Source organism: Coptis chinensis, chromosome 1, assembly GCF_015680905.1.
Source record: "Coptis chinensis isolate HL-2020 chromosome 1, ASM1568090v1, whole genome shotgun sequence".
Classification (NCBI taxonomy): Eukaryota; Viridiplantae; Streptophyta; class Magnoliopsida; order Ranunculales; family Ranunculaceae; genus Coptis; species Coptis chinensis.
Window position 1 is genome coordinate 3,897,613 of NC_141456.1, and position 72,089 is coordinate 3,969,701.

General features: G+C 38.0%; 4 protein-coding genes, 1 long non-coding RNA gene and 1 pseudogene across 12 annotated transcripts; 1 reads left to right on the top strand and 5 right to left on the bottom strand.

Moving 5' to 3' along the window:
* Window positions 1-22,744: 22,744 nt before the first annotated feature.
* LOC147521425 (uncharacterized) lies at window positions 22,745-48,156 on the bottom strand. 6 transcript variants are annotated; one of them, XR_015193990.1, is made up of 10 exons: window positions 47,938-48,156; window positions 46,890-47,020; window positions 44,668-44,743; window positions 44,137-44,389; window positions 43,522-43,660; window positions 43,319-43,410; window positions 43,171-43,232; window positions 42,951-43,016; window positions 23,154-23,416; window positions 22,745-23,045 (listed from the first exon to the last, which is right to left on the bottom strand). It is a non-coding gene; the product is annotated as an uncharacterized LOC147521425 (long non-coding RNA). The 6 variants fall into 6 exon arrangements; XR_015193986.1 differs by having other exon boundaries at window positions 43,124-43,232; XR_015193993.1 differs by lacking the exons at window positions 22,745-23,045; window positions 23,154-23,416 and adding an exon at window positions 42,155-42,642.
* Window positions 48,157-54,187: 6,031 nt separating this feature from the next.
* On the bottom strand, window positions 54,188-55,428 carry LOC147521426 (putative ribose-5-phosphate isomerase 2). The gene is given in 2 exon segments (XM_086566218.1): window positions 54,188-54,539; window positions 54,541-55,428. Coding segments are annotated over 2 exon segments (795 nt in total). The 5' UTR covers window positions 55,119-55,428; the 3' UTR covers window positions 54,188-54,322.
* Window positions 55,429-56,524: 1,096 nt separating this feature from the next.
* Window positions 56,525-58,545, bottom strand: LOC147521427 (protein PIN-LIKES 2 pseudogene; annotated as a pseudogene). The gene is made up of 2 exons (XR_015198776.1): window positions 58,361-58,545; window positions 56,525-58,060 (listed from the first exon to the last, which is right to left on the bottom strand). The product of XR_015198776.1 is annotated as a protein PIN-LIKES 2 pseudogene (transcript).
* A 344-nt stretch (window positions 58,546-58,889) lies between these two features.
* LOC147521428 (peroxisome biogenesis protein 3-2-like) lies at window positions 58,890-64,608 on the bottom strand. 2 transcript variants are annotated; one of them, XM_086566286.1, is made up of 7 exons: window positions 64,239-64,608; window positions 64,006-64,167; window positions 63,730-63,920; window positions 63,490-63,620; window positions 61,350-61,486; window positions 60,040-60,279; window positions 58,890-59,386 (listed from the first exon to the last, which is right to left on the bottom strand). In XM_086566286.1, coding segments are annotated over exons 1-7 (1,131 nt in total). In that variant the 5' UTR covers window positions 64,241-64,608; the 3' UTR covers window positions 58,890-59,118. The 2 variants fall into 2 exon arrangements, with proteins under 2 accessions (XP_086422412.1, XP_086422466.1); XM_086566340.1 differs by having other exon boundaries at window positions 64,002-64,167; window positions 64,239-64,282.
* A 983-nt stretch (window positions 64,609-65,591) lies between these two features.
* LOC147521429 (F-box/kelch-repeat protein At3g06240-like) lies at window positions 65,592-68,924 on the top strand. The gene is made up of 2 exons (XM_086566432.1): window positions 65,592-67,272; window positions 68,660-68,924. The coding sequence occupies exon 1, from the start codon at window positions 66,012-66,014 to the stop codon at window positions 67,245-67,247; it is 1,236 nt and encodes a 411-aa protein (XP_086422558.1). The 5' UTR covers window positions 65,592-66,011; the 3' UTR covers window positions 67,248-67,272; window positions 68,660-68,924.
* Window positions 68,925-69,750: 826 nt separating this feature from the next.
* Window positions 69,751-70,482, bottom strand: LOC147521430 (organelle RRM domain-containing protein 1, chloroplastic-like). The gene has a single exon (XM_086565685.1). It carries the CDS (start codon window positions 70,480-70,482, stop codon window positions 69,751-69,753), a length of 732 nt encoding a protein of 243 aa, XP_086421811.1.
* Between the last annotated feature and the right edge of the window lie 1,607 nt (window positions 70,483-72,089).

Sequence of the window (72,089 nt, forward strand, 5' to 3'; positions counted from 1 at the left end):
TCGAAGGTATGTTCTCATCCTGATACTGTTTTCTTGCCATTTCCAGTTTTAGTTTTTTCTTTTTATAATTTACATTGTTCTAACATTCATTTGGGATTGTGAAATTCCAACCAGTTTACAGTGTTTATTTATTCTATTGCTTGCCTGCTTCAATCAAGACTTCGACCAACTGACAGTCAACCGACAGTTTCCGCTCAAAGTTTATTGTCCCTTCTACTATCCCAAAATGATAGAAAGAGATTGGAACACAAGGTATATTTCAGTGGAAGTCTCATTGATGCAAAGACAAAAATGAGAAGGCTTTACGGATCTCAAATGCTTTTCTTCGATCAATGTTGACAAGTAGTTAACACTTCAAAATTATAGATAATTCTTACTAATCCACAATGTTAGAAAGTACATCTCGATTTAATACTTTGCACTTTGCACTTTCGTCTACTCCATGAAAGTTGTGTTTTCACTTATTTCACTCCTTAACTTTGTCTAAATGTTAGTTAATATTCACATTCCTTTTCTCTATCTTATGATGGGTTGTTCGTATATCCACTAGGAATGTTCAATACTTTTGTGCTTAGGCTATATCACTTCCTATTATGAATTTCTAATAAGTTGGAAAATAATTTTGATTTAGGACATGTAAACCATAAGATTAAGTTAGGAATGTTATAAGTGTATCCCTCGGTCATTCGAGGCTTCGTTGTGTAAACACCCAAAAACTTAATCAATGAATTGAATTCTCTCTTTCAGAGAGGCCAATAAATTCTTATGTGTTCAACTTTTACATTACTGTTTTACCTTCCATGTTGCTAATTTCACTAATCTTCAATTTTTTAACATTAGTTTATATGCCAAAAAGGGTAGAAAGTGCACTAATTTTTGCCCTTAGTTTTTGTTACTTTTCTCTATCTAGACAGGAATGACCATGTTATATTTGTAATAGACTAAATCTGGAAAACTGTTGCTATATTCGACAAGGCTATCAAATTAACTAGGAAGGAAGGTAGTACATTTGAAGACTACATATGTCACCACCAAACATCCACCTATCCAACGCAAATGGATAGCTTACTTGAACTTATCATCCTAGAAATAGCTTGCAGTACCTGGTTTTTGCTGCACAGAGTAACAATTTTGAGTTTGTTTGTTGGGTCTTTTATGCATGATTCTATGTCGTTATGACAATTTTCAACTTCAGAAAGATAGTGGAGTATATATATGATGTTGTATATAAAAAAATAAGATGAAACTCTTAATTACCAACAATGTTGTCTGACGAAGTTAAATCTGCAACAAGCAATTTAGAAATCTTTTGTGTTTTAGAGCTAGGGAGTTACTGATGAGATTGTCATATGGGTTATGTTGGATATTTATTGTGATGTACTCATATGGTGGCAACAGCCATTATTTTAATCTTTACGTAAATTTTTTTTTTTTTTTTTTTTTTTTTTAAATAAGCTAGGTTTAATTAGGCAAACCCCCACCCGTATTAATCAAGAAAAACGAGCGTACATTGTTCCCTTAGCATCCTCTTCTACTAACATACATAATTCCCTTTCTATGGGAGGCCCAACAAAAGAAAAAGCTCTACAGGGCCTAATCCCAAACCTGCTAAATTACTGTTTTGGTTGTACAGTTGGCATTCTTAAGGTTATTACTATTTTTATAAGGTTATTATTTTGTCTTATATTTTGGTTATTTTCGATCTTATAAATCGTGTATACATATTGTTACTTTGTGAACTTCTAAGATTGAACACTTTTCAAACAGGTGCCTTTTTTTTTTTTTTTTTTTTTTTTCATTATATTTATTTTTTGGTGGGTGTAGACTTTTGATTGGGTTGCAAGGAGAACGAACATGTATTGTATAGAATGGTGGCTTGGAATTTGCAAATTGCTCCAAGACATGTCATTCCCAAAACTCAAAGGTATCTTTTTCTACTATTTTTGAATTTTCGTCACATTTATGTGGATACAATGCATCATTTTTTTCCTATAAAGTTTAGTTTGGTATATTACATGCAAAGTTCAGTTGTCTTCTTTGTGGGCATTTGTTTAATACTAGATTTTGGCCCTTCATTGGGTTTCATTGGTGTTTTTTCTCTTGATTGCAATTTACTTGGTAGTTGGGGTGTATTTTTTTTTTTTTTTTTTTTTTTTTTTTTTCACTGAGAAAGTACAATGTGAGGGTGTGATTCTCTAAGTATAGTGCAAAGCACCATTCTAGGTAACGGAAACAAATGTTGCTGAAGTCTACTTATTCATCGAGCATAGTTCGTATATTCTTCGTTAACGCTGTGTTAAGGTCAAGAGGATATTAACCTATCTAGAGTCTAGAGTATCTATTAATTTGGAAGAAAAACAAATAGTTTCTTTCTAAGTTCTTATTTTCCTTTAAGGAGGTTAGAGATGGATCGAAGGTCTCTTAGTGCTTTAGGTTTGTTGTGTAATGCAACAGTTTGTATTCCCCCCTCTACAAACTCTCTGGCCACTTTGTTCAGTTACTGAATTTTGTTATTTTGCATTTACTAAACAATGGATCATCTTCTGGCTATTTTTTTTTCAGTTAACCAGCAATCTCTCTCTCCAATCGTGAGTTCCTCAATAAGTTCCACACCCATCTCCTTTTGTTTATGATTTTTCTAAGGTTATTAAGTGTTGAACTTTGCTAAGGTTATGGCCTAAAATGTTTAAGGAAAGCATTGCTCAAGGTACGATACAGTTTGATACTTATTCAGTAGAGAAATATTTCACGGATAATACATTTGTTGTTGTTTCATTCTTTGTCATTAAATATTATCTTATTACAATTACTTACTTTTAATATACACAAAGCACGCAAATGTTAGAATCGACTTTGTTAACATAACACTATTTCATTTAGGGGTGAAGGAATGCACTGGGATGGAATAGTTGGAGCGTGTAACAAGAATGGTTTTACATCCAAAAACACTGTCCTACCTGCAAATTCATCCAAACGCCAATCAGCCAATATTGAAGACCACTTGAATTGAGAATAGAATGATCATCTTATATGTGCAAGAGTCTAAATCGAGGAGAAGTGCTCCTACATTGACAAAGCCAACAATGACCTAGGAGGGAAGGTGCTAGATCCGAAGAATAAAAAAAATAAATATTTCCAATTCTTATATATTTGATCAAATAAAAAAAATTGCTAAAAAATAGGTAATTTGTAGAAGGTAATTTCCTATTACAAATCAAACACTTTTAGTGTTCCAATTCTTATAGATTTGATCAAATAAAAAAATGGGATATTTAGGTTTTGGTCCTATTTGTAATAGATATTAGGCTTTGATACATTTATAGTTGGAAATTAGACTTTTGGTAGTCAAACTCGTTGACTGTCTTGTATTTTGTTTAATACCTAGAATACCCTTACACGTGCGTCTCACACGTTTGATTAATTTTAGGACCAAAGCCTAATATCGCTACTATAAATAGGACCAAAGTCTAAATACCCCTAATTTCAGACAGACAAAGGGATTAATACAAAAGGGATTAATTATGATTCTTCCCTTTCCATTGCCATTTTCTTGCATGAGAATTTCTCCTCCTCCCCATTTCTTAAATAAGCAGTTAAAACTACATTATAAGAGGCAATATCATGTTTTATACCTTTCTCACTCTCTATCTTATCAAGCAACGAACAAGCAGAGTCAATCTTTTTCTCATCATAGTAAGCTCTCATAAGAAGATTATACGCGACAACCACTAGTTTAATAGCGGTCTTTGCATGGACCGATTCAAAATACGGGTGAACGAGGTCAAAGCGACGGTTCTGCAGACAAGCAGAGAGAAGGGCACACATTGATTTGTCGGTTCAATTACAATCAAGCTCTGCAATGCGATCAAAGGTGCCTACAACTTGATCAAGCTTTTTAGCATCAAAATAAAGCATCATGATTCTAATCCAAAAACCTTCAGTTTTCAACATAGGGGTTTTGATTTGTAGTTAGAGAATTTTCTCAACAAGATCGAAACGTTGTAGTTTGGCTAGTTTACGAACTGAGATATGGAATGCAGATTGGTCTCGGTAGAAACATGGGTTGTCTGATGTTTTGAGGAAAACTTGAGCGATTTTGGTTTAAAAAGAAAAGGAAACAACTGACTAGTAGGGAAGAGATCGACTATGATTCTTTTCAAAAGATTTATATAAAAACTGAACCAATGTTACTCTTTGCATTTTAACCCTATACTATAACGTTCTTAATTATGTTCTATCTTGTAGTAATAGTTACCTAAAGAGCAACTTCGTTCATGAGCAAACTATGCAAGATATCCGTTATCAGTCACACTTGTTCAAGACATTGCCATGAAAGATATACGTTTAAACTCAATTCATAACACTAGTCCAAAGAACGACACTGAATATATTTCGAACTTTGTCTATATCAACAGTATCTCTCCCTTCATTAAGTTTAATCGGCATATATAGTAATACTTCTGGGATATCAACAAAAAATAACAACTATCATATACATTGGGAGAAATGAAGTTGCCCATGGAAGTGTTGTTGTTGCTCTGGTTCTGTGAGTGTTGAGAGATCTTGTTAATGAGTTGAAGGAATTTAGTTTCCAGAAACCCATTTTTTCCGAGGAAAGAGAAGTTTTTGCACGTAATAATTTTGACTTGACTAATGTTTACACATCATCTTTTGACTTTAATTTACTGAAAATATCGTTGATAATATCCCAACTATCGCAATACCAACCATGATAAGTTGAAAATATCATCGACATATTGACATATATAGCTTTAACTAGCCAGTGCTCCGCAACAAAGTGTTGTATGTATGAGAATTTGCCAGTAAAAAAATTCTTATGTAAGAAAATAGCAGTCGAAAGGGAAGAATCATAATTAATCCCTTTTGTATTAATCCATTTTGTCTGTCTGAAATTAGGGGTATTTAGGCTTTAGTCCTATTTATAGTAGCAGTATTAAGCTTTGGTCCTAAAATTAATCAAACGTGTGAGACACACGTGTAAGGGTATTCTAGGTATTAAGCAAAATACAAGACAGTCAACGAGTTTGACTACCAAAAGTTGGACTAAAGTCTAATTTCCAACTATAAATGTATTAAAGCCTAATATCTGCTATAAATAGGACCAAAACCTAAATACCCCTTAAAAAAAATTGCTAAAAAATAGGTGATTTGTAGAAGCTAATTCCCTATTACAAATCATACACTTTTAGTATTTATGATAAAACACGTACTGACTTATTTTGAATATATTTTTAACGCGGCCTCAAAAACACTACATATTCTTCAGTTAATAACTTATTAATTATAAGGTGTAAAATCAGCTTCCTACGGTTCCCCACATTCTGTAAGGATTATATGAGATATACCGAATTAGAACACTCAAAATGTTATTTGCATAACCCTTTCATATACCTATAATTTGCATTTGTTGTTGGTTATTAACTTCTTAAAAAGTATACCAATATACTTCCCGAGTAAGTGCCCGAATACCCATCACCCACTCTCACATTTTTAACATATACACTTTTTTTTTCTTTTCTTTTTTTTTTTTTTGGATCTCATTCTAATTTTCAAACACATGTAGGCTATAATATGATAATACATATTGAAAGTCTAGACGTATAAAAATAATACTGGCTTATTATGAAGGGGTGTTTTTATTTGCACATTTGATTTATGCTTCTTTGTAAGACATTGTTTTTTTAAACAATCTAATGATATATCAAATAATCATCTAAACACAACCTCTCACATACATACACTCGAACACTTGATTCAGAAAATGCCAAAATTAACACGAGATCAAATGGCAAGGTGCAAACTCTCCCAAGTTCTTTTTCATTAATGTAGAGAACTGTACTTCTATCGGTTTAAGAACACTATGAAATGATCGAACGATCAATGATAGCCATATTTGGAAAACAGGTAGATGTACTGCATGGTTATGCATGTAATGTTGTTTTTTATTCAATGTATATAGAGCAATAGAGTACATTTACATGTGAATCTATAGAGCTTTTTCCATCAAAATAAGAGCTGACTATAACAATCTAGATTTTATATTCGGATATCATCGGGAAATACAAATAAACTCAAAAGCAAAATTGTATTTGGCACTTGGGACAGTTTCCTTTAGGGCCCTAATGGTAATCAAAACCTTAAGTATATATGTACTTAACTAATTTCATTTATAAACAATACATTGGCTTTCTTTGAACTGAATATATATAACCTTCTTATATTTCATTTTAGCTCCTGGAACATAAATTGGAACTGACTCTTATAACAAATACAAGATACAGTGAGTGAAATCACTACATTCAGGAGTGTGGATTAAATTAACTGATCGAGGCGCCTGTCTTTGGTTTCTTAATTTTTGTTCTTTTTTTTCCCGAGTACAAGAAGATAGGATAGTGCTAAAAATAAATTTTCAAAATTTGTGCTCATTCTGAGTGCAGGAAGATGTGATAGTGCTAAAAGATATGGGTCAAGATGCTTAATTATAGAATGTCCATATCATGGAGTAGGATCCTGCAAAGTATGTTTCACCTCTCTAACTTCATAAATGGGTGTGGATGCTTAGAGAATGTCTTTGTCATCATGGAGTAGAATCTTGCCAAGTTGTATAATAATATGATGTCTTATATGAGTTACTCTTGGTATTGCATAAGAAAACTCTTATTGAATTTACATTATGATGAGCATTTCAAAGCGATGGAACTACAGTTGAACTTGCAATAACTCAACAATCTTTATTCGATATGCAACAAACTTTGGTTGCAAAGAGAGCTACCTAAACATTTTTTTGTTGTAGAAATTTTAATAATTTTGGAGTAAAATATATCGAAGCTTAAAAATTCTTACGAGTGTCCTACTGATAATTGATGGATGATAATTTTTTGGTCCAAAAGAGTGAATAGTGTTTGTGTGAATTATTGTTATACTTATTTTTGTAGCACTTTATTGATACCATCAAACTTAACCCTTTCAACATTTGTGCAATATTGGAAGAACTTTGTGGTACTATTTCTTTATCCGAACTTTGTTTTGTAATGTGCTTGTAGAAACATTGAGAATAGATAAATCTACTATAAAAAATAAGGAAAAAAGGTGGAATAAGATGAAATATTTGAGCATTTTATTGTAAGTTCAAGGTGTGTATTAGAAGCTTCAAGTTTGGAAATTGAATGTTATTTGAAAGACACACTCTTCTTCCATCCATTTGATTATTAGATTGTTCAAATCTGAAATTAATAGTCATTACTCATTTTACCCACCCAATCTTACGTTAATACTTTGACATGTTCACATTGACGAAAGACATAAAACGACATGATCTTCTCTGTTAGTCATGTTGGAATTGAATAAGTATATTTTGCATGTATACAAACAGTCACCTAGAAAAAAAAAAGAAAATACTTGGGGGAGTATTCTAAGTAGGTGAACGCATTTCCTTGAAAGAGAATTTTTTTTGTATTCATCAATTCATCGTAGAACACGTTCATGTGATAAATATTTTCAAGTAGGACTAGTGTATTCTTTGAGGATATGGAAACAATCAATCTGTTTAAGTGATTTGATAAATATTTTAGTGATTTGTACACATTAGTATACGTAAGCCGAGAGTGATGATTTACCGCTAAATCACCATAAATCTAAGAAAACTATTATACAAGCTAGATCGAGTTTAAGATAATTCCATTTGAAAATTACAGATTAATATCTTAAACCACAAAGTGAAGAGGCTATCTCAATTTGATCCCTTAGTTTCCAAGTACTTATGCCACTATAATTGTTGTTCATTAACGTATTTTAGTTTATTTTCAATAAAAATATATTCTGATTTGAAAATTTGTGTGAGACATTTTGTAAAGCCTTTTCAGCACACAAAATATTTATTAATAGATCCCGAGCGTATGCCCGGGTCCAAAATCTAGTCTACATACTAAAGCAGAGACTTTTAAAAGATATTTTTCTCTCTCCTATGTGGCACTCTAATATGAAAGATAGTTTTTTCTAATAGCCTACAATCCCACGTACATGGAACCTCTTTGGAGAGTTTGAGTGTATTTCTAATTCTTATATTTGGAGAGTTTGAGTGTATTTTCAATTCTTATATATTTGATCAAATAAAAAAAAAAATTGTTAAAAAATAGGTTTCCTATTACTTTTAGTGTTCCAATTCTTATATATTTGATCAAATAAAAAAAAATTAGTAAAAAATAGGTGATTTGTATAAGCTAATTCCTTATTACAAATCATATACTTTTAGTGTCTATGATAAAACATCGACTTATTTCGAATATATCCTTAAAGTGGCTTAAAAAACACTAAATATTCTTTAGTTAATAACTTATTATAGGATGTAAAATCAGCTTCCGACGGTTCCCCACATTCTCTAAGGATCATGTGAGATATACCAAATTAGAACACTCAAAATGTTATTCGCATAACCTTTTCATATACCTGGAATTTGTATTTGTTAATGGTTAATAACTTCTTAAGAAGTAGACCAATATACTTCCCGAGTAAGTGCCAAAATACCCATCACGCACTCTCACATTTTTAACATATGCACTTTTCTTCCTTTTCATTTTTCTTTCTTAGATCTCATTATGATTTTCAAACACATGTAGGCTATAATATGATAATACATATTGAAAGTCTAGACCTGTAAAAAGAACACCGCCATCGTATTATGAAGGGGTGCTTTTATTTGCACATTTGATTTATGCTTCTTTGTATGACATTGTTTCTTTAGACAATCTAATGATAGATCTAATAATCATCCAAACACAACTTCTCACATACATACATTCGAACACTCGATTCATAAAATGGCAAAGTTAACACGAGATCAAATGTCAAGGTGCAAATTCCTCCAAGTTCTTTCTCATTAATGTAGAGAACTGTGCTTCTATCGGTTTAAGAATACTATGAAAGGATTAGACGATCACTGATAGTCATATTTGGAAAACAGGTAGATGTAATATATGGTTATGCATGTGATGTTGTTTTTCTATTCAATGTATATAGAACAATATATTATGTTTACATGTGAATCCATAGAGCTTTTTCCATCACAATAAGAGATGATTATAACAATTTAGATTTTGTATTCGGATATCATCAGGAAACACAAATGAACTCAAAAGCAAAATTGTATTTGGCACTTGGGACGGTTTCTTTAGGACTCAAATGGTAAGCAAAACCTTAAGTATATGTACTTAACTAATTTCATTTATAAACAATACATTAGCTTTCTTTGAACTGAATATATACAACCTTTTTATATTTCATTTCAACTCCTGGAACAGAAATTGGAACTGACTCTTATAACAAATACAAGATACGGTGAGTGAAAACACTTCATTCAGGAGCGAGGATTAAATTAAATGATCGAGGCGGCTATCTTTGGTTTCCTAAGTTTTGTTGTTTTTTCCCCAAGAACTGGAAGATGGGATAGTGCTAAAAATAAATTTTCAAAATTTGTGCTCATTCTGAGTGTAGGAAGATGTGATAATGCTAAAAGATATGGGTCAAGATGCTTATAGAATGTCCATATCATGGAGTAGAATTCTGCCAAGTATGTTTCACCTCTCTAACTTCATAAATGGGTGTGGATGTTTATAGAATGTCCATATCATTATGGAGTAGGATCTTGCCAAGTTGTATAATAATATGATGTTCTATATGAGCTACTCTTGGTATTTCATAAGAAAAATATTATTGAATTTGCATTGTGATGAGCATTTCATAGCGATAGAACTACAGTTGAACTTAAAATAGCTCAACAGCCTTTACTCGATATGCAACAAACGTTGGTTGTAAAGAGAGTTACCTAAACATTTTTTGGTTGTAGAAATTTTAATAATTTTGGAGTAAAATATATCGAAGCTTAAAAATTCTTATGAGTATTATACTGATAATTGATGGATGATAATTTTTTGGTCAAAAAGAGTGAAAAGTGTTTGTGTGAATTATTGTTATACTTATTTTTGTGGCACTTTATTGATACAATCAAACTTAACCCTTTCAACATTAGTGCAATATTTGAAGAATTTTGTGGTACTATTTCTTCATCCGAACTTTGTTTTGCAATGGTGCTTGCAAAAACATTGAGAATAGATAAATCTACTATAAGAAATAAGAAAAATGGTGGAATAAGATGGAATATTTGAGCATTTTATTGTAAGTTGAAAGTGTGTGTTAGAAGCTTCAAGTTTGAAAAGGGAATGTTATTTGAAAGGCACACTCTTCTTCCATTTATTTGATTATTAGATTGTTCAAATTTGAAAATTAATGGTCATTACTCATTTTACCCACCCAATCTTACGTTAATATTTTGACATGTTCACATTTACGAAAGACATAGAATGACATGATCTTCTCTGTTAATCATGTTGGAATTGAATAAGTATATTTTGCATGTATACAAATAATCACCTAGAAAAAGAGAAAATACTTGAGGGAGTATTCTAAGTAGGTGAACGCATTTTCTTAAAAGAGAATTTTTTTTTGTATTCATCAATTCATCATAGAACACGTTCATGTAATAAATCTTTTCAAGTGGGAGTAGTGTATTCTTTGAGGATATGGAAACAATCAATCTGTTTTAGTGATTTTATAGATATTTTAGTGATTTGTACACATTAGTACGTAAGCCGAGCGGTGATAATTTATTGCTAAATCATCATAAATCTAATAAAATTATTATACAAGCTAGATCAAGTTTAAGATAATTCAATTTGAAAATTATGGATTAATACCCTAAACCACAAAGTGAAGAGGCTATCTCAATTTGATCCCATTGTTTCCAAGTACTTATGCACCATAATTGCTGCTCATTAACGTATTTCGGTTTATTTTCAATAAAAATATATTCTGATTCGAAAATTTGCTGCTAAATCACCATAAATCTAAGAAAACTATTATACAAGCTAGATCAAGTTTAAGATAATTCAATTTGAAAATTACGAATTAATACCCTAAACCACAAAGTGAAGAGGCTATCTCAATTTGATCCCTTAGTTTCCAAGTACTTATGCACCATAATCGCTGCTCATTAACGTATTTCAATTTATTTTCAATAAAAATATATTCTGATTCGAAAATGGGTGTGAGACATTTTGTAAAGCCTTTTCATCACACAAAATATTTAATAGATCCTGAGCGTATGCCTGGGTCCAAAATCTAATAAACCAAAGAAAGCCAAAGCTTTGGCTTTCATGTGGTATTGTCAGTAACTCGGGAGACTTTGGACTTTGGAGCATGGTTTGATGGACAACATTGTTGTTTTTTTTGGGCTTTTGGCCATGATCGGCCCAAAAGTAAAGGTTTCTAATTTGGGCCCAATACCAAATGAAGAAATAATAATAATAAAAAAATGGCGATGACGGAAGGAGGAGGAGAATCTCAATATGCAAACAACACAAATTCTTCGTCCTCAATACCCAAATAATCATCACCGATTAAAACAAAGCAGTGTTAGTTAATTAATTATTATTAAACATCAATTTGACATTTTATATTTAATTAGCTTCATTTATTGACGTGGCTTTACGGTTTGTTACCTCAGGTGCCAACTGGTTTCCCGACATCTCCTAATGGTGATATAAAGATGATGTTTCCAATCATGTGCCCTGCATTTGTGCCAGCTTAATTCCTATGCAAAATCAAGAACAACAAACTAACCTTGGTGCTGGTCTTTATGTTGTGCCCACTTTCCCATTTATGCCTCCGATGCCTGGAATTCCTTCCAACACACTAATTTCTCTTACCTACACTGTACCAAACATAAGCATTATTTTTTTATTCTAGAATAGTTTGTGGAGAGATTTAATTAAAATCAAGAGAAATGGTTTGTCGTGTTAATGAAAATACAACAGCTTTAATAAAATGCAGAGATGCTTAAGGTTTTTTCTTGTTACAGACGTCACAAAACCCTTTCAGTTTAAACATATATCCAAATAGATAGACAAATTGTAATATAGCATAGCAGTATTGTAGTGGTAGGATCTGGGAGGTGACAAATCAATGGTGAAATGAACTTGGGGTAACATATACTGCGAAGGTGCGGTGCACAGGATCAGTCCGTGAACCCTAAGTTACTGTACGGCAACCCTACACGTGAAGGTAGGCGTGCTAGGGAAAAAGGAGAGAGGGGTATAAAGAGAAAGAAAGGGAAAGAAAGAGGGGGGGATCATTGTAAAGAGAGGCTAGACCTAGAGAGAGAGAAAAAGAGAGAAAGAAAGGAAAAGTGGGAACCTTAGAGTGTGAGATACAACATTTGGCGCCGTCTGTGGGGACCGACAAGAACAAAAACAACATGAAAATGGCTACAGTAGGAAAGAGAGGAGTAGGTCGACCGCGAAAGGTGGTGGCGCAGGAGATGGAGGCGGAAGTTGTAAGCACCGAAAGGGGAGATCAACGAGAGAAAATTGACGCGGGGTCGGCCTCGGAGGAGACACAGCTAATACAGGAAGAGATTGTGAGATTGAGAGAGGAGAATGATGCACTAAGAAAAGAAAGAGACATAGCGGAGGAGGAAGGGAGAGCGGAAGCAAGTGAGGAGTCTGACAATGAAGAAGAGGGTCCGGATCTCGTAGAGAATCCAGTAGCGGGTCTTACAATGGAGCAAGTACATGAAATGATAAACAACGACCGGGAGGCGAATCTTCAACAGGCGAAGACCCAAATGGGCGCGACCAGTCAGGTGGTGGCTGGGCTGAACCGCAATCCACTGGCGGATGCGATATGGACTTCAGAGGTGCCGAAACGGTTCAATTAGCCAAGGTTTGAAAGATATGATGGTAAAGGAGACCCAGGAGATCACATTCATCATTTTAGGCAACAGATGCCTCTCTGGCAAGAGTCGCGGTATGATGGGCTGCGATGCATGATGTTCCCGGCTAGCTTGAAAGGGGGAGCATTGGACTGGTATTATCGGTTGCATTCGAAGAGTATAACCAATTTCTAAGAGTTGGAGCAGGCGTTTATAAATCATTTTATACATCAAAAGAGGCGGGTTGTGGACATCGCGGCCTTGTTTAATGTTAGACAAAGGTCCGCGAAATCTGTCAGGGATTATCTGTTTGCTTCAAGGCCGAGACATTGAAGGTGGAGAATTTGGATGAAAGGACGGCAGTGATAGCGTTCGAAAAAGGTCTACGGCCGGGAATGGGGGTCCATCAGTCTGTCGCAAAGAATGAGATTGCGACCTTGCATGAGTTATATCCGCGGGTAGAGAAGTATATTAGATACGAAGACACAATGCAGAAGGATTCTAAAAGGTCAGTGAAGGCAGTATTATCTATAGAGAAGGAAGGGGATCACAGAAAAATGGAGTCGGCGAACAGAAGCAATGGAAGGTATCGCGGATATCCATTGCGTCCTAAAAAGAGTAGAGAGGTAGCGCGAAGGGAACAGAGGGAAAGGAAGCCATACCGCGAGCTTGAACATACACCTTTAAACAGGTCGTTGAGTAAGATATTACCGTTGATCAAGAACGTGTAGGGATACGAGGGACCGCGAAGCGTTCCTGTCGAGATGTCGAACAAGCCGTATTGTGCGTACCACCAGGTGCGCAATCATGAAACTAATGATTGTTATGCGTTGAAATGGTTGGTTCAGAGGTTGATAGAGAAGGGAATGATGAGAGAGTTTATAGTGGGGGCCCCGAATGAGGAGCAGGTGCCAGCTCCAGGGAGAATATTGGGAACCATTAATGTCATTTTTAGTGGAGAAGTTCTGAGTCACAACACCCATAGAGATAAGGTAAGGAGGACAACAAGTATTCAGTAGATCAATGAGGCAACCAGAGGGCTGCGATCTAGTTCAAGGACAATGGATGGAGGAGATAGGATTGTATTTTCTAGTGTGGACCTCCGAGCTGTCGATACTCCCCATGAAGATGCGTTGGTCATACTGTGGCGATGGGCAATTACATGGTCAAAAGGGTACTGATTGATTGCGACAGTGCGATGGACTTGATGTTTAGGGGAGCTTTGGATGAAATGAGGATCGACCCGGGGCAACTTAGGCCGCCGCGGTCTAACTTGTATGGGTTTAATGGGAGTGTCACGGAGCCTATGGGAGAGCTTTTGTTACCCGTAACGGCAAGGCCTGTGACTATTTTCTCTCGATTTATGGTGGTCGATTCCAATTCCCAATATAATGCGATCCTAGAAAGGAGGTGGATCCACGAAATGAAAGTGGTGCCCTCGACCTATTACTAAGTTATTCGATTCCCCACGTCGACGGGAACGTATGAAGTCTGCAGAGTTCAGGTGGCATCTAAGAACAGTCATCAGGATACCATTAAAAGGATGGTCCGCAGCCCTGGAGGAGAATCATTGAACCCCAGGAAGAGGCAAGCATAGCAGTTACAGTGCGGGGCCGTGGAGGGGCGGGCGGAGGTAGTAATGGGACCGAAGACTTTAGATGAAATCGAGTTAGTGAATCTGGGGGTGGGCGAAGAAGAGAAATTTACATCAATAGGGTTCAACTTGTCGGAGGAATGGAAGAGTAAATTGATACAGTGTATGTCAAAGAATAGGGATGTGTTTGCATGGGGGATAGAGGATATCACAGGGCTGGACACCGATTTCGCATGTCACCGACTGCATATGAGGGAGGATGCAAAACCAGCAAGACAGAAGATGAGGAGTGTGAGGCCTAAGTACGCAGAAGGGATCCGGAAGGAGGTTGCTAGGTTGAAAGGAGCGGGAATCATCAGGGAGGTGGAATTCACGAACTGGCTGTCCAATATAGTCGCGGTTGCAAAGAAAAATGGCAAGGTTTGAATGTGTGTTGATTTTACTGATGTAAACTTGGAGTGCCCCAAAGACAGTTATCCTATGCCGCGAGTAGATGAGTTAGTGGACAGGACCGCGGGGTTTAAAATGTTTTCATTTATGGATGCCTCTATAGGGTACAATCAGGTTGTGATGTATGGACCAGACCAGGAAAAGACGTCTTTCATGGTGGAGGGTGGTACCTACTGCTATATGAGAATGCCATTTAGGTTAAAAAATGCAAGAGCCACATTCAAACGGTTGGGGAAGAAAATGTTCGAGAACAAAATTCAAATGGGAATCAAGATATACATAGACAATATGGTGGAGAAGAGCATGTCGGAAGAAGAGCACTTGGAAGGTCTGAGGGAGACATTCGGTATAATGCGAGTGCACAATTTGAAACTCAATCTGGAGAAATGCATGTTCAGAGTCACCACGGGGAAATCCCTGGGGTATATTGTGACTCAGCGGGGGATAGAGGCTAATCCCGAACAAATAAGGTCCTTAGTGGAAATGCCCTCACCTCAGATAGTGAAGGAGGTCCAGCGATTGGCAGGAAGGGTTGTGGCACTAAACAGATTCATTTCAAAATCATCAGATAAGTGTAGGCCGCTGTATAGGTTGTTGAGAAACACCACAGATTTTGCATGGACAGCAGAGTACGAGAAAGCATTTCAGGAGTTAAAAAGGTATCTCAACGAGGCTCCTCTGTTGTCATGGCCCAAACTAGGAGAGAAATTGTATTTGTATCTGGGGGTTACGGAGTACGCGATCAGCTCGGTGCTCGTTCGTGTTGTGGATAAAATGGAAAAGCCGGTGTATTTTCAGAGTAAAACTTTGTTAGATGCAGAGACTAGGTACAGCTGAGTGGAGAAGTATGCTTTGGCACTAATATTCTCAGCCTTGAAGTTGAAACCATATTTCGAAGCTCATGCAGTGATTGTGGTGACAAATTTGCCCCTCAAACATGCTCTAAAAGCTGAAAAGTCCGAAATAATGCTGAAATGGGTCGTGATGCTGAGTTCATATGAAATCCAATATCGATCAGGACGGCGGAGAAAGCTCAGGCAGTGGCGGAGTTCTTGGCAGAGTTCCCGGCAGAAGATCCCACTTGGGGGGAAGAGATGGTCCTGGAACTCGAACGAGAAGAGGAACAGGACCACTTAAACCCATGGGATGAGAGGAATGGTTGGAGAGTGTTCGCAGATGGATCGGCTACAGATGCAGGCAGCGGAATAGGTGTTGTGCTGGTTATGCCGGAAAACAATAGGTTGGAACAAACCATGAAATTGGGAATCGCGGCATTGAATAATGAGTCGAAATATGAGGCGGTGATTGCAGGCTTGAGGATGGCTGAGGATTTGGGCGTGAAGGAACTTACGGTATATTCAGACTCGAATCTGGTGGTGTGTCAAGCGAACGGCGGATTTGTAGCGAGATGTCCTCGAATGGCGAAATATTTGGAAGTCTTACATAAGTGAGCTGCGAAGTTCACATGGATCAGATTTGTACATTTGAATCGCGGGGAGAACCAGCATGCAGATGCTCTAGCCTATGTAGCCGCAGCCATGCCAGGATCAGAGGAGAAGATGATCAAAGTAAGGAGGTTGGCCAGACCGAGTATTGAGGAATCGACGGAGGTACTGTATACCGCGGAAGAGGATGGAGGATGGATGGAGCCTATCAAGCAATTCTTATCTAGGCATGAGGTGAGTGAGAAGAAAGAAAATAAAAGACTGGAACAGGCTTCACATAGGTATACACTGATGGGAGGGGAGTTGTACAGAAAGAATTTCAACGGGCCTTTACTGAAATGTCTGGGGCCGAGGCTGGCACAAGAGGTGCTAGCGGAGTTAAACGGGGAGATTGTGGGAGCCATTTAGCAGGCAGGACCATGGCCCATCGACTATTAATGCAAGGTTACTTTTGGCCTCACATGAAGAGAGATGCTGTTGAATTTGCCAAAAAATGTGAGAAATGTCAGAGGTTTTCTCAGTTGATATTTGCCCCAGCTGAGCCGCTGCACAAATCGTCTAGCCCATGGCCATTCGCGATGTGGGCCCTTGATATAGTAGGGCCGCTGCCCATAGCCAGTAGCAAAAGGAGATTCATGTTGGTGGCCACCGACTATTTTACAAAGTGGATTAATAGTCAAGAGAGAGAGTGCGAGGACTCTCGACCCCCCGATCTCTGGAGGATCGCGGCCTCGAGAGGGGGCGTCTGTAGTGGTAAGATCTGGGAGGTGACAGATCAACGGTGAAATGAACCTGGGGTAACATATACTGCGAAGGTGCGGTGCACAGGATCGGTTCGTGAACCCTAAGTTACTGTACGGCAACCCTACACGTGGAGGTAGGCGTGTCGCGAGATCAAGGGACAGATGGAGGGCTAGGGAAAAAAAGATAGAGTATAAAGAGAAAGAAAGGGAAAGAAATAGGGGGGTCATTGTAAAGAGAGGCTAGACCTAGAGAGAAAGAAAAAGAGAGAAAGAAAAAGAGAGAAAGAAAGGAAAAGTGAGAACCTTAGAGTGTGAGATACAACAAGTATAACATAATACTAAAACACAAATATTTAAGTGCTTAACTAGTCAAAGCGCACGCCTCAAAAGTCTAAGTGTGTAAATTTGTAAGGCTTAAGCCTCAAGGTGCAAAATCCCTAAAATGCTTGAGGTTCTCTGTGAGGCTTAAGCCTCAATGCGTTTGTTTTTTAAACCTTGCATCTTAGTGTCTCTATTCTCCAACATAATGTGTACTCTTGGAAACACAGTAGCCTCTGGCATACCTGTTCCTACAACATGTTTGTATACCTCCTTTGTATGTGCTTTCTGCTTTGTAATTCATATCTTTAGTTTTTTCTTTTAAAAAGCTTCCCTCATGAATTTCGTTTGAAAGATGTAGGCAAGTGCATTCTAGAAATACTTGATTCTGTCTCTGGATAATTTTATGGTTGTTTGATGAACTCATGCAATGTAGAATATAGTAATAGTAATGCCTTTTTAGTCTTATTATGGTACTTAAAATTCAGTTGTACTACTCAGTTTCAAGAATGTGTCTGTACCCAATATTTTTATGTACTAGTTTTTGAGCCCGTTCAACGAACGGGGATCATTTTCATGAAATATTTTGTACCAAAAAGTTTTAACTATAGAATTTTGTAGTAAGTTAAATTTTGATGAAAACACTAAAAGTACTGGTCTCTATCATTTAGGGAAGAAGTAATGTATTGAAGTAGCATATCTATAGTATTAATAAAAGAAAAAATAGCTCAACAAACATAATTAATTTGATATATGACCAAACCACTGATAAATGCAAATTATGGAAAAACATAGAGTGGTTAGAGAGTGATGATGTGCACTCGTGTATGTCAAAATGAGTGACCTTGCCTTATGAATTCTTGTGTCATTGACAATTAGCACAATACTTATCATAGAACATTCTCAATCCTGTATTTATGAGTCCCTCATATTTGTGCTTTATACAAAATTAGAAATCATGCGCGTCTACTAATAGGACTCCTCCAAGTTCATTTGGTTACATATAAAAATATCACATGAAAAGTCAATAAAGTTGGTTGAACAACCGGTTGTATTGCGGATGAGATATAAAGTTTTCATGTTTATATCCTAAATATCAACATCGACTGTTGTCATGCAATTGAATTAAATATAAATTTTTAACTATAGAATATTATAATAATTTTTTTGTTTTTTTTATAAAAACATAAATTCTACAACCCTACATGGGCTATAATATTAATTAAAGGAAAAATAGCTCAACAAACATAATTTATTTGATATATGACTGAACCACTAACAAATCCTATAATTTAGAAGTAGAATCCATTTTACTTGTTCAACATGTTTCTGGCTTAATAACTGAAGGTCACATTGGGAAGAAAGAAGGGGACATCAATATTTTAATGATTTTAGTTTTGATCAAAATATATATATATATATTTTTTTTTTAAATATTCAATGTGTCCTAGATTTTATTTCCTTATTGTTGACGCATAATAATATATAATTATAAAAGAAAAATATAGTTCAACAAACATAATTAATTTGATTTATGACCAAAGCATTGACAAATCCTAAAATTTAAAAGTATAATCTGTTTTAATTTTATGCATAAATTGAAATTGGAAAAGTCATTGAACTCCAAATTTAACTATTGATTCTTTTTAATTGATTATATTTTGACAAACAACCATTTTTGTTTTCCTATTTTACACTTTAATTCATAGGCAAAACATCCTACGATTTAGGTATGTTATATTTCTGGGCTTGTTGTTAAGCCAAAAGCCCATGTTTTGTTAGAATAAACACGTGGCAAGGTTTTTTACTATTTGTTTGATTCATTCGACAGAAACTTGACAGGTGTGAAGATATTTATCGTGGTAAGATTTTAATCAATTTTATCTTCTCCAACGTTGACTTAAGCTTGTGCTGTTTTATTTTGTTTTTACAGATTAATTTGAGGTAATTTTTTTTGTTTATTTATTTTTTTTTTAATTACTAATTCCCAACTCTCCAATTTTTATAATGGTACTTAGTTGATGCTAATTAATTAATTTAGTTAGCAACTATTTGATGTAATTTTAGTTTAGATAGACTTTCATTTGGCTCCTCTATTTGATTTTATTGTACCTTGATAAAATATTTGAATCTTTGTCTCTCTGGATTCATGTGTTTAACTTAATGTTTTTGTTGGAACTAAACAATTTCTTAACTCATTTTGATAGTCAGCAATCATACTAACAATTCATGTCTAACTTGGCATCTGTGTGATCAGTTAGCTAGCACTCTAGGATTCCACGAACAATGAGAACGCTAGGCATTCTTTTAGATCTCTTATCCATTTCAAAATTTTTGTTTTGATTCTTGGCTATTTTTTATTAGGTATGTATGTATGATTGTATGTCTGTATGTATAACTGTATTTGGGTGACAGGTTCTGTTAATACACATGAACTAACCATAGTTAGACAGTTGTCTGGGATTTCCATCCTCCACAAAATGGAAATATTATTTTTGTTTTTTTAATGGGGGAGAAGAACCACCCTTGTTGAGTTTTTGCGTGGTGGTGAGTTTATGTTGGGATAAAGAAGACATAAGGAGAAATCATGCGTGCGTCTTCTATTGCTTCCTATTTGAGTACTATGTTTTCATAAAGTACCTTTTGCAATTTCTTATTATACCAAAAGGCATATTGGGGTGATGTGTTCTCTGAATACACATGAACTATCCATAGTTAGACAGTTTGCTTAGATCTCTGGTAGTAATTTCTTTTTTGAGTGTATCCTCACCAACTCTCATTACTAATTATTATCATGGTAAGACCTTGCTAGGATGAGTTTTCAAATTTAAGTATATGATCCGTCAAATACGGAAGTCATTATTGAATGCATTATTTTATTTTCAGGTTATCTTGGAATTTTATCAAAATGGAAGTCCAAATTGAGTTATTTTTGTATTCGTATCCGTTTATTTTTATGTTTAAATGTTTATTTATTTTTTATGATTACTAATTTCTTTGTCTATTTTTTTTAATGTTTCGTAGAGATTGTTCATGTAAATTTCATAATTATTTTGGTTCTCCAAAAGACAAATGGTTAGCAGAAACATTTGTTCAATATAATTATGACTGCATTACTGTTTTTGGTGTTTTTGAATATCTAATTAAAAAAATCAAGCAGAAGAGGTGTTGTATACACCGTGGTGTATGTAATGTTTATGCAAATAGTGAAACTCAAAAGTCGGTTCTCAGGATGAAAAACCTATTAGATGAGTAAATTTTTTTTATTTATATATATATATTTTTTTTTTTGGAATTTAATTACTTATAATGTTTTTTTTAAGTGTTTGTGTTCGTTCGTATGCTATAAAGATGTTTTGGGTAAATAATGAAGTGGATAATTTACTCGAGTATTATAAGAAAAACTTTGAAGGATTAACTTTCTTGAATTGTATGGAATTTTTGGTTGAAGTTCTTACGAAGTATATTAAGTTGGATGAATCTGATGAAGAGGTTGTTTGTCATCGTCATAAAACGAAAAGCATTCAAGAACTTTATGATGAAGGAAATTCAAGTGGTCGGAATGTGAATACTAAAAAAAGACAAAGAAGAATTTAGCAGTAAAAATTGTTGATAGGTAATTGTTTTTTATCATATAAATTTTTTGCATTGTTTATAGTATAATTAATATCCCTTGTTTTATATTTTAGATACCTGTTTTGATTAACTTCTTGAAGATGGTTAGAATAGTTCTTCAAGTGATCCTTGGGTGGTGTTCTGATATGTGTGTATGATCTTGATTAGCCGAAGGTTATTTATTTTTGTTTGTTGTTTAACTGAGTTGTCATCCCTTGGGGTAGGTGTGATAGTTGGATTTGCTTACAAATGCATTAGAGAAGGGCATTGTATATCAATGACATGGTTTTAGGCAATTGGAAGGGATTATTGATCCATTCCCACTTCCAACAGGGAAATTGGTTAAGTGTTTTGGCAATTGAACAGAAGTAGTTAACATGTCTTTTGCTTATTTATTCTTTGTGCCCTTCCTATTTGTAGTGTGTGAGGATCTGTATGGAGTCTCTTCACATTCTTAGTGATGCATACACATGTACCATACACACCCGCTGGTGGTCATATCTAGGTCCATACAGTCTTAAAATGTTTGTGTTACATATTGGGTTGGTGATGAGCTTTCTTTCCACTTGCAATTTCTCTGTGCGTGTGTGTGTTGTTGTATAAACCCTCCAAACCACGTTCTTTGGTTATTCCCATTATATCACCTACTTGCCGTTTCTTCCTCTTTCTCTTAATTTCTATTTTGGTTTAATTGAATATTTTATGTTTGATTTGACAGGTTTAGTAGTAAACCTGCATCAGGAGTAATATGTCAAAGTATGGATTGGGAAGAAAATTGTGTGGCTGTTGCAAACACAGAAATGGATAACAAAGTTCAAGGCTGAAGCACATATGTTGGCTGCTGAGCTAGCTGTGGATATTGTTAAGAAATACCAACTGTTGTTTTGTTAGTTTTAGAAAGTTGGTGTTAATTTTTTTTGTTTTGGAGGGCACTTTTTTTTGTTTTGAATTGTAATGTCTTGATACTTTGCAAGTTTGTGTGTTTACTAACTACTATTGATCATTCTGTTGTGTCCTTGAAACATGACATAAAATAAAAATAAAACTAAAAATTATTCATGATTCACTATGTAGGATCATCAAAGATTTCTAACTTGAGGATTTTTCGTTCGGTCATTCCTTTCTTCATACCAAACAATGGCATCACAGTAAGGACACACCGATGTTGTTTCTATAAAATCCAAAGGTTGGAAACAACGTCCTGAATTAAAATTAATCTTAAAAACTATAACTAATAATATAAAAAATAAAATAATATTAAAAACTATAACTAATAATATAACTAATATAATACTAACTTTCATGTTTTTTTAAATAAGTGTAATTGAATGCTAAGAATATAATTAATGAAATTAGATATGTTTAGAGTATTAGTTGTGTGATGATATAACTATGCCAATACGATATTGCTACCTGAATTGTTGAGATATCACTCATCAATTTCCACCATAGAAGCATTCTCTGGCCACAAATTTTGAGTTGTAATGCACGGTGAGATTTAGTAATATTTCTTTTTCTTCGTCAAAATGGGTGGTTTTTCTATGATTTTGATTGTGATCACAACATCTTTAATCGGCATAATCGCCTCCATACAGCAGTATCCAGTTTTCTATAATAACTTTATGCACCTGCCTCCAGAAGGAGAGGTGGAGAAGACGATAGAAATAAAGGTTATGACCGGGTCTGTTAATTTAAGGCCAATATATTAATAAACTCTCTAATCCACACTTTCTCAATTGACTAATAGTTGAACAAACACGATTTTTATTTATTTTTAGATAAATAATAGGTCACATACTGTCGCAATGATACACTGTCAAAAAAAGAAACTTATACATGGACTAAAGTACTACTACATGCATGTTCAATCACTGACAACCTGACTGTAAAACCGACTTGCTTGAAATGTTAGGTAGGTAACATGTAAGCCAAATGCATAGCAATGCCAGTCCTTGTACGTATCACTTGAGATATACCTTTGATTGAGAAATCTCTTATGATCTACGAAGTAAAGTAGTGTTCAAAGCTACTCATGTATAAATTACATTGACCAACATTTGAGCCATGAGGACTTTAAAACATTTGATGTAATCAACCTATAGAAGATTTCGAAGGTAAACAACTATGTGATAGAAAGAAACTAAATACATAATTAAAAAATGGAACTAAACAATAGAGTGATCATTGAAAACTTTTATACTTACCATAATTTACAAACTCGGGAGGGCTGTTTGTGCTACCAAGCCCATAATGGGCTTCAAGGGTTTGATTAGATGTGCTCATAGAAGAAACACTTCTCTGAGACTGAATTGCACTGGTATTCATCCCACAGGTGCTTGTGCTCCAAATATCTCCTGATATGCTAGGTTTTTTCATTGTCCAAGCTTGAATTTTTCAACCCTTTCGATAGCTTGTCAACGACGATAACTGGTGCTGCCTTAGTACAACATCCAAGACAACCTCTGTTCTGTTACAAATTAGTTTACCACATCAATGATTAATATCAACAAATGAATACCAATAACTTGCAGTGGCAACAATCGACACTGATTATTCAAGAAAAAGTAACACTAAAAAATATCCCATAATCTAAAATAAAGGTATATTCACCTCCAAAATGAGCAAAAATCTATTGTTAAATTTTCATTTATTTACTAATTGTTTACTTCCCACCACCATCTACTTAAATTCATCCCTAATGGAAAACAACAGAGTCCGCCTCAGTTTACTCCATTACTGAACCACGACAGACAAATTAACTCATCTCTTATGTTTCTTCACTTACCAAAAAGAATGAACACAATTTCATGTATGTCATTCCAAATAGAACTGCAACACGCCTTTAACTTTTAAATAGTAACTCGTGTTACGAATATTGCTATTAGATAACAGTTCCAATAATAGAAATTGAAAAATCACCAAAGAGATAAGATAAATCAAAACTATACTTGTCAAGACATCATTTTAATTATTCTTTGAGGTTAATTCATTGCATTTTCATTCAGTTGCCGATTTCCCGTTAATTATTTTGTAAGGTTAGTCTGAGTTTCTGATTCCTGTTTATTATTTTTTGAGGTTAATTAGTTCAAGTCAGTTGCACCCAGTTTACGATTTCTCATTAATCTTTGAAGTTAGTTCAATGTAGTTACATCCAGTTTTTAATTTTCTGTTAATTATTCTTTGAGGTTAGTTAGTTCATTCGATGCATTTGCATTTATTTTTTGATTTTTTGTTAATTATTCTTTGAGGTTTGTTATATGCATTTGTATCAAGAATTTTCCCTTAATTATTATTTGATGTTAATTCAATGATTTGAATTAAGTTTCTAATTTCTTGTTAATTATTCTTTGAAGTTAGTTCAATGTAGTTACATCCAGTTTTCGATTTCTCATTAATTATTTTTTAGGTTAGTTTGTTCGTTTGATGCATTTGCATTTATTTTCTGATTTCTCGCTAATTAATTTTTGAGGTTTGTTCTATGCAGTTGCATCCAGAATTTCCCGTTAATTATTATTTGAGGTTATTTCAATGTAAATGTAGTTATATATATAGTTTTCAATTTTCAGCTAATTATTCTTTGAGGTTAGTTTGATGCATTTACATCGAGTTTCCGATTTCCCGTTGATTATTCTTTGAGGTTAGTTCAATGTAGTTACATCCAGTTTCTAATTTTATGTTAATTATTCTTTGAGGTTAGTTCGTTCATTGCATTTGCATTTATTTCCCTATTTTCCGTTAATTATTTTTTGAGGTTTGTTCTGTGCAGTTGCATCAAGAATTTCTCGTTAATTATTATTTGAGGTTTATTCAATGCATTTGCATTAAGTTTCTAATTTCTGATTAATTATTCTTAGAAGTTAGTTCAATGTAGTTACATCCAGTTTCTTTTCTTTCTTTTTTTTTTTGTTATGCATTTGCATTTATTTTCTGATTTCCTGTTAATTATTATTTGCGGTTTGTTCTATGCAGTTGCACCCAGAATTTCTCATTAATTATTATTTGAGCTTAGTTCAATGTAGTTACATCCAGTTTTCAATTTCCCGTTAATTATTCTTTGAGGTTAGTTTGATGCATTTTCATCGAGTTTCCGATTTCCCGTTAATTCTTCTTTGAGATTAGTTCAATGCATTTGCATCGAGTTTATTTCTGATTTTTCATTAATTATTCTTTAAGATTAATTCAATGCGTTTGCATCCAATTGCTGATTTCATGTTAATTATTTTTGAAGTTCTTTTTAAAAAAAGATTAGAGGTTATGGCAGACCTCAACCTGTATATCATGAACCTCTAAAATACATTGTTCCACTCCTGTTCTCTTTTTTTTTGCAGGCAAAATGTGAATATATTAATATAAATATAAGGTTACATGGTGGAGAATCATTAACATGTTACATGAGGGGTTCCCACCACCTAACAAAAGGACAGAGCGTACTCTAGCTAAATCGAAAATACACCGATCGGGGCTCTCAATTTTGGGTACAAAAGATGGCGTGATTCACTCCATTCGATGCATCCATATCCAATGTCGCCCCCATGCTTTGTTTGCGGAATCAAGATCGAAAGTTGGCTTCTCTCCAACTGTGTGTTATCCTGTAGGAGAGCAAGTTCTGAGTGGCTCTTTCCCATCTAGTTTTTAGTTTCCATGCAATGTGACCATTTGCAAAAGACTGAGCAACCGATTGGGAGTCTGTTTCAATCCATATTACCCTCCAGCCATGAGCGATTGCTCTCTCTGCTGCTAGTACAATCGCGATGCTTTCTGCCTCATAATTGGTGACCACCCCGAGTCCTTGTGCCATAATTCCAAGTAAGTTGGATTGGTAATCTCTGAATGTTAAACCTGCTCCTCCTCGTCCCGGATTCCCAAGTGAACATCCATCACAGTTGATTTTAATCTCTCCTTGTTCCGGTGGGTACCAGCTTACTTGTTGGATTTCTTTGAACGGCTTTGGCTTGCATTCGATGTCCCAATAGTGTAGAATATCCAGATCGGCAGCAGTGTTGTACATGTGACTCTTGGTCAGACGCCCAGTAACTTGAATGCCCTTCCTTACCTGGTTCCTTATATGTCCGGCACTGAAGCTGGAGTCGCTGTATCTCTGAGAATTTCGCATCTTCCAAATGGCTACTAGCATACTTAGAACTGCCGAAGTCCATAGCTCTCTGATCAAAGGACTTGCGAGCCTTTTAGCTTTGATAAGCCCCTTTATGTCTATCTCCCCTGTTGCTAATTGCGGATTCAAATGAAATTTTTGAAGAATCCATTCCCAAAGTGCTTGTGATATGGGACAACTCCATAGCAAATGCTCATAACTCTCCTCCTCTTCTTTGCATCCGTCACATCTGGAAACAATCGGTATGCCTTTGCTCTTCACCTTATCATCCGTCGGAATGATTCTTTGGAATATTTTCCATGCAATTCCAGCTGTTCTGGGGTGCACATAGATGTTCCAGATGGTATTGCCCCACCAGACCACAGCCCCCTTCTCTCGGATTGTGTCGAAAGCAGAGGACACCGAGAATTTCCCTTCCTTATCTGGTTTCCAGATTCTTCTATCCTCAGTCTCAGTACTTGGAGGAAGTAGAGAGTTAAGATCCATATCAAGACGAGCGAATACATTGATCAGACTATCAGTAAAGCTCCATTGATTGTTCACCATCAGGTCCCGGACTTTTGAAGAATGATTACTCCAGTCAAATTGCGGTTGCAGGTCCATTGCCGAGTTTGTACCAGCCCACGCATCTCTCCAGACATCTAGGGTGCTACCTGAGCCAATAGACCAGCCCATATGCCCTTTCATTTCTTCCAAAGCCCATTTCAGCCCTTTCCAAATGGATGAGCATTTGTGGCTAGCCAACCACCTTCCGTGCTTCAATTTATATTTCTGCACCATATATTGTGACCACTGGTTGTCCGCCGTGGTCATTTGCCATGCCAATTTCATGAGCAGAGCAAGGTTTAACTCCTTCAGGGGTTTAAGACCTAGACCCCCTTCCTCCTTTGGCTTGCACACTTTTGCCCATTTTAGCGTGATAGTCCTACTTACTGCTGGGTTTTCGGACCAAATGAAGTTTCTGATGGCTTTTTCCCCTTCCTTTATGCTTTGTCTCGACCATTTGTAGATTCCCATGTTGTATACTGGCATACTGTTCAGAATGGACTGTGCAAGGACCACTCTCCCCTGAAATGAAAGTAGCTTTCCTGCCCATCCACTTGCTCTCTTTTTAATCTTGTCAACTAGAATTTGCATGCTGGATTGTGTGACACGTCCCTTGAAAAGTGGTACCCCCAAGTATACTTCAGGCAATGAACCTTCCTTTATGTCAAATAGCCCTTCCACCTTTCTTCTTTTGGTGTCTGTCATGCTTCCGAGGAACAACTTGCTTTTTTCCTTGTTGATGAGTTGTCCAGCCGCTAGTTGGTAAGCATTCAGGCATTCTCGCAAGTATCTGAGGCCTTTTAAACTTCCATTGGCGAAAAGGATGATGTCGTCCGCAAACAGGAGGTGTGATGGAGAGTATGTATTCCCAACGAAAGCCATGGGGATGGTTCTGCCGGAAGTTTGCAGTCTCACTACGCTTCTGCTAAGCGCATCCTCAGCAATAGCAAATAGGAGCGGTGATAGGGGATCCCCTTGTCGAAGTCCTCTGCCAGTACCAAAAAACCCACACGGTCCACCATTAATCATGATAGAGATCTTTGCACTACTAAGAATGTTCTTGATCATTTCCCGGAACTTTGTACTGAATCCAAATCTCTCCAGCACCATAAAGAGGAAATCCCAGCTTAGAGAATCAAATGCTTGAGAGATATCCAATTTGATGACGGCATTTCCACCCCGTCTTTTTATGTGCATATCATTCATGAGTTCTGAGGCCATTGCAATTGCCGTACTTCCTGTTCTTCCCTTCAGAAAACCATGTTGCTCACAGGAAATGATGTTCATGACAATAGAGGTTAGCCGATTATCCAAAAGTTTAGTAACAATCTTAAAGAGGAAGTTACTTAGACAAAGTGGCCTGTACTGACCTATCTCCATTGCATTCTTGCATTTCAGAATCAGCACTAGAAAATTTGCGTTCATACCTTGCGGGATGTTGTGATCAGTGAAGAAAGAGCGGATGGCTCGACAAACATCCATGCTCACAATGCTCCAACATTTCTGGAAGAACATGCCTTGAAAGCCATCCGGACCTGGTGAGCTTTGTGGATCCATACCCATGACTGTGTCTGTTATTTCTCTCCCGGAAGGTACAGCTGTGAGTGTGTCATTTTGCTGATCTGAAACCTCCTGTGGGATAAGGTTTAAGAGCTCCTGGTTCCACAGTACCGGGATGGCCGCAAAGTTGGTTTTGTAGGCTTGCACCATGTACTCCTTGATAAGATCTTGGTCATGCAATATAGTACCTTCAGCTGTCTTGATCTCCGCAATAAAATATTTGGACTGCCGAATTCGTGCTTTAGCCTGGAAATAAGCCGAATTTCTATCCCCTTCAAGCTCCTCTTTGATGCATGCTCTTTGTTTCCACATAGTGGCTTCCTGGTGCATGAGATTTGAAATGATTTTCTCCGTTTCCATTTCATCTAGATGTCGCTGACTCTCAAAGGGCTCCTGCTCTTGCTGTTTTTGGATGTCTTTGAGGGTTTTGTTTGCCTGGGCAATTTGATCTCTAGTGCCCCAGTAAGTATTTTTGTGCCAGGCCTTTAGAGTACTTTTGAGGCGTCGAGCTTGCTTGCGATGACGAGGACGGATGGGGCCATCACACATTGGCTCACTCCAGCTTTGCTTTACCATATGCATGAACTGATTGTGCTCGAGCCAGATCTTTCTAAACCGGAACGGAACATTTTCAGGCCTAGTGTCTTTAATGCACCATCCCATTACTGGAGAGTGGTCAGAAAACTTGCGTTGCAATATCTTGCATCTCCAGTTGGAATTCTCTAGCATCCAGCTGTTGCTAACGAGAGCTCTGTCGAGCTTTGCCAAAATCTGCTTCTTCCCTATTTGCCGATTACACCAGGAGAAGCTATGCCCCAGAGTGGCCGTGTCCAATAGAGCATTGTTATTTATGAAATCCACAAACTCATTCATTGCTCTTTGATTCGGATACCTTCCGCCTTTCTTCTCCGTTCTTGTGGTAATGGCGTTGAAGTCGCCAATTACAATCCAGGAAGTGTTTAGTGCACCAAAAACCCCAAGTTCTTCCCATAGTGCTCTTCGTTGTATGTAGAAGCATTTGGCATGTACAAAAGAAATTATATGCTGCTTCATACTTATAGTTATGTGCTGGTCATTATTTACAATCACATTCACCTCCATGTCATGCTTCGGAAAAAACCCGGATATTCCCCTCGCTTTGCTATCCGAAAGTGGTTATCGCCAAAGTTATTGTTGTAGCCCCCCTAAGCGACCATGGAGGAGTCACGGTGGGGGCTATGAGAGGCTCTGCCAAACCGATCAAGTCTGGCTTGTACTTCTGGATAATCTCTTCTAAGTATAACTTTGGAGATGTTCTTCGCATTCCTCGAACATTCCAGAATAGTACGTTCGTCATTGATTATGCGGAGTTATTTTTCCTCGCCCTTGTGGATGGAGGAGAGTACTCCTGCAACATCCATTTCGGCTTATTCTTATACTTTACTATCATCTGGCCTGGTTCCTCACCTACTTCGTCATTCTCATCATCCGCTAAATCAGCCCAGTTAATTGATCTCAGCAAGGAATTAGCCTCATAGTTTAATTTGGCCCTGTTTCTGTCTCCCAAGGATGTAGTCTCATCTTGTCCTGAAAGAGAGACTGATCCTTGGCTATTCGCCCCCTTGTCTGAAGAGCTCTTGTCCTGCAAAGATGGATAATGGACAGCTCTTTGTGTCGGTTGATCACCCCATTTAACCACCTGATCCTCGGTGAGTGAATTTGCCTCAACAGTCTCTTCATGGGTGAAGTTAGACACTATGTTTGAGGTAGGTCCATGAGCCAGAGGAGACGCAAAACTTTCACCCTCTGGCTGTGTGTTCACTACTTGTAATCCGACAGCCTCTTCAAGGTTTGCTCGAAAGTTGGACACAAAGATAGATGGTGATTCTTTTTGAAGGAGTGAGACCGCATCCCCGCTTCTAATAAAGATCTTCTTTGCCCGCTGATTTAAGTAGCCCCCTTTTCTGTCAGAGTTTCCATCCCTCTTGCCACTCCTAGCTCTTTCAGAGATACCTCTGTTTCAGACCTTGGTGCATCAGCCATCTTGCCTGGTGCGATTGGGCAAATCACAACATCCACCACTAATTTCTCAGCTCTGTTGCCCACCTGAGCATACCCAGTCGTTGTTTTCGCAACTGCGGTAAGCACTTCCACACCCTCAGTATAGTCAAGCTCTTCCACACCATTTAGAGTGGACTTCTCAGAAACCCCCTCTAAGGCAAGATTTTCAGCTGTGAACTGCTCTTTAGCTCCCTTTGCAGCACCCCTCGATGCTGTGTTATCCACTGCAGTTTCTATCACACCTACTGTAACAGTCTCCTCTGCAGTAGATAACTCCACTACATTCCCCAAGTTACTCTCCGGATTTTTCTCTGTTGAGGCAATAGCAGTGTCCTCCACATGGTGTATCTCGTCAACTTCCAGCCCCGCAAACCGGTTTTGCATCTGAACTTCGATGGACTTGTCTGAACTTTTCACTTTCCACAAAGACTCCCCTTGCTTGCTGGACTCTCCAGTGATCTTTTTCTTTCCGTGACGTCTGCGTCTTTTACCTCCCATCTGTTCCAGAGGATGAGGTGGGGGTGTGGCATCTACGACCACCTCCTTGTCCTTGTTTCCATTGGATTTGTTGTGCCTCATATCATTTCTAAGTCTCCGGCATTCCGTTACCAAATGCCCCACATTTTTGCAATGTGTGCACATTTTTGGTAGTTTGCCCACCTCGACAGTTTGCCAGAAGTTAGAAGACTTAGTCCTGACATATATTTGATCCGGCAGTGGTTCCGATAAGTCTACGTCAACAAGAATGTTGGCATAGTAACCATACTCTCTATTGAGGGTTTTCTCATCAATTTGCATCGGATACCCCACTCCCCGAGCAATCGACATCAAAGCCTCCGGCTCCCAGTATTCCTGACCAAGTCCAGGCAATCTAATCCAAACCAGCCCATGCGAGTGCTTTTGGTTGTCAGGATTGAAGTTCGTGGTCCATTGACTGATTCTCATAGGCATTTTGTCAAAGTCCCACGAGCCTTTCACCCAAACTCTGTTTAAATCCTCGGCTTTCGAAAACCGGAGGAACAGAAAACCTTTCCCAATGGGTGTGATCAGCCATTCCCCTGATGGCTTCCAAATTTGTGATGCAATGACTCGTACTCTCTCCAGTGACACTTTTTTCAAGTCAATCCTTCCCACCAAACAATGTTTACAAAAGGCCAAACCTTTTTCATAGGCTTTCTCTGGGATAGTGATTGCTGGGTATTCCCCCATCCTCTCAGGAATTGGCAGTTCCTGAAATTCCACCGGTTGCCGAAGTTGGTGCTTTGCGGCATCCGCATAAGAGACTCTTGTTGTCTCTGCTTGAACTGCGTCATCACTCTTCTCAGAGTGGGTTGACAGGTTATGTTGGGACAGTATGGCTATCGACATCTTATTGGGTTGCTCAAATTCATACAGGTCCATGGTTTTAAGTCTTGTCAGAACACGCACTGTAGATCAGTGTGGGATTTCACCTGATATACTATGGACCCTGCGAAAAGATGAAGTATAGAAGCAGCTCCAATTCAAATTCTAAGCTTTTGGAACTCACACTGTATTCAGTTGAGGATTTTACCCATAAGCATATATCTAACCCTTCTTCCAGAACTCTCACTATTGAGCAGTGGAGGATTTTACCTGAATAGGAAGGTTTTGTGTAGATGAAGAGATAAGTTGGTGAGTCTAAACTTTGTTTTTGCTAAAAGCGACAAACTAGAGGAGCACTGAAGCTTTGAATTAGCTTAAGTTATCTCACACCCTATCGCACCACAAATGGTCCCCATTGTTAAGTTATTCCCCCATTGTTAAGTTATTCCACCCTGTTCTCTTCAACGATAGAATTTAACTTGAGATCCAGAGGAGGGAGAAAAGAGAGAAAATGATGACCTAGTGATCTGTACAACTTTGAAAGGTAATCAACTGCCTGATTTATTTTTTGAAGTTAATTCAATGCATTGCATCTAATTTCCTATTTTCCATTAATTTTGGTTGGTATAAGAACCCAACAATTTTGGTTAATAACCACACTGATTTCTCCTAATATTCCGTATTTACCTCCTGATTTCTAGTGAGTAAAAAAAAATGACGTGGACACCTTGAGAGAGCTCAAAAGGGGACTGCAACATTGGCAGCTAATGATTCAAAAGCCCAAATTCCACTTAAATAAATAATATATGTATTGATAGCTAGTGATTCAAAAGCCCCAAGTCCACTGTTTCACCCCTCACACTATTACAACTACTGTTTGCTATCTCTCATACACTATTCTTCTACAGCACTATTCACTCCTCTCTCTTTTTGGGTCGCCTCCTCTTTTTCTTAGGTCTCCTCTCCTTAGAACAGTGAATCCCCCATTTTCTCTCTCCCCCTCTCTATTTATATCCTTCCCTCCTTCAATCCTAGCCTTCCACCTGTCCATCCATCTCGCGGCCTTATTCTTTCCACGTATAGGGTTTCCGTACTGCGATAGACGCCCCCTCTCGATCATGTGAACCACGGTTGTGTACCTTATGCTAATCTGGGTGCATCTATCCGCTGATTTCCAGGATCCCTTATCCTACCACCACAGATGCCCCCTCTCGAGTTCGCGATCATCCCACGATCGAGGGGTCGAGAGGCCGGCTTGTTCTATCATCTGGTCGTCGCCTTCCACCTCCCTTGCACCGCTGGATTCACGCGTCCCCCACGTGCCTGTGGCCTGCGTCCCTTCGATTCTCGTGTACCCACGCGTCATCCCCTGGATGGTTCTTTTTGATGTCTCCTCGATTTCAGTTCCTCTCAGATTACGTTTTTACCCTTCCTTCTTATAAAAGCCCGCTCGATTCTCTTTCTTTCTCATTTAGTCTCTTACTTTCCTCTAAGATTATTCTCACCACCACTCACCCCTCTCCTCTTTTTGGCTACTCCCATCAAGCGTGCGGTTGTACTCTATGATTTTCTTCTGCCCAAGCTCTTGTATCAGCTGCTCTCTCCCCTTCCTCAGGTTGGTCTTCTTCTCACATTATTTCCCTTTACTTGCTGTTTTGCGTATTTCTCCTTTGAACTAAAGATTTCCCCATCTCCACCCTGTCATGACGGTGTGTCTTCTTCTTTAAACTCTTCCCTAAATGTCAGATTCTAGATCCGATGCCTCTTCCTCCTCCCCTTCCCGCAGCGTTGCCCCTCCCCCTCCTATTGACCCGACCGAGGCTCCATCCACTTCTGGGCAACCCTTTGCCCTTCCGCCGCCTCCCCCCGCAGTCGTAGACCTAACTTAGAGGCTGTTAAGGCGGCTTACGGTATACCTACTGATATCATATTAGAGCACGTGACTGACCTAACTTACTTTCCTTACTTGGTCCCTTACAAACCGGGGTGTCTCGTGGCCACGATAGGGCATATTGTTGCCAGCCTTTGCTTACCCCTCACCCGTCTTGACATCGAGGTGTGTAACCATTTTAACATCCCCCTTACCAAGGCATTGACAACTTCTGGAGGGTTATGTATGCCGCGAACCATTACAACAGATCTGGAATCCCCAAGATAACGGTTCGCGACATGACCGCCTACTTTTACATAAAAAAGAGCACAAAGGATGTCAGCATGGGATACCATTCTTTCTGTGTCCGCCCTAGAAAACAACATTTTGTCCTCCATGTCACCTCATCAGACAAGGTGTGGCACCATTATCCGTTGTACATCTCCGGAAACTTCCTATCCGCAGATCTTCCTTCCGAACTGAACCTTACTCATCTGGTTTTCCTTCCCAGTGGTGAGTACCCCTTTTATTTATCCTTCAATGTGTATGTTCCTTGGTTCCTCATCTGATCTTGTAATTCTTTTCTACAGGTTGGCGACCGGACTGGAAGTCTCGACCCTACGACCACATCTCCTCCACCATTTTCCAAAAGCTCCGCGATCTTGGACCCTCTCAATCCGCGGTTCTTGGAATTGATCCTACCACAGCCACTCCGCTACTGTCAGACCCCCAGTTGAAGGTTATCGAAGGGTATAGTGCCCCCTTTTTCGTCCCCCTCCACCCAAGGAGCGAAAGCCACGGAACTCCCCGCCTCCCAGAAAAAGACACCATCCTAAGAAATCTCCACACCGCCCAGTACCTACCCACCGTCCCCCACCTCACTCCTCCAACTCCCCTTCTCACTCCGCAGCCCATCCCTCTTACTAATCCCTGCCATTTGGGAAGATCAATACCTATCCCCTCATTCTCCCTCTGCAACATCCCCCCACTCCGACATGGGTGCTAACAAGCGAAAGCTATTTGACAGTGACTCGGATGAAGATGTTGTCACCAAAGTTGCCCCCACCACTGTCGCCCACTCGTCTCCTGTCTCGGCTTCTAAGCGTCCGCAGACGTCTGATTCTGATGAGAATCCCAACAATCTGTCTACTTCCCTGCCTGCCGCCCCCCTCTCGTACAAAACAGCGGCCTGGGAAGGAGGCGGCACTCAGATCTGGCAAAGGGGTTGCTGACCCCATCCCTGCTTTCTTACCCACCTTCAAGGTCCGAAACCACACCATCAACATCAATGATTCGGCCTTGGAGAACCCCGCAATGGCCTCCTCCCTGTTCTATGGGTCTCATCTTCCCAAAGATCTCGCGTATGCTGAAGGGAGCTCCTTTGATAATCACAGAACTTCGTTCTATACTGGCTGGGAGAAGGTATCATTTTCCTCGCACTAGGTATCTTTTCCTCTTCTTTTCTAAGTAACCTAACTCTTGTTCTCTCTTTCAGATGAGCTTGGATAACTCATACATGATCCGCGGCCTCTTTGGTGCTAGGTCCAGAGTTGAACAGCTGGATAAAGAAGTCGGCCTACTTGAAAAGCTGAATGAGGCCGCGGAACTGGATAAGCTCAGAGCCCAGGACGAGCTCAAGTCTGCTAAGGCCTCCCACTCGGCTTATATGGATAAGGTTAATGACCGCTTGAGTCATCAGCGTGAAACCCTATTATCACAGCACAATGCAGCCATCTCATCTCTCTCCCAAAAGCATCAAGTAGATACAGCGGCCCTACTCAAACAGCACGAATCCGACATGGATGAGCTCCAAGATCACTTCCGGGCACAGGCTGATAAGAGGGTGGCCAAGAAGGTCAAGGAGGAGTATGATAGGCTTATCAAAGAAGGTCGCCTCCTTCCAGAAGCACCTGTCTCTGCCCCTGGGTCTGAGGTCGCGGTGGCGCCCATGGAACCCGCTTCCAAGGTAGCTGAGGTAGCTGACTTAGTGGTTAGGGCCATTGACATGGCTGCGGATGTTGTGATTGAGGAGGCCGCTAATGCAGTGATTCGTGAAGATGTTTAGATGTCCCTTGTTTTGAGAGTAGTTTTGTTATTCCCTTGCTTGGTTCTATTTGCCGCTATTTTTGCCACATTTGTTATGCTACATTTTGTTTTATTTCCCCTCCTGATGGTTGAGGAGGACAGACTGACTCCTTTTGCTTGTGATGGTTGTGTTATTTTCTTTGCACAATATGTTTTGTCGATGCTTTATCTATTTATGGGCTCAATAGCAGTGAAACTCATGCTTGCACCTTTACCTCTCCTACCGGAAGCAACTCGATTTGCCTTCCCTCCAAGACTTAGCAATTTTATTGCCTCTGTCTATGTCGGGGGACCTCACCTTCTCCTTACTTAGGTCGGACCCCTTGTCCGTGGTAGGTGGAAACCCCTTCACCTCCACTTGCCTAGGACCTCATATCCACCATGGGGCAACTCATTTTGCCCCGGCTCATATGGGACCTCATACCCACCCTGGGACAACTCATTTTGCCCCAGTTGAGCTCAGACCTCCCGTCCGTGAAGGGCTCGTCCCCTCCATTTCCTTCACTCTGAAGGACAAGCAGATTTCATGCAACAATGTCCATCCCCAAAAGTGTTAGGGTTTTATATATATACAAATAGCTCATGCAGCTGACAGCTTCTCCCATTACATTCACTCGTGAAAATTTTTTCAACAATCTTACATTCCATGGTCTCTCCACCATTTTCCCTTCCATGGTCTGTAACCTGTAGGTGCCTGTCCCTCCAATATCAACCACCGTGATAGGGTCCCTCCCAAGTTGGGCCCAATTTTCCCTCGCTCACTTTCTTTGTGCTGGGGGTCACTCGGCGAAGTACCCGGTCTCCTACCTTGAATCTCCTCAATCTCGCCCTCTTGTTGTACTGCCTTTGGAGGCGGCGATGATAGTCTTCCAGTCTTATGCGCGCGGTGTCTCTTCTCTCTTCAGCCAAATTCATGTCCCTGGATAGGATGTCCTAATTTGACCTATCCTCGACAGCCCGAGTTCGAGTGGTCGCCACCACCATTTCTGACGGTATCACGGCCTCTATGCCATATGCTAATGAAAAGGGAGTCTCCTTGGTAGTGGTACGCGGTGTAGTTCGATAAGCCCACAACACATGGTTTGATTCGTCAGCCCAGGCCCCTTTCTTATCTTCTAATTTCCTCTTGAGATTGTTAAGTATTGTTTTGTTGAAGAACTCATCTTGTCCATTGCCCTCGGGGTTGTACGAGGCCGAGAACCCCTGCTTAACATGGTAGGCTTGCAAAAACTTCTTCACCTTCGATCCTGTGAACTGGGTTCCATTGTCTGCGATAATAGCATAGGGCAACCCGAACCGACATATAATGTTTTCCCACAAGAATTTGGCCACTTGCACCTCCTTCACCTGCTACAGCGGCACGCCTCAATCCACTTTGTAAAGTAGTCGGTTGCGGCCAACATGAATCTCCTCTTATCACTGGTCATGGGTAGCAGTCCCACTATATCGAGGGCCCACATCGTGAACGGCCATGGACTAGACACGTTATGCAGCGGTTCTGCTGGGGCAAATATCAGTGGAGAAAACCTCTGACCCATTTCTCATATTTTTTGGCAAACTCCACAACATCTCTTTTCATGTGAGGCCAAAAGTATCCTTGCATTAACAGTCGATGTACCGTTGTCCTACCCACTGAATGGCTACCACAATCTCCCCCGTGTAGCTCCATGAGCAACTCTTGCGCCAGCCTCGATCCCAAACATTTCAGTAAAGGCCCATTGAAATTCCTTCTATACAATTCCCTCCTATCAGCGTGTACCTCCGGGATGCTTGTTCTAGTCTTCGTCTCTCTCTCGGGTCAATCACCTCACACCCTGACAAGAACTGCTTAAAAGGCTCCATCCAACCTTCGTCCTCCTCCGCGGTATTCAGTATCTTCGGAGGCTCCTCGGTACTCAGTCTGTCCAATTTCCTCACCTCGATGGTCCTCTCCTCGGATAGTGGCATGGCTGCAGCTACATAGTCCAGAGCATCTGCGTGGTGATTCTCCCCACGGTTTAAGTGAACAAATCGGATCTGTGTGAACCCTCCATTCTAGGGCATCTTGCCGTGAACCCTCCATTTGCTTGGCATACTACTAAATTTGAGTGGAGTAAACGGTAAGTTCCTTTACGCCCAAGCTCTCCGCCATCCTCATGCCCGCAATCACCGCCTCATATTCTGCCTCGTTATTTGAAGCTGCGAATCCCAACTTCATTGTTTGTTCTAGTCTATTGTTATCCGGTGTAACCAGCACCACGCCTATTCCGCTACCTGCGTCCGTTGCTGAACCATCCGCGAATTGAATACTCTCCAGCCATTCCTCTCATCCCATGGGTTCAAGCGATCCATTTCCTCTTCTCGCTCCGGCTCCAAAACCATCTCCTCCCCCCAAGTGGGATCCTCTGCAGGGAACTCCGCCAAAAACTCTGCCACTGCCTGAGCTTTCTCCACCGTTCTAATCTGATATTGGATCTCATATGAACTCAACATCACGGCCCATTTCAGCATTCTTCCTGACTTCTCCGCTTTCAGAGCTTGTTTAAGGGGCAAATTTGTCACCACGATCACTGTGTGAGCTTCGAAATATGGCTTCAGCTTCAGGGCCTAAAATATCATGGCAAGAGCATACTTCTCCACTCGGCTGTATCTAGTCTCCGCGTCTAACAAAGTCTTACTCTGGAAGTACACTAGTTTTTCCATTTTATCCACAATGCGAACGAGGACCGAGCTGATAGCATACTCCGTGACCCCTAGATACAAATATAACTTCTCTCCTAACTCGGGCCGCGACAACAGAGGTGCTTCCCCAAGATACCTTTTTAGCTCTTGAAATGCTCTTTCACACTCCGCTGTCCATGCAAAATCTGTGGTGTTCCTCAGCAATCTGTACAACGGCCTACACTTGTCGGATGATTTTGAAATAAATCTGTTAAGGGCCGCGACTCTTCCAACCAATCACTGCACCTCTTTCACCGTCTGAGGCGATGGCATCTCCACCAATGACCTTATCTGTTCGCGGTTTGCCTCTATTCCCCGTTGTGTCACAATATACCCCAGGAATTTTCCTGTGGTGACTCCGAAGGTGCACTTCTCTGGGTTGAGTTTCAAATTGTGGGCTCACAGTATCCTGAAGGTTTCCCTCAACCCCTCCAAATGCTCTGCCTCTGACATGCTTTTCTCTACCATATCATCTGTGTATATCTCAATTCCCTTTCGAATCTTACTTTCGAACATTTTTTCCCCAACCGCTAGAAAGTGGCTCCTGCGTTTTTTAACCCAAACGGCATTCTCTTATAGCAGTAAGTACCCCCTTCCACCACGAATGACGTCTTCTCCTGATCAGGTCCATATATCGCAACCTGGTTGTATCCCATGGATGCATCCATAAATGAGAACATTCTGAACCCCGCCGTTCTGTCCACCAACTCGTCTACTCGCGGCATAGGATAACTGTCCTTGGGACACTCCAAGTTTACGTCCGTGAAGTCAACACACATTCGCACCTTGCCATTTTTCTTTGGGACCGCGACTATATTGGACAGCCAGTCAGTGAACTCCACCTCCCTTATGATTCCCGCTCCCTTCAACCTGGCAACCTCCTCCCGGATCTCTTCCGCGTACTTAGTTATCACTCCCCTCATCTTCTGTCTTACTGGTTTCACATCCTCCCTCATATGTAGTCGGTGACATGCAAAATCAAGGTCCAACCCGGTGATATCCTCTATCCCCCATGCGAACACATCTCTATTCTCTGACAAGCACTGTACCAACTTATTTTTCCAGTCCTCCGTCAGATTAGACCCTACCGATGTAAACTTCTCCTCTTCGCCCTCTCCCAAATTCACTACCTCTATTTCATCTAAAGTTTTTGGACCTACCGCGGCTTCCTCCGCCCCTTCCACTGCCCCGCACTGTAATTGCTATGCTTGCCTTTTCCTGGGGTTCGCTGGTTTGCCTTTAGGTCCGCGGACCATCCTTTTAACTGTGTCCTGATGGCTATTCTTCGATGCCACCTGATCTCCGTGGACCTCGTACATTCCTGTCGGGGTGGGGAATCGAATAACTTGATAATAGGTCGAAGGCACCACTTTCATCTCGTGTATCCATCTCCTTCCTAGGATCGCATTGTATTGGGAGTTAGAATCGACCACCATAAATCTTGAGAACACCGTCACAGGCCATGTCGTCACTGGCAATAGAAGCCCTCCCATAGGCTCCATGATGCTCCCATTAAATCCATACAAGCTGGACCGCGGCGGCTTTAGTTGCCCCGGATCAATCCTCATCTCCTCCAACGCTCCCCTAAACAGCAAGTCCACCGCACTGCCACAATCAATCAGTACCCTTTTGACCATGTAATTACCCATCGCCACTGTAATGACCAACGCATCTTCATGTGGAGTATCAACGGCTCGGAGATCTGCCCTGGAGAATGTAATCTTGTCTTCCCCACTCATTGCCTCTACATTGTATCGCTGTCCTTTGGGCGACTCGTTGACCTGCTGAATACTTGCTATCCTCCTTACCTTATCTCTATGGGCATTGTGACTCAGAACTTCTCCACTGAAAATAACATTTATGGTTCCCAATATCCTCCCCGGAGCTAGCACCGCTCCCCATTCGGGGGTTCTGCTATAAACTCCCTCATCATTACCTTCTCTGTCAACTTCTAGACCAACCATTTCAATGCATAACAATCATTAGTTTCATGATTGCGCACCTGGTGATACTCACAGTATGGCTTATTCGGCATTTCGGCAGGGACTGTTCACGGTCCCTCGTACCCTTGCACATTTTTTTTATCAACGGCAGTATCTCACTCAACGGCCTCTTTAAAGGTGCAAGTTCCAGCTCACGGTATGGCTTCCTCTCCCTTTGTTCTCTTCGCGCTACTTCTCTACTCTTTTCCGGATGCGATGACTATCCGCGGTACCACTCGACACTCGCTACCTTTGTCCCCCGCCTCTGTCTTTCTGCGGTCACCGCCTTTCTCTACCGATGACACTGCCTTGGCTCCCCTCTTAGAATCCTTCTACATGGTGTCCTCATAACTAATATATTTCTCTACCCGCGGATATAACTTGTGCAAGGTCGCAATCTCATTCTTTGCAACGGACTGATGGACCCCTGTTCCAGGTCGCAGACCTCTTTCGAACGCTATCACTGCCGTCCTTTCATCCAAATTTTCCACCTTTAATGTCTCGGCCTTGAAGCGGCACAGATACTCCCTGACAGACTCCGCGAACCTTTGTCTAACATTGAACAAGGCCGCGATGTCCACAACTCGCCTCTTCTTACGTATAAAGTGATCCACAAATGCCTGTTCCAACTCTTGGAAATTAGTTATGCTCTTTGAAGGCAACCGATAATACCAGTCCGAAGCTCCCCCCTTCAGGCTGGCCGGGAACATCATACACTGCAGACCATCGTACCTCGCCTCTTGCCAAAGAGGCATTTGTTGCCTGAAGTGATGAATGTGATCTGCTGGGTCTCCTGTTCCATCGTATCTCTCAAATCTTGGCTGGTTGAAACGTTTTGGCACCTCCGAAGACCATATCACATCCGCCAACGGGTTGCGATTCAGCCCCGCCACCACCTGACTGGCCGCACCCATTTAAGTCTTTGTCTGTTGAAGATTTGCCTCCCAATCGTTGTTTATCATTTCTTGAACTTGCTCCATTGTTAACCCAATCACTGGGTTCTCCACCAGAGTTGGTCCAGGTCCCTCCTCATCCTCCGCTTTCTCGCTCTCCGACTCCTCATTTATCTCTTTCCCGATCTCTTCCTCCACCCTTTCTCTTTCTCTTCTTAACTCCTCGTTTTCCTCCCTCATCCTCTCAATCTCTTCTCGCATCAGCCGTGTTTCTTCCGCTGCTCGGCCCTCCTCTCGATCTTCCCCTTCCTCTATCGCTGCCTCCGGCGTCTGTTCTTGAACCCTTACCTTCCTTGGTCTACCCACTGCCTTCTTTAGTGCCATTTCTATCTTCTTCCCCAGAGACGGTGCTAAATGTTTCACCCCTCACACTATTACAACTACTGTTCGCTATCTCTCAAACACTATTCTTCTTCAGCACTATTCACTCCTCTCTCCTTTTGGGTCGCCTCCTCTTTTTCTTAGCTCTCCTCTCCTTAGAACAGTGAATCCCTCCTTTTCTCTCTCCCCCTCTTTCTCTTTATATCCTTCCCTCCTTCAATCCTAGCCTTCCACATGTCCATCCATCTCGCGGCCTTCTTCTTTCCACGTATAGGGTTTCCGTACCGCAACAGACGCCCCCTCTCGATCCTGTGAACTGCGGCTGTGTACCTTATGCTAATCTGGGTGCATCCATCCGCTGATTTCCAAGATCCCTTATCCTACCACCACATCCACTCAAATAAATAATATATTTATTAGATTTTAATTTAAAAGCCCAAACTCCACTATAAATTATGGGTTTACCATTTTGATTTTTTTTTTAATTTCTAAAAGTAGGTAACTTAGAGCAGTAAATAAAATGCCAAAGCTAATTAGTTTGAGTTATTAAATTTGATTTGGGCCTTTGTTTTGTCAGCTTGATAGTCCAAAATGTTGAAATTATCACTAAAATTCCAGAGTAATAACCAATAAAGTATGGACACCAAATGTTTTTATTTACAAATCAAAATAAACTACATTTTCATCATGTCTATGCTACATTATCATCTGGAAGACTATTTTTAGAATTGATAAATCTTGAAACTTTTTCGATTGTCAATACTGGTAACACTTTCTATATGACAAAGTATCATGACTTGAAATGGTTACTTTATACAACAAATTACGATGTTCACATACATTTGTTGCCCAAAAGCACATTACATATGCATGCATTGGGAAAAATAATACAAATTTCTTATCAGGAATGCGCATCCTCAGTGCTAAACAAACTGCCTCTAGTGCTCTTATCCAATCACATTCATTTATTTTTCGGTTAGGCCAACTCCATCTTCGTGATTCTTATTTTCACAGCTTCCTTTCTAGCAGATATAGATAATAATACACATCTTGAAAAAATCATTTTGGACCTAATACTTGTTTCAAAAAATTGCTGAACAATTTATTCAATGCACAGTTACCACTCCCTATTCTGATACAGATCTGCAACTTCGTTCATCCAAAGGCATTGGTGACTTTCTAGTAAACACACAGATAAGTATATAAGTTATTCATAACATATGGTTCCATTAGCGATTGGATATTTTGTTATAAAAAAAATAAATAAATAAATAAATAAATAAAAAAAAAAAAATAGTAGCTGTTAGAGTGCCATGTTTGAAGTCATATTTGGTTGCTAGACACATTGGTATTTTAGTGTTCAACAAAAACAAATAAGGGGGCTTCTTTGGTCAAACAATTGTAGAAGTAAATTAAGATCCATAGCCTTTAAGGGGAATGAAACCATGTGACCTCTGCATAAAGATAGTTGATCTTAAACATCTTACCTTCAACAGCTAACCTGAAATAGATGGATATTGTTCACACTGTGTGATGTCATAGTCTCTGACCACCTAGATCAATAACATCAAACTGAGCAATGAGAACTCATATATACCACCCATAAATATCTGCCAAATATAAAAATGTTCACACCTTTGGGTCATGAACATCGACTTACTTAAAATATCTATGGTAGAAGCATGTACTGTAAGAAGGGCAATAAACCTTAGAGAAAAATTTATGAGCATGACTTTAAATCTGAACAGCAGTTTTGGTACCCACGTGCTCTGCAAAGTCAAGAAAAACAATTTAGAGAGATGGTATGGACGCGAAAGTAAGCTTCCAGAGATTATCAGCTAATATCAAATGCTACCTTCTATTCGATGCCAAAGCTTCAAGAAACTTCTTATGCTTTTCCTCTGTCCATCTTTCTTGTTGTTTAGATATTGTGTAAGGCTTCCTTGCCTACTCAAACAAAAAACATAGAATGAAACATTACTTAACAAAGATCTAGAATGTTTATTGAATGACTGCTTACGTCGTACTGGAATAACTAGGACATGGAAAATGTAATACCTTAGGTGCATTTTCATCTTCTATCATATTCATCTCCTTTAACTGAGTTGCAGTTACAGATTGGCCGGGCTTCAATATCCGAACCCATCCGTGAACTACTTGTGACAATGGTTCTTAAGTTTGTCCCTTCACCTAGATCCTATATCCAAAGCAGAAACAGCTAGGTTTAATAATCAACTGAAACATAAATGAATTTTGTGGAATCAAGCTCATCGCCTGTGTCGTTGTATTGCAGAACCTTTCTTCTATCTGATTTTCCATGGCTAACACACCTATGAAATAATTATAGCATCTATATATACTGATATGGCTCTTGAGAAACAATCCACTAAGATATTTTACAACCCACTGGCCACTTATAATTTTTGCAGAATGAAGGAGATAAATTTGGCATCAATGATACTTAGAACACATGAAAAGAGAACTAGTAATTTTTTTAAAAAAAGAAGCGGTTGTTGTTACATGATAAGAAGACACTAACCAATGACGAAGTACTTGCTAAAAGTTAAAAAATCTAGCTCTCCTGTAAGAGGAATAACATTAATTAATGGATCCTATAAGCAAAACTTCACAATATTACATACAATAGAGTCATAATTTCTAATGGCTCTTTACCTTTAATACGGGAAGCAATGCTACCATTGGACATGTAGGGCTGAACCAAAAGCCTTTTGATATTTAGCATATATGCTACACCAAATGAGCTTGAGAAGATTAATCGGAAGCTATGCTGAGCATTTGAACTTCAATCCAATATTGGAGCTCATCATAGTAGTTTCCATTCTTGAGCCTTTTTTTAGCCACAACAACCCAACACCATGATACCCAAACATGATCAAACCGACCATGTCCAACTAAGTTTATGTTGCTGAAAATAAAAAAATAAGAAAAAAAAACACTTTATACGTACATACTAATTATTATCACCATAAATGATCCAGTGATGCGAGAAAAGTTAACTTTTATACAGTAATATACAAAATTTCTAATTTTCTGGTCATGTGTCGATATGTATCCAAACTTACATTTGTTGCAAGACATGCATAACTTTTACTGAATACACGCAGTAAGTATATGAATGTTGTTACAACGCAGAAATGAAATTCCTTTGTTTGTCCAGTATAACATTATGCAACTCAAATGTACCTGGGCTTTCCCAATCATCATGTTATCCCAATCTCTGCGTGAGGTGGTGGACTATATAATTGTACATCACTTGTACCTGCATACCGGATTCATATACTTTGGAGGTTACAAATCCCAATAATTGCTAAAAGCTTTAACGCTACTGATGAAACCTATTACCAAGCTTAGCAAAATTAAAATATCTTCTTTAAAATGATGAGGAATTACAAATATGATAAGAGAGATTAATACTGATAGGATGTACTCACCCATTCAAGCAACAAAATCCCCATAATTCAATTCTTCAGAACACTCAAGCATTAGCTAAATTGGTAACACACTTAATACTTCAGATCACTTTAAGATTGGTAGCACTATCTAGAGTACGTGTCTTTTTCTGCAGAATTGTAGCTTATATTTACTAAGCTATGAATCCTAAATCCAATTCCTTCAACTGTGTATGTAAAAGCTGCATCTTAGCAACATCATTCTATTTATTAACTCGCAAGTTAAGAACACAACCAGTCAATAACCGGACCAGTCAGTACAAAAAGTACATATATTTTCCATCCATGGACGTTTGTGTTTTGAGAATCAATATTTAAATAAGTAGGTAACAGAAAGCCAACACACAGATACAATATTCTTCAATATCATATGCCTGTCCATTGTCCAAGAAGGCAAGAATGCCATGTCAGAGCTAAATACAATTTTCCTTACTTTAGGGGAGGAACAACTATAGTAGTTAAGAAGATAAATTGGAGAAATTAACCTCATAGCAATAGTGCCGTCATGAGTTGCCCATAGGTATACAACTTGTTCAAAACCTCTTCAGCATGCATGGTCAGCTCAAGACGGGACTCAAATGCTAACACCTTCTGAAGCTTTCTAGTATGGTAACATAAGCTACTGAGTACTGAGTGATCAGTGTGTTTTGCTTTATCCAACTTTTTTTAGGAGAAGACATTTTATATAACCACATCAAGAAATTGGAATTGGAAAGTGATGTATCCATAATTTCATACAATGCCCCCAGAATCTAGTACCATATACTTAAATGAAATGTTTTACTATCATATATGAATGCAAACGTACGCAAATTCCAAAATTTAAAGGAGAAGTATCTTCAATCATTTTTTCAGAACACTTGAGCCATTAAATGTAAATAAATAAGTAGGTAAAATATAAACAAAGATAAATTATGGCCGTCCATGCCAGCACTACTTGGGGAGAAACTACAAAAGGTTCCACACATCCATCTTGATGCCATGACAGATTATTTAACTCCTTTCTATTATCATCAACAATAATATACTACTCAATAATTAGTTTTTACAACTGCAAGACATAGGCAATAACGACTTCATGCCAAGACAAAAAATTTCAATAGAATATTTTGCCAAATTTTGAATACTCATTGACACGCCCCATCATAGGGAAGAAAAAAAATGGTCAAACTACCATGAAATGACAGATATATGAAATGAATGCCAAAGATTTAAATTATTCGGGAGTCAATATCTTTGTTCGGATATGGCCTTTGTACGTCTACAATTCTTTTTTCTTTACGTGGATCCATGAATGTCTTAGTTAGCATTGAAAAGCTATTTAGGAAAGAAATTGTTTCTTATAATACATATATAGATATGCATGGGGATAACCAATAATACTTTCCAAGAACAATCACATAATTTACCGGCCTTCAATTGTCTCTTTTCATTAAGGTTTTATTATGTGCTCAATTTGTACTGATAGTTGATTTATGGAAAACACTTCCTATAAAATATGTGGAACTCACACATACATAGATTCCAATTTACTTACTTGAATTCGTGTGAGGCTAAACCCTATGTACTTTGGTTCCTTTAAATCTAACTATCCAAATCTCGATAATGCCTCCATAGCTTCAGAAACTATGTTTGTACATTCCGATATAAAGCTAAACTCCGCATTCTCCAAATAACAAAAAAAATTACTTAAAAGATTATTCAGGGAAAGGTCTAGGTCTACATTGCTTAATGAGGTTAATCATGCAAGCCAATCAACTGCTGAATTATGCTCGCATCTTGTCCAAAAGTGTAGTCTTGTACAAACGATAGTCTTGTACAAAAGTGTTTGAGATGTCGAACGCATAAATGTGTCACAGACAAATTCTAATTATGTACACTGAGAAACTGATATTAATGCATGTAACTGAATAAATTGTAAGACAAACTTATGGACACAATTGAGAGCTATCAAACCTGGAAAGAAATAAGACCGCTCTAAGTCCTCCTTACTGCTTTCCATGACTTGGGCACAATCAACTACATAAAACCTATCTCTTCCCAACTCAAGCACTCTATCTTGGGCTTCAACATTTGGTGTGGGTGACCTGAAAAAATGCCGCAAATTCCAAGATCGGTTCATAACTATACCATGCTAACGTAATCAACACATTCTTGACCGACTCAAAGTCTTCATTAGTTGGTGAACTACCTGTTTGCTTCTTCCCACTATATTGGATTGTTTAAAATTTGAGGTGATGTGATCGGAAAGTAATAACATGGTGTGCTGAGAAATGGTACGTGAGAAGTATTAACAAAAGCTTCCGCACATAGATGATGCATCTATACTACTAAATAATTAGTTTCTACACTTGCAAAAGAAAGGCAACAATATTTGCATACCAAGACATCAAAGCCAACTTTGTACACAACTAAAGCATATCATCCAAAATCAAGTTTGCATACTAACGTTTCCCAAACATGCATTATATTATCTGCATGTAATGTATATGGAAATAAGGTCATCATGATCAACTGTATGAGAGTACCGCTCGTGATGCACTAACACCATTTATCTTGTCTAAATGTGTAGTCGTATAAAAAATTGTAGGTATGTTATTATCTTGGAGCGATACATTATTCATACTACATAGTAATTGAGTGTCATAAAGTTTATCACTAAAGTTATATAGCGATAGGTAAGAAGCAAAATAGTGATTCTATCTAAAGAAGTCTAGGTAGGTAAATCTCCCATCTTTTGTGTTTGAGGAGACGTTGTATTATGGTGCATTGGTTCTATTATTTTGATATATGGATCCTGGCTATTCGGAGAATAGTGAATGTGGTATATATATGTGCAAAATAACCATCCAAGATTTCTTCACAGAAGAACAATTGGAGAGTCTAATAATTAAGAGACAACGCAATTCAGCAATTCAGAGTCATAAATAATATGAAGTTTGAAAAGAAGCATCTTAAGGTTTTCCAAACATAAATAAATCAGCGTAGTTGGAACAGTTCTTACCTTATGTCAAGTAGTATTAAAGTAGCCATCCATTTGTCTAAGAAGATTTGAGTGTGTTAAGCCACATCAATGACAAATCAAGATCTAACATCGCCTTTGGCAAGTCGCTCCATAGCAAAGGTTCACATAGTCTATTGGAATGACCTCTATATCTGTTGTTATATTGTGCTTTGCAGCAAAATTTATCATCTCTTGTGTCTCTTTTAATTTTGGTAGCCATTTTTTGGTGCACCCTCTAGTTAGAACTTAGAATCATAAGTATTTGTTTACCCGCAATTAACCAAAAAGTCATCACCAAGATGTTCAATTGCTTCTTGTTTCTTGCTCAGATGAAGTCTTTGATCATCAGTAACCTTCATCCTAAAAGCCTTGACAAATTTAACAGCAACATGACCCAACCCACCAAGCCCCACCACACCCAAATGCATGTCAGTTTGCTGAGTCCAAAGTACTTCATTGGACTATAAACAAGAATCCCAACACACAACAAAGAATGGAGCTACTCCATCCAAGGGAATGTTGTCTGAAAGTTAATCGAAAAGTGTTCATCAACTACTACCATATCGAATATCCACCATAAGTTCTAGTTCCATCGTTGGTCGAGAATTGTAGGAAAGTATTATCTTCGGTGTAGGAATTCTCTAAGTCCCTACAAGCAGCCTATCACAGAGTAGTCAATTAAGATAATACTTTCCTACAATTAAAACCCAACAGAGTAGTCGAATTTGATATATATATCAAATATTTATTTTAGTTTTAGGAATTAGCTACCTCCACAATAGCTAGAGGACTCCAAGACAATTGGGGCCCTAAACAAAATTCAAATATATATATCAAAATATATCAAAATATTTGATATATATATATCACAGTAGTCACGAAGACAAATATTTGAAAGTATATATATATACAATTGTAGGAAAATATATCAAAATATTTGATATATATATTTGAATTTTGTTTAGGGCCCCAATTGTCTTGAGCCGCCCCTAGCTATTGTGGAGGTAGCCCCGCATCTCCTAAAACCCAGTCGAAATAGTGTTATTTGGAAATCGAAGGGACGCATGAAAATAGATGACCATGATCACCTTTTCGTTATATTTCTTGACTGTCGTGTGGACAACCTTGGAGAGTGTTTTGGCCCACTCTCTGTCTGTACGCATCAACTAAATTCCTTAGCATTGTTGCTAGAAGACCTGAGTGCTCAGAACGGCCTGTACTTGAAGGATTCCCTCGTGCTACTGATTATATAATTACCCCTAACTTTTTTTTATACTACTTGAATTAGAACGAAAATTATTAGAAGGGCCTTATTAGAATCCAAAAAATCAAAAAAAAAATTTTATAAGGACTGGTTTAAAGAATTTAAAAAAAAAGATGCATAACACGGTTTACACACTCGTAAAAGACGATAGAGAGAGTGAGCTTCCAGCGGTGCTATAGGTGATATAGCCCAAAGTCCAACTTCTATATAATTTCTTCAACTAAAATAGTAGCCGGAAATGCATAATCAACACGGCCTGCAAGAGAAATGGCAAATGCATCCAAATGTCTTTATACTTAGAAATTTGAATTGTCGTACGTTATAATTGAGATTATTAGGATAAACAAGGTTTTATGTCATCTGGTTAGATCATACGTGGAGGACTAGAGTAGTTTGCTGTTTGCTGTTTGCTGTTTGCTGTTTGCTGTTTGCTAGATCAGTCGCATAATGTTTTTATTTGTTCTAAAAACAAATGTACAAATGATGTTATATCGGCCATTTTGTCCTTAGCATCACGACTTTGTCTTTTGTTTTCTTGTTGACCAAAAAATTCTCCATTTCTGTAGTATAGATCTCTATCTTAGACACCAAATTGCCATATTTGGTGAAACCACACTCCAACCGTTCAACCAAATTTTATACTGCCAAAATCAATCAATCTCATATATATATACTAGAATGGTGTACGTGCTATGCACCTTTTTTTTTCCTCTCTTCATCCAACCATATCTTTCTCTCTTTTATGCCTAACAACTGTTCTCTCTCTCTTTTAAATAGGATAAATTAGGTAAATATCAAAAAATAGATGGGCAAATAACAAATGACCAAGTAACCAAGAGATACATTAAAAAAATAATAAAATACTATTGCCCCACTGTAGATAAGAGGCGTAATCTTTAAAGTATTTTAGATGGTCAGTTTTGGCCATATAACATTGAGTTCAGACTCCATATCATATGGAGGCTAACACTACATTCCACATGATGTGGAGGGTGACACTCTCAGCTTCCATATCACTTGGAGTGTGAACTTCAAAAAAAAAAAAAAAAAAACAACCAACCATCACCTATTTCTCCAATTACACTTGTTCCCTTTTCACTCTCCACATTGTTATCTCTATTTGCAAAAAATTGAGGGAATAGCATCCAAATACTGCTACGGTTGGAGACAGTCTAAGGAAGGAGCTATTGCAATTTGCGTTAAATATTGCTGCAAAAAATTGACAACTTCTATTTCTGGTTTTTTGTTATACAGAACACTGAAAACATGACCCTGTTATACTGAACCATTATCTGAAAACCGGGATGGATGCAGTTCATGGCTATGATTTACATTGTTGCATATCTTTTTTGTTAAAACATAAATTGAAGTAAAATGGAAACGACCATTATAATTAACTATATTCTTACAACTCCTGTGTGTAGTGTCATTGATCCAAAAGTCTCAAATGAACTACAATGGACAATATACAAAGGAAAAGAGATGATGTAGCAATAGTAAGACCAAATGTTCTGCATGCCATGGCGAGAAGCTCTAAGGACTGTGTTAACATGGTATCCCTTTTAAGCATATGATCATATCCAGATGAATAACACCATCCATGTTCACCTCTGTAGGTTCTGTGCAACCTTTCTTTTGTTCTTATTTCCTCTATTCTTTCTCTTAGAACTTTCATATTTGCATCCACCATGTTGATCGACCTTCCTGCACAGACAAAAACAAAAACGATTGTTTTGTCAGAAATCGGACTGATTGTTTTATTTCGACAATGCTCTCTGACTCTCTCATCTCTGAAATAATAACTGTTTGATAATTGTTTAGAACTTTGGCCATCTTGTTAAGAGGCCAAGTAAAACATGGAATAATGCGGCATCCACCAACTAGTTGCAAAGTTTTGATCGAATTTGCCATTCATCATCCAACGATTCTCAAGGTTCTTAGAGACTCAGAGCACTTCTGTAAAACTTATTCCTCAAATACCACGCCAAAAACGTGTTTTTTTAGAAAAAGAAAATCAATCTAGCATCACAATACAAACTCAAACAAACAGTATTATAAATTACCTTCATCTCCAAGGGCTTGAGCTCTCACTTGTTGTTTGTACCTGTAGAACTTAAACTTGAGTTTCGGTCTGCTAATTAAGCCTAGAGAACTTGAAAGAGAGGATGCCATGCCTTGGCAATATTGTTTTTCTCCTAAAGCCTTAATTTGTGATTTCCTGCTATATCGCTATATATATACACGCACTGATCGTAGTCTGAGAATACACAATATTGACTAACTATACAATGCCCTTTATCATGACAGTTATTTTGTCCAACATAGGCTATATTTTTGACTAAATTTTGTCGATTACAGATTTAGTTGGCATTGTTTATGTTAGATGGCTTTACTTTGCCTGCCGTAGGAGATTAGATTCAGCTAGTCGAGTCAAGACAACAAATAAGTCTCATGCAATTATTTTTGGTCGTCCAAGAATCAGCACATGGAAAAATAGTATGAAAACGAAGTTAGGTATTACCACAAAATGAAAGAAGAGCACAAAACAAAATTATGAAATTAAATACGAGGCAACTCGGATGGTTTGGTTCTTCTCGCGCACAGTGGCAGTCTGGCAGACCCAGGATTTAAACTGGGGGGGCACTAGTATAATTTTCATTGTCCTAAATTTTCTATGCACTTAGAAAGTTGAGGATGGGAAGTTACTCATCCTGAGCCCAATGTAGGTCCGCCACTTTTAATGCAAGTTGGCACTTGGCAGGCAACTATGATTCGACCGGACATATTAGGTAGCCTATACTTGCCCGGTTGTCCCCCAAAATCAGGATTCTGTATTCATAGATTGTTTCGGAGTTCAGACTTTTGCTGGATTGAGGATTCTACTATTCTTGTCTTGCTTGTTATTCATTAAATTTTTTGGATTTATGTTATTGAAAGAATCACCATACATATGGTTCACGCGTTTATAAGATTTGACAATAATGAGGCATATCCATTAGCCACTCTAAAAAAAAGAGAAAAATGAAGAGCATCGGGCCAGCATTAACAAAGGTCCAAGAAGAGACATTCATACCACGTTTGATTAAAAAAAGAAAAAGAAAAACCTAAGGGGTGTTTGTTTTTTTTTTGGCTACTTATAAGTTTTTGTGTAAGTCAAGTTTTCCTACTTATATTTTTGACACTTAGAGCATTTCCAAATCCCAATGGGCAAATCACTTTGAGTGGAAATAACAATTTATCACTCTTATGAACTAAAAACAATGGCTCAATACAAAAGTGACAATGAGAGTAGTTTTTCACTAAATAACAATAAGAGTAACACTTACTATGGAGATAGTTGTTGAATTGTGAACTTTGGACGGAACTTTTTATTTTGTCTCGTGTTTTTTTTTTTTTTTTTTTTTTTTTTTGTTCGACTAGATGTTTCATTCCGTCTCAAAAGTTTTTTTTAGACGAGATTTTATTTTTTTTTATTTTTTTTTTTTTTTTTTTTCAAAAAAATCGCTGAACGGTCCGAAAGAAAAAAAAAACGAAAAAAACTCGCGGAACGGAATGAAGCATCCCGTCTGAAAAAACAAAAAAACACACAATATGAAATAAAAAGTTCCATCCGAAATTCACAACTCAACAGCTATCTCTATAGTAAACGCGTTACTCTCATTGTTAGTGAAAAACTACCCTCATTGCCACCCTTGCACCGGGCATTGTTTTTGGCTCATAAGAGTGACAAATTGTTAAAATACTCTTAAGTACTAAAAATTCACTTAAAACAAAGGCTACTAATAAGCTAAAAAACAAACACATACAAAAAAGTGGCCCAACACTTACACTAAATCACTCTTAAGTACGAATAACTAGTAAGCACTTACGAAAACCAATTTTATGGTGGAACTTAAAAAAATGTTTGCTTTCGCCAAAAGTTTTATTTTTCCTGAAAACATTGTCCACTTTCACGCATATGAAATTCAAGATTGATGCCGCGAGTAACCCATCTTCCTTGAACGAGTTAATTAAGAAAATGTTACACAGTATTAATTTCCTATCTGCTATCTAATTGAGGACAACTTCTGACACTAAATCGTAGCACCCGCATCTTCACAAAACATCAAGCAAGTAAATATTGATACAGGAAATAAGGCGAGGGTGGAGTCTCAGGTATCAAAAATGGTTTCAGCAAGAGTCAAAGCTAGCTATCACAGTTTCTTCACATATATTTTGTGGGTTTGATCGCAAGTATATTTCTCATTCTGTCTTAGATCATCCGTAACTTAAGATCTACGAGGTTAATCCATGAGTGGAAGAAGTTCCTGTCCTGTTATGCTTCTTACCATGAAGAAGCAACTCCACTAGGAACTGGTGTTATGAATGTTACTTGGATGAATAGTACCCCTGCTTCACTACTATGAAATTGAAGCATTACAGATAAATGATGCTTGGGGATTTTGCTGCCAGAACTCCTAATACGGATGTTGTTGGATCTAAATCAGTACATATAGAACTAAACTCAAAGTTGATTGAGGAGAGACAGAGCGCGTCTTCTGGCCAGAGGATAGGCTCAAGTCTTCTATCAGGCTCACATGAACCTTTGTGCTATGCTAATCAGTATTGGTCGATAATCCAAATCAATCAGAAAAAAAAACAAAGTTCCTCATATGCTAAGTTGCTAACAAAGACGGTAAAACCTTTGGGTGATGATACCAGAGGTCTGGGGCTCGAACTCCGCCAGTATCAAAGAGTTAGTGATATCATTTAAAACAGGCTTGACAATCAAAAAAAAAAAATTGCTAACAAAATGAATTCCAGCTAAGCAATTGAAATATACTATTCCAACCACAAGAAAATGTAAATCACCATTAACAAAACACAATAAAACAAAAAACCCAGTTTGACAAAGTTGAATTAGACTAATCTAATAATGTCTATTAATTTAACTTCCAAAACAAAATCTAACAAGAATTCTGATAACCATAAACTAAAACAACATGCTATCAAAAACAAAATTCCTCATAAATAACTTCTTCTAATCATATAAACCAACAAAATTTGGCAATGGGCATACCCCAAAAATCCTTAAATCACAAAAAAGAAAAAGAAAAAAACCAACTCTTTATCAAAATCCTACTACTTGTGCTTCATTGTAACACCAAGTTCACCAGCAACAATAACAGTAGTAGCCATATTAAGAAACATACCATGCTCAACAACACCAGGAAGTCTCAAAATCTCATCACTTGCAGCATTCAAATCCCCAATTGCTCCCTCAAAAAACAAATTTACAATATAATTATTGTTATCAGTAACAAAAGGTACTACTTCTCCACCATTCTTTTCACACACCCTTTAACTTTGCAACACACCCAACTTCAAATTTCTCTTCAAACAAATTCCTCAACCTCGTTTCCGTAAACTTCCAACAAAATGGTACAACTTCAATTGGCACAGCATCCCCACTCCCACCTAAATTCTTCACAAGCTTTGTTTCATCAACAATGACAACAAATTTCTTGCAAGTAGACTCAACCATTTTTTCTCTTAACAAAGACCCACCTCTACCTTTAATAAGATTCAAGTATGGGTCAACTTCATCCGCCCCATCGATTGCCAAATCCAGAATTGGGTGTTTATCAAGATCTGAAAGAGGAATACCCAATGACAAAGCTTGTTCTTGAGTCTTTTTTGAGGTTGGTATTCCAACAATGTTTTTCAATTTCCCTTGGTGTAATAACTCTGCAATTCTATCAACAGCGTGTGTTGCAGTTGAACCTGTACCTAAACCTATAACCATACCCGATTCAACAAACTCAACAGCTTTATAAGCAGCAATTTTCTTTAACTCATCTTGAGTTGGAAGAAGATGTGAAGTTTGGGGTGGTTCAATGGTGGAAATAAAATGTATTGGGGGTGAAGATATAGCCATGTTAATTGAAGATAAGAAATGGAGTTTGTCTAAAAGGAGAGGATTTATAGAAGGAATGGGAAGAAAAAATTGGATAGGATTATGTGAGCCATTGAAAATGTAAAAGTGTTTTGAGGAAATGCCTGAGAGAGATAATAAGACTGCCTGCCTTTATTGATTTTTTTTTGGGGTCTAAACTCTAAATGCAAATAATGAACGTTTCTGAGAGGTTTCCTTGAAATGCTTAAAAACAGACAGTAAAGTGTTTTCAGAGAGAAGATTTTGATTGCTTTTTATGTGCGGTTCGCAGACCAGATTCTTGCACTTTATTTTACCATATCTAATCCTATTCCCGAATACGAAATGTAGTAGTATATATAGTATAATGCGAATGACCTTGTACTAAGTTTAATTGTACATGCCTACACCACGAGATAAGGGTGGAATTCAAGCTAAACTAGCCGAATTACACAAGTTTTAAATTGAGCTCGGCAAGTTTGAGCCGAGTTTAAACGAGCAGAGCCCAAGCTGCTTGGTTATTTTACATTACAGATATGCTATTTAAGCTAAACGAGTCGAGTTTCATCAAGCTCATTTGTTACACGAGCTTTAATTTGAATTCGAGCTCGGCTCATATAGTTAAACGAACAAGTTCGAGCCGAGCCTGAACCGCTCGGCTCAAATTCCACCCTTCCCACGAGATAGAGACTTGATGGGATAGGCATTCAGATGAGAAAAGGCATGTAACGCACATTTGAAGTGGGCAAGTTGCGTACTGTATACGAAAATTAAAATACAAAAATGGCCAAAGTGGTGTTTTGGACCGTATATAATGGAGCGTTCAAAGATGACAAATATTCTGATTTATTGTTATTATAAGCCAAAAAACAAGGGATGGTTGATTCTAAGATGTCTCTTTCCTTTAAAGAGCTGAGACGTGTTCATATGAATTGATGATCATGATGTGAATGGAATTTGGCTGATGTTGCAGTTTATGTTTTCCAAATTTTATGTGGCTTTCAGCTTTGGAAAATTTGCATTTTAGAAGTTTCAAAACTTACAACCTCTAAACTTTCTATTCTAATAAATGTTGGTTGCGTGAGTTAGTGAGTATATCAGTATATGCCAATATTTTTTCACGGAAATTCTGATACTATGTTCTCTTGGTTGCATTGAAGCTCTACGTGCACGTTGCAAATGAAGACATATTCTGTATTTCATTCGGCGCGAATTAAGATGGTAGTCTCAAAAATGGTAAAAGGGCTAAATGATAAAAATCCACCGATAGTTTGGTAAAAGTGGACGTTGATTTTGAATGGAGCAGAAGAGTTCCAACTTCCAAATTTTCATCAAGCTTGGGACAACTACCAGTTTTTCTCATTCATTTAGAAGCCAAGTTAAACTGGACCAAAACAATTCAAGTCAGATTTTGCAATAAGCTGGTGATATCATCTTAAAAGAATTAGTTAGACGATTTTTACGTACATGCCGACCATACACAACCCAAAATTTGAATACTTAGACAAAATGTTCCTTGTGTATCTCAAATATATGGCAGCAGATTAAAGTAAATGACAATATACATGGTAACAGATAAAAGGGCAAAGATGTGCTGCCAGAAGAGAAGGGCCGAAGCCTCGCGAACTGCATACCCCCTTAAGCTGGCAATTGCTCCAAGTAATATGGCACTTGGAGTAGTGTACTGCAGTAGAAGCACAAACTTATACATCTGATCAGCACGATCCAATATGTTGAATTTACTTGCCAAAGCAACGACACCGATCCCAAATAGAGGAAGCACTAAGAGCCTTGCAACTGATATACCAATTGTTGTTTTTATTCCAAGTTTAGAATCATTTGGCCCTTCAGCAAGCATTCCTCCAAGAATTAGCATCACTGAAGGTACCATTGCACCAGCCAAAATTTCTAAACTATCTGTGAAGAAGGATAGAGGAGCATCAGAACCGAAAAATAGATCCTTCAGTTGTGGTACAATTCCGATAATGATAGCTAACAGAGATGCTATAGTTGGGGGTTGAAGGATATGCTGTATAGGGGTTTGTTCAGCAACTGTTCTAAACTTCCTCACCATCTTGGGTTCTGCCAAACATCTGATAGACTTGGGACTACTGCTACCACCTCCATCCGTCGTTGCATCAAGATCAGGATAACTTGTCTGTGAACCACCTGGAATACTACTAAATATACTGGCAATGGATGATTTCTTGGAAAATGCGGTTACTTTATCCTCAATGCCTGGCCATTCTGCTTCAATGAGGAGAGGCCTACTTACATCGTTAACAATTGCTTGTTCTTCAATCTCAGATCCTTCCTCAACAACTTCATAGTACTCCATTGGGGGTTCCATCATGTGGTAAACAAGGGTATACACTAGAATTACAGAGACCCACTGAGCAAAAGAAACATAAGCAACCCCATTACCTATGCAAATAGGGCCAAATGGGTTGTCGTGGCCATGACAAACTGATTCAACAGTAGCAATTGGAAGATTTCCAGTGTTGCTAAATCCTGTCATGATAATGGTGAGTCGGAAGAACTGAGGAGGTGGACGACATACAACTGTGACAAGGTATCCTAATAAGCAACCAATGCCAGTGCTAACTAGCACATTTACAGGAATGAACCACCAATGCATAAAGTTATGGAGTGTCATATGTTTTCCCAGATGGGTGAAGATAAGGCAAGGCATAAACAGCGCGAATACGAGCTTGCTGAGGAGCTTAAAAGTTGCTCTAGGAACAAGTTCAATTTTCGGGTTCACAAGGACTATGCCTATTACAGTAAGGGTGAGGAGTTTCAACAAAGGCACCACGGCACTTAGGATATTGTAATGAAAACTAATATCACCATAAGAGAACAGCCCCGACATGTTTCTTCTACGTGTTCAATGTATTTGAAGATCTAGAACCAAACTAATTGAAACCCAGTCAATATCAATAGTCCTACATCATCATCAACACGAAAAGTAAGAAAACTAAAATCCAATCGACATAGAATTGTTAAATATATTAGAAAAATTGTTGAGTGCTCAATGTAATAAAATGAGATGTTCTAATCCAAAAACCAGTTCCATAAGTATTGTAGATTATAAAATAATACAGTGAATTCAAAACAAACTAATAACAACCGGATAGAGTGAAATGGCATTTATATATATAAGATTCTAACGTATAACGGATACTTTTAACAAGAAAAACGTATATTGAAGCTGAAACGGGTCAGAATAATGAGAGAGGACTTACAAGGTGGAGAAGTTGGGAGAGATCATGAAAATACAATTAGCTTTGCTTTCAATGGAGGGACGTAGTTTGTGGACTTGCATCAGCAAAGTTTTGCAACACATAATAAGCCACAATTCACGGTTTGTTTGACACAGAACCTTCCCCTTTTCCTGTCTCGTAGCAGCAAACGTATGCCTCCATATTCTTGTTAGGACCTTCCGCAACCTCATACCAAAGTTTTTGGGTTTTAAGGCCAATCTTGGCCACATTTTATCTTAAAAGCCACAATTCATTTTATTTAAACTCCTTTCTTGACACAGACTATTGTCAACATATTCTGATCCTCATTATAAAAAATTGTGAAGAAAAAAAGTGTCTTTACGTCACTGATTATTTAAGAATAATTAAGCATGTCCGAGCATATAGAAAATCCTCCCAAGTGCGCATTTCTCACATCTCCCAATCTTGCCTCTACATCCATATGTAATAAGATCTTCATACAACATATAATATCTATTCACCATCTCTCTCTTTTTGGATCAGCGCAAGGTTTTAGCATGCCCAGAAGACCGTTTTAAGTATTTATAACTCATCTGCTAATGGCAAATGCAGAAGGAAAGGAATTCAAAGTTACAATTAAGAAAAAGAGGAATTTAATGGAATTACAACAGAACATGCCCATCAAGGCGCATCATTTTCCTAAAAGTTAATATCCCCTAATGGGATTTTCAAACATCCTACATACACTCCTACCTGTAACTGTAAGACGAAATCAGTTATCATGTACTTTCTGAAAATTGTAATGGTGTGTTGGCATAGAGAAGTGTGTAAAATAATTCAACTTCGGGTAAGCTTTGAATGATCCTTATAAATCGGTTGTTGCTTGGATCTTCAAGAAGTAAGGGTCCCATCTGTGCAATTCGCGGCAAGAGCTTAGCCAGTGGAACTCCTGATGATGGATTGCCTCCTGACTGCAACCCAACATCGTTCATCAGAGCATCCACCACCGATCTCAATGATACTTCCATGACATTCCCAAATTCCGCACTGTCAGAAACACATGGAAGAATACCAAAAAATGATAAATATAAAATGTTATCAGCAGTCAGTAGCATGATTCACAAAGAGACAAACATTTGAAACTTTACATGACGGAGATATTGAACATATCTGCCCTTTCACACAGCATATTTTCAAACTGAAGTTGCTGCGATAAGGCTATTGAATGTTGAAAAGGGTTGATGAAGCTTACTGGAAAATAAGACGCTGGGTGGGAATCAGGAACAGAACAGACAGGATAGATAAGTTTGGGAAGTCAGTAGGTCCATTGGGGTATATACCCCCCCCCCCACACACACACACAAATAATGGGGGTTCATCCCTAACTAACCCTATATATTTCATGGGAAATAACGCCTTGTTTTTTGAAGGCAAGGTGAGCTAGGAACGTTTCTATAATGCCCTTTAGAGTTGGTCATCTTAAGAATTTCCATTCCTTGCCAAGAAGGATTTAAGAGTTAATTACTGCTTTTAACTCTACCCGTGTTAATATGGTCCCAGATGCTTCAAACATCTGAGCAACTCACCATAAATCAGAAACTTCTTGCATTCTTTCCAGCACATGGAAAGGTGATGCCTATTCTCAAAATAAACATTATGTAGCACTCAACTATTAATCGGGGATTGGGAGGGAAACCTACCTCAGTAAGACAGCACGAGCCTCTCCAATTAGTTGGTCTAATTTGTTGACACCGGGATGTACTGAAGTATCATCAGAACTCTTGGAATATGCAATCATTGACTGCTCGTATGAGTTGGCGTCTTCGGGAAGCAAGTATGTCATCCAATGATGAAGGTCCCCCACGTTCATGAACGTCTTTAATATTTGCAACACGGTTTCTTGCAGAAGAGTAGTATTGAAGAGATCCCGCAGCTGCTTTCTGCATACAAGGCAACTTTACGAATGTGAACACATTTACAAGCATAGACAGTGAATTCTTAAAGTAATAGAAATATTGAAGACACATGGCAAGATTTAACCTCCTTTTCTTTGGGGGGGGGGGGGGGATTGCTAGTCTAAACACACAGTATATAAGACTGAATCACATGGTCTATGTATCGTTTCTGCTAAAACATATGATAAATTCTGATATGAAATACGGATTCAAGCAGAAAACCCAAGCATTGCAAACAGACTTTAGATTGTGCCTTAATGATCTGAACTCAACCATGAAGAATGAAACAAGAGACAGGACTATGCATACATTGATATGGGCATAAATATGCAGACAACATGTGCTAAATGTTTTCTGGAGAATTGTCATGTGCTTTGTTAGATTTGGATAAAAAAACAAAGATAAATCAAAGACCTAAAGAAGCATCCTCATTCTTTTCTACAAGGAGAGGATGGAAGGTCCCAGAGACTTACCTAATTAAGAATCAAGCATTGGAAGGGGAATAACAATGCAGGCATGCAATGAAGTAGTTCAAGCCATATTCAAATATTGAAGAATTTCATATTCAATGCAGGAAGAATCTGAAGAAACTAAGTTTGGGACATCATTAGGTCCTTCAAATGAGTCAAAATGGTGTATGAATCAAGACAGAGCATACCATACTAGAATTTGTTTGTGTTGTCCGCCTTTTCTGAACTTTCTATCAGTTTTCTTAAGACGGAATCCAGAAAGTTTAAAAGATATATTTTGTAACCATAGAATAATTGTTTCCAACAATCTGACCAGCAGCTCATTTTGTCAGGCTTGGGGTAATTGTAGCCTAAGGTTCTAGGTTCAAACCCCACTCTCAGCATGCAGTAGACGACTTGGGCCCTGGGGATTTTCTATTCATAAGGGTGGGGTCTGGGAGGTTTGAAGTCAAAAAAAAAGCCACGAGACGATAGAACAGGGGGATTTTGACTATATAGCTAATGTACAGTAATCCAAAACAGATGTTTCTAAAAATGCATCCAACTTCAATTTGTCTGATTAAATGGATTAATGAGTTATCTCACCCTTTGAGAACTTCTGTCGCTGCCATCTGCATATTATGAATCAATTTGACCATACCATACTTGGGGAGATAATCAGCAGTAGCAAGAAACACTTGTTGGCTAACTTGGCCATGCCTATCAAATTGGTCGACTTCCTCCTACACAAAGACATTACAAGGTAAAAGAAGAAACAAGAAGATACATTTATCTGAATCTATCAATATACGTGACTCTACAATGAGGAAAAGAAACTGTACATCCGACTCATTATAACTGAACAAACATAAAATGTAGGGGTGGCAGTTTTGTACACGACCCGCTAACCCGACACGAAATTAGCGGGTTTGGGTTGGAAAAAAAAGTTTTTGGGTCATTTAAGGGTTGACCCGCTGAACCCATCATATCATTGGGTTGGGTTAGGGTCACATATGTTAACCCAAGTAACCCGTTAGTAGACCCGATTAGTTCTCAGGTCTAATGGGTCGGGTCATCAACCCGTGACCTGTATAACCTATTTTAAGATAAGTTTCCTTAGTTTTTAAGATCTCATCATCCCAACTACCTAAAATAAACGACTAAAAAGAGAAGAATTAGCCATCATATTGATTCATTCGATAATTATATGTTTCGTTATTCAATTTTCATTGATATGTAATTGAATTATGGATGGTTTTTGAGAATAAATACATATTTTTTTATATATATTTTTTTGATAAAATTGTGAAATACTAAACATTTTGCATACATGTTATATGTGAATCCGATCCAAAACTGATCTGAAATTGACCCAGTGGCTTAGCGGGTCACCCGTTATATAGGCGGGTTGGGTTTGGGTTTGACAAACTCGACACGATTAGTAATTGGGTCGGGTTTGGGTTTACTCTCCTAACATGTGACCCGAATATAACACGACACGAACCCACCCAAACACAACCCATTGCCACCCCTAATAAAATGTCACAGGCCAGCAGAAAACCATATCAATTCTGCCTCCAGTATAGGATCCATCATCCTTGAACAAATACATGGACTCTCTGCCCTTCTTGGTTTGCTGCTTGGCTTGAAGAGTACCTTAACTTATCAATCGTCTGTATTACGCTTCCCCAACGAAGGGTACACAATTTACGAAAATTTAATGGACGGCATGAAGGCCTGAAAGACTAAAATAGTGGAGACCCATCCTATCAGTTTTGCGATCTCTTCCGAACACACGACTTTGATTGTGCAAGAGTCAGCAGCATTAACTCTAGCCACAGTGATTCTAAGGTATTGTACTCATTCTTAAAATTCCCCATTGTCCTCTCAATTTCTAAAAAAATGCCGTCTTTAAAAAAGACACTTCAAAATCTTTTCAATCCAAAAATCACCTAGAATAACTGCACTAGATTCCCTAGAATAACTGGACACTTGACATGCAATTTCTACTATCACCTATAACTCCTAGACCACTCTGATATTAGCATACACCCGATAACTACTTCTACACATGAAAACTTATGGTTGACGATCACAATCTTTAGCCAAACTTTGTAAAGGTCAGGGAGACAGGGAGCACCTTTTACTATTGTGAAAAGTAAAATATGTTATATACTATGACGAAAGAAAAGGAAGTAGAGTATGAGATATTCTACAACACAAATCCAGTAGTGCAATAACCAAAAAGAGAGAGTCACTCAGTCATCCATTCATAGTTAACAAAACAATACTGCTGAATTATTCCATGTAAATGCAACCAATAAGTTTTCCATTTCATACACCACAACATACTTGGAGGGAAAAAAAAAATCAGAGGAAAAAATATTTAGCAGCTGAGACATGAAACAGGGTGTTTTAGTTTGTATGCATTAGATGTGTCCTAACAATTGTTGACCTTCTAGAATTTATACTTGGGGTTGGGATTTCTGTTCCAATTGAACACATAGTTTTGTGTGTAACCAAAATCCATATAAACTCACTATGCACACGTGGCGAGTATCTTTCAACTCTTATACCATAGGTGTTTGAGGCATGGGGTGAAATGATGGCATGAGCAATCACCACCACCACACCCCACGTAGACTGTGACAAGGAAAATCAAAAGATGTATTATAAACCCCATATAGCTGGGAAGCTGAGTGATGTAAATAGAGAAAACTTCGAAGCAGAAATGAAAGGGTCTTACCAGTAGATAAGACGCTCCCATTCCTCGAGCTGTATCAATGTAGAGATGTCTCCCTAAAATGTTGACTTGAACTCTGATGTATAAGTTGAGTACCGTCATTGCCCATAATGACACCGCCAATCTCGTGAAATCTAGTAAAACAACACGAAAAAGACAAAAGCAACTTAAATGAGCTAGAAAACCAAGTGCAGATAATGTAAACCAGACAATGTTGTGTAATATTCAAGTGGCAGTTCATACTTAGAATTTTCAGATTTTCCCATATCTCAATCTTCTCCAAAGATGTCAGTGTATCCTTTTCTAGCTTTAATCTATCAGTCAGCTGTGAATGATCTAATTCATCAGATACCCGATTCAGCAAATAGTACATAGCATAAGGTAACGATGTCGAATCAACTATTCTCTGAATGCTCTCAAAATGAGCTTGCAGCCTATCAAACCAAAAACAACAAATAAATTCCACTACTAAACAAAATGAAACTTTAAAAAAAAAGTCCAAGAGTGTTATTAACTAACTGTGCTTTAATGAGTTCATCGGTTTCGCGCTCCCTTTCAAGCTCCCTCTCTAAATCCAAAAGCCTCTGTCTATGACCATTATAAAGCTTATACAAAACATACCCACTCCCTAAAAGCCCTACAGTAACAAAAACCTTCCTCTTATTTCTCCTCCAGAAATTCCTACATTAAAACACACAAAGAAATGAATAAAGCTACAAAACAGTAATAAGTTATATAAAAATGAAAGTTACATTTTTCTGCTAAGAAAGAAACATATCCAATGAGTATTGGGAATGGGATTCTGGAGGCATAAGAGAAGATGGGGTTTAATAGTGTTTTTACTAGGAAGGTTTAAAGGTGTTTGAGGAAATGACTGAAAGAGAGAGTTAAGAATGGAAGGTGATAAGAGTCTCCTATTCCTTTTTTTTTAACTTTGGTTTTGGAGATGTGTCACTTTCAAGTTTCAACCAGTTATTATTTCATCGGGTTGTCGGAGAGGTCAATGATCTAGAGTCTAGACCTGAAATTAAAACTCAAGCGCCACTTGATAAACTACTTGGACCTAAGTTCAAATCCCACGTATTATTACTCTTGGGGTAGTTTAGTCACTTCATTAGACGCACCATCACTTCACTTGTTTTACCGATTTAATAGTGTTCAAAACAAGGCCCAAAATATCGATATCGATGAATATATCGGTGTACCCAAAAACCGATATATTTCAGATATATCCATTTTTTTTGGTAACCAGTCCAAACTATTTAAAATATCATAAATATCGGATATATAATATCGAAAATATCGGATATATATCGGGAATATATTGGAAATATCGGATTTATATTTTAAAATGGTCAAAAAGTCAACTGATAAATATCGATTATATCGGAAATATCGATTATATCGGCGATATAAAGTTTCATATCGGAAATTCCGATATATATTGGAAAAAAATGGGTTCTATATTCGGTGGATATATATCGGAAATATCGATGTCGGTGTACCAAAATACCGATATATATCGGCGATATATCGGATATATTTTGGTCCATGGTTCAAAATAGGGGTGTCTCAACCGACTCACCTAGACCCAAATCATTTAAAATATCGGTTGACTGATTAGGCAGGTTTAGGCAGATTAATTGGTTTATAGGTGGTGTAGTCAAGTTTTTTTGGTTTTTTGAATGATTAAATGTTGAAAATAAAGACCCGTATAGACTTAAGATTTGAATGAGTTTAAAAGATTAAAGTCTAATGTAAATCATATATCACTATAAGAAATAGTATGTTTTTATACGAAGTCGATCTTTTTCAACTATTATGTATTTATGTAATAAGTATTTTTGTTTGTATTTATTTTTTGAGTTATGGTAAAAAAAAATTTAATTTTTTTTTAGTATATGTGTGTATTACTTAGTGTTTATTATTCCGAACGGAATATTGGAATTATGACAAATATTTTGGTTTTTTTTAAATCATAAAACCAGTATAAAGTTGGAATATTGATAATTTTGAAATTAGTCAAAATTCCAAATATAACATAGGTCGAAATATTATGAATTTCGGTTTTTAGATTTTCGAAATCCCAAACTATGGTATTACTATATATATTATGAAAAAAAATCGCTCAACACTTAGATCGCCTAGGCGCTCTTCCACCACCCGACTACCGCCTAGTGTTTTTTAGAATATTGCGATTTATACATTTGAAGAAAGTATGAAACACCAATCTTGACAACAAATAGATCCCCAGTGGCCAAGATTCATGGTATTTTGGTGTGGATGAATGATTGATGAAGGATTGAAGATGATTTTCATCACATTCTAGAAGATTTGGTGTTGATGTTTGAATGGGTATCACCTCAAATCATAGACAGGCAAAAGTTCAAAATATTAGCCAACAGCCCAAAATATTTTGAAACGCAAGTAGCCCAAAGCCCAAACCCGTTAATTACATCACAACAAATAAGTACGTGAAAAGTTATTATTCCACAAAACCCTAAACCCAAAGAAGAAAAAACAAGATGGCTGAAAAGTTACCACACGAAATCATCATCGAGATTCTCTCAAGACTCCCTGCAAAGACACTCATTACTTTCAGGTGCGTTAGCAAGCCATGGCGTAGTCTCACTTACGATACTAACTTTATAAAAATGCATTTAACTAGAGCACTTGAAAGAGATGATTTGAATCTCTTTGTTACCGAAACAAGTTTGAATCACAAAAAGGTGGAACTTAAAGGACTAGATGATGATGGAAATGAAGTGGAGTCTAGACTGGTGTCTGGATTTGAGTGCCATACACATTTGTACTGTATTGATGGGACTTTGTTTGATAAACTGGTTGAACTTAGAAACCCACTTGGTATGACTTTTACTAATTTGTTTGGTCCACCATTTGATGATTCTAAAGTAATGGGTACTTGTAATGGGATTGTTTGTTTAGCTAGAAGGAATATTGTTTTATTATTGAATCCGACTACTCGAGAGTTTAAGGTGGTGCGATTTGGAGAGGAATTTGACTTTGATTATCATCAGAATAATGGATTTGGTTATGATGGTTCTACTGATGATTATGTGTTGGTGAAGTTTATCAATGGTAATGGATGTGAATCCAGTATTAATGTTTACTCGGTGAACGATACTTTGTGCTCCACGGTTTCAGATGTTCCTTATACGATTGCTGATGATAAAGCGTTGGGAATTTTTTTGAATGGGGCTTTTTATTGGTTAGCATATGGAAAAGGAAAATACTCCAAAGCAATAATCTCGTTTGATATTGAGCAGAAAGCGTTCCGAGAGGTTCAGACACCAGTTTGTATGGGTAAACTTGCTGAGGTAACTATAGGGGTAACTATAGGGAAATTGCGGGGGAAACTTTGTATGTACTGCAAGTATTACGATGAGACTGGTATTGAGATATGGGTGATGGAAGATTATGGTCCAAGGGTCTCTTGGTTTAAATTACTTGCCATTCCAGAGGCTGGCTACAAGCAACGATCATATGATTTGGCTAGTCATTATAAGCTGAATTCAATGCCAATATGTTTTGCCAAGAATGACAAAGTTGTACTGATGGATAAGAGCAATCTAGTTTTTTATGACCTGAAGCAAAAAACTGGCAGACGTCTTGAGATTCATAATAATTTGGATTGGTCTAAAATTGACAGATTAGTGACTCCAGTTGCGAGCCTTGTCTCATTAAAATCTGGTACTTATGTTGGGAATGCTGTTAGTGTTGAAGGGGAAGAGCAAGTGTAGGAGGATTGCATCCAATAAATGGCAGGTAAAAGTACCGTTAGAGATTTTGAAGTGTCATTTTATATTCACATTTATAACTTTATATTGTGCTATGTAGTTATTCTCTATCAGTTAGTTGTACTGTGTTAGTTGTACGCATAAACAAACACTTTTATTAGGCCAACAGATTCAATATGTAAAGAAAGGCTTTTCTTGTTTATCCATGATTAGGAAATGTACCTGACAGAGTTTTCCTGTTACTCTATGTAGACCCAATAGGGCTGGTGTTACCATCCGGTCATTACAAGGTTCTACCTGAAAAAACAAAAGACGGCCTCTAGGTAGATATACTTCAGAAGTCTTTTGAGAAAAAATGTTTTTAAGACCTCTTTTAATGGAATTGTGGTTATTTGTAGAGTATTTTTTTTTTTTTTTTTTAAAAAAAATTTCTGTCGTTGATCTGCATTATTCATGTACCTTGTCTAGGTCATCTCATCTGCTTTTGTGTTTCTATGTACTCTGAAGTTTTTTAAAACCTTCCACTCACATTTTTTTCGTTAATTTGTTATGTTAGTTGTAATCTTGTAAATCTGAGAGATTGGATTCCTGAACACATGTAATATTAGATTTGACCTAATATTGGGATCATACTATCAGGGTCTAAAGTGTCCAATATAGCGATAATTATTGGTGTTATATCACAAAATCAAAATCCCGATACTGATATTCCAGTCATATGATTACTGATTTTTTCTCCTTTTTCCTCTCAAATTTTCCTTGACATAGAGACATTGATTAGACATGTACCAGAACTTTGAGGATTAGGTGTATCGGACGATATGCCGACCTGGATAATTTGGGTCCTAGCTTACAATGTTTATGATTTCTTTTAGACAATATTTTGGGCATATCAGATGATATATTGATTGATTATAACATCCAAATTTACACATTTTCAACTGCACCCTAATTTTATCCTCGGCGACAATGGTTCTTTTGGAGTCTAGCAGTCTATTTGGATGATATCAGATGATATATTGGATGATGATAACATCCAATTTTACACATTTCCAACTGCACCCAAATTTTACCCTAAGCGACAATGGTTCTTTTAGAGTCGAGCAATCAATTAGGACCACTGCTCTTGACTGATTTTAAATATCTTGCTTCTTAGGTTTCTAAAGGTGATATATGATGTTTTATTGTGTTAGTTCCATTGTCTTTTGGTACTGAACTCATTATAGGCCAATGTAATTGGCTATAGTGGGTTAAGGTCCTCTATTTTGTAATAGAAGTGCAATATTTTTATAAAGATCCTTCTCATTTAGTATTTCACTTTTGGTCAGCTGACGTTGTATTTGGTCATACTCGTGAATCTTTGAGTACTTCTGCAGTTGTGCTTCATCTGACAATTTTGATGAATTTATAAACAGGTCGGGCCGTGGTGATGATTGTGATGTTGCTTCATTCCTGTTCAAGAGAAGGAGAGTGTTTCTGAATGGCATGGAGAAGGGGAGGAGACAGAGGATGTTTCGTAGGCTGGATTGGATTTTAGGGAAGAATGTGTCGGTTCTTTCCATACCTTGTAAAACAGGTTATCTTTGTTGCGTTGGGTGTATAAACCTGTGCCTGTTTTAACTATGTTTCTTTACCATAGATAGTCATATTAAATGACAAGTTATTTAGTTACTTTCTTTATGCCAGGCTTATTTCTTTTTGTGAATTGAATGAATTAGTTGAAACATGTTAGTGATGCACACATGAATCGCTTAGGTTGTGACAGGTGCTTGTTGATCTTAATGGTGTCATGTTCTTTTAATGAAAATATAGCACTTGATACTTCTGAGGATTAGGATAGGTTATATCTTTTTGCAATTTTGAAGAACACAGGAGACCTGCTTTCCTTTCTTTATACAAATTTATGAACAGAGGAAAATTTATGAATATAGCACTTGATACTCTAACTTGCATGAACATTTAGACATACTGGACTACTGGTTATGAATTTCTGGTTCAGAGAACCAAGGTAGTATTTGTTCGTAGATGGTCCATTTGCCAAAGTGACTCACCGAGTCATTAATCAAAATCCTCGAATTAAACCAATCTTCCAGTTTGGTTACATTCTCTTCCAGCCCAACTGATTCTATTTGTGTTTTGTTCTTCACTCTTGATTTCCAATGTAGTAGGAACTAGGAAGAGATTCCTACTTCTTAAACAGTGGACCTTACTTTTAAGAATGAGCTTACTTCCTTGCATGTGTTTCTCAAGAAAAGAATGATAATTTCTATGGGACGTACGTTAGTCTTATTTACTCAATGCTCATGCAGATGAACAATAGCACTTTCAAGTTTCAACTAAGACTTGAACACGACAAAATCTTACTCATCCAAATCCCATTTCGATGCAAAATAATAATAAGTGGTATATAACTGTATTAAAACGAGCTTCAATTGAATTCAAATGCCTAACGTGGTTGAACACCAGCACTTCTAACTAATCAGACTTATATAAACACGGCAAAATGTTACTCCTCATCGAATTCACGCTTAAACCATTCCCAATCCAATTTTAGAGACCTATTTTCTGGAAATACATTAAGAACACCAGGCAAACCGTTAAGCTTATTTGCGGTCTCCTCATCAATGGTAGCACCAAAACCAAATAAGCACCCCCCACATTCAATCCTGTAGATTTTTCTCTCTGCTTCTTCTTCACTTCCAACAACAGTAGCTAGAGTTCGAACGTAGCTATCAATTTGTAGCAACGGAGCAACCTCGCCACAAGGTTTCTCCAAAGAAATAAACCAATCCGTAAGATCGGGATCAAACTTCACTGCTCGAGACGACACTGAATAGCCAAGTTCACTATTGTCAGATTCACCAACAGGTCTCTCGAAATCTTCGGAAGTATACCCGTCAATAAGAATATCACTTGCAGACTCACTAGTATACTTCCAGCCAGACTTCGAACGGCTAATTGATAGGTTCAAAAACTTCACATACTCATCAAATGCATAATCTGGAAGCACATTTAAAACTTCAGAACGACCTTTAAGTTTATTTGCCGCCTCCTCATCAATTTCAGCGCCAAAGCCACAGGGCATGTCGTTCCACATTATGTAAATGCTATCTTCAGCTATTTCTGTACTACCAACAACTTCAGCTAGCATTTTGACATAGTAATATGTAAGGTACCGGGAGTGTAGATGAGTAGGAACTTTGTGTAGATCAGGTTGCTTTACGTTAACAAGCCACATATCGGAATTCCAATCCAAGTTCTTCTCAGAAAGATGATGAAAGTTGAAAATATTTTCAAGTCGGTGATTTGTATTGAGCGGTATGAATTGGTTGTCGGGTTCATTTGTCCTATCATTATAGCAAAAATCTTGCCATATATGAAAACCCGGAATATAAAGCCCTTGGATGAGTACAGAGTAATTCCATTCATTAATTTCAGCCCCAAAGCCAAGGTCATCGAAACATCTTCTTCACTTCCAACAATCTTAGCTAGAGTTTTTATATAATAATCAAACAACGCTTGCTCTGTACTAAATCTTATATTGTACGCGTCGCCTCTCAGTGTTTCAAAAAGCCAACGCCCCTTAGGGCGACGGTCCTGTACGGTACTGACGTGGTGTTTCATACACACACACGTATAGGTCCCCGTTGAGGCGGATTCCATTCATTTGAGTTGAAGCCACGTGACTGGTAAGCGAACCTATTCCAACTGCATGACAAAGACTTGGAGATGAAGTTGGTCTTGTGAGTGAAAAGGTGGAAAAAGATGAAGTGATGAGTTGGCCAAAGCGAGTGGGTTTGGAGAAGATGGCTTTAGAAATAGTTGAAGCCATTGTTAGGGTTTAAGAGTTTGATGTAGTGAGGATAAAAGTTTAAGTATTAGGGTTTAAGAGTTTGATGTAGTGAGGACAAAAGTTTAAGTAATAGGCTTAAGAGTTTTAAGTACAGAGGGCACTCTCATTACCCTAATCACTAAAAACTGCGGTCTGCTGGTGCCAGCAGTTGGCGGGTTTCGGACTATATTATTGCGTAAATTGTTTTCTTTTCATTCATGTGGTCATTTATTAACGAAATTACATCTTTATTTTTCCATCCACTTCATTATATATCAACTGAAACATCATTAAATTCATGCAATACCCATTCTTCATTCTTTAATATTGCCAGTATAGAGATATTGTGAAAAATGGCTTGGCCCTAGGGAAGAGGTTTTAGATTATTGTTTGTGTAAAAAGTTACATGTTATTAGACTCTGCCTTCTCACAACATATAAGAGCAAGTCCAATGGGAGGCTATATGGGTTGTTAAAGGCAAATATAGCACCCCAACCACAAAAATGTCATTTCAATGCGGCTGCTAAAAGAGTCTTAAATTTGGAAGGAGTAAAAAACTCAGCCAAAGTTAAGACCTTAAATAGCAACTGCTATAATAAGTTTGAAAGACGGACAATACAGTTTCTGCCGTCCGTGTGTTAAATTTCGACAGACGGTAGAAACTGTGACGTCTGTCCAAAAAAATTTCAAAAAATAATGGACAGACGGTAGAAACTCTGCGTTTGGATTGGTTTTTTGATTTTGGGGAGCCAAATTTGGCTAGGCAAGCTAAAAGGCCTATGTGACACTTTTAGCAGCCCAATTTAGCAGCCCAATTTAGCAGCCCAAATAGTTTGTCACTAAAAGGCAATCTAACTCTGTGATTTCTGACCTCCGCGTGCTGTCTTTAAAAATAATAGAATAATGGAAATTTTGTATGTACCGTGAACTTATCTTTTCCCACTTAATTAGGCTATTTAGCTGAAAATGGAGTTCTGCTATGTCACTAGTTCACCACACAGGAGTCGGTACAT

Bases quoted from the DNA above. Each gene is read 5' to 3' on its own strand.
- LOC147521428 (XM_086566286.1), bottom strand. The intron at 60,280-61,349 runs GTGAGATAACTC...CCTTGTATGCAG, and splicing joins GCGACAGAAGTTCTCAAAGG to AAAGCAGCTGCGGGATCTCT. The intron at 59,387-60,039 runs GTAGGTTTCCCT...TGTTTCTGACAG, and splicing joins GCTCGTGCTGTCTTACTGAG to TGCGGAATTTGGGAATGTCA.
- LOC147521429 (XM_086566432.1), top strand. From the start codon at position 66,012: ATGGCTGAAAAGTTACCACACGAAATCATCATCGAGATTCTCTCAAGA.
- LOC147521430 (XM_086565685.1), bottom strand. From the start codon at position 70,482: ATGTGGCTTGTTAACGTAAAGCAACCTGATCTACACAAAGTTCCTACT.